Source organism: Vulpes lagopus, chromosome 6 (genome assembly GCF_018345385.1).
Source record: "Vulpes lagopus strain Blue_001 chromosome 6, ASM1834538v1, whole genome shotgun sequence".
In the NCBI taxonomy this organism is placed as follows: domain Eukaryota; kingdom Metazoa; phylum Chordata; class Mammalia; order Carnivora; family Canidae; genus Vulpes; species Vulpes lagopus.
This window is the reverse complement of record NC_054829.1, coordinates 86,716,579-86,788,667: the sequence shown is the minus strand read 5'-3', so window position 1 is coordinate 86,788,667 and position 72,089 is coordinate 86,716,579. Positions and strand designations below refer to the sequence as shown.

The window sequence follows — 72,089 nt, the reverse complement described above, 5'->3', positions numbered from 1 at the left end:
TAGGTGTCCCATGGTGACAATTTGCTGTCTATAAAGATCCATGAGCCTCTCAGAAAAACTTCAGTATTCATTCTCAGGAGAAAATTATATTGAAAAATAAATATTGATGGACAAAATAAATATTGTGGGTCTGATTCATTTTACATTTTTTATAATTCTCATAACAAAATTTGGTGGTGCTGTTTTGAAATACGTCAAAGGAACAATTGTATTTTGCTTAGAGTCCTATTTGAGAACTATATTTAAATTTCAAAGTTTTATTTAAATGTTTATATTTAAATAAGAATGGACACAAATGCCAGCAGAAGGAAACTTCTTAAGATATTTCAATATATATTATAGCAAATTATTCTTAAGTGAGGAACTGGGAAGTAGATATTTGAACATTTTTTTCTTCTTGAAACCACATTGCTGTGGCATTACCCAAATTAAATCTTTCAGTCATTGAAAGTGGAAAGAGAAAATTACTATATTAAAACCCAACAGAAAATGAATCTGGATCTTTTTATTATATTTCTCTAGGTCTGTAACTTCCCAACCTGTTCTGTTTGTGAAAATATACAAATATAACTCTCCACAAGAAGAAATAGCTGTCAGTCTTATAAGCTCTGTTTTTTAAAGTAGACTTTATTTTGAGGAACTGAGAGCAAGGTAACTATATGTAGAAATGCCTATTTGAAAACCCCTGTTCTATTTGTGTGGTAGCCTCTCAATTTATGTGTTACTTGAGGAGAGAGAAAGAGGGCCACGTATGAAATAGAGTTTTATTTTTTCAAAATTTTTAAGTATAGTCCACACACAATGTTATATTAGTTTCAGGTGTATAACATAGTGATTCAACATCTCTGTACATTATGCTGTGCTCGCAAGTATAGCTACACTCTGTCATCATACAACACTATTGTAATATCATTGACTGCATTCCACATGCTCTACCGTTTATTCCTATGACTCATTCATTCCAAAGCCGGATGCCTTTATCTCCCACTCTCATCTACCCATTTTGCCTATGTGTCCTCTGGTGTCCATCAGTTTGTTCTCTGTGTTTGTGGGTCTGATTCTGTTTTTTGTTTGTTCATTCATTTGTTTTTTAGATTTCACAAATGAGTGAAATCATGAAGTATTTTTCTTTCTCACTGACTTATTTCACTTAGCATAATACCCTCTAGATCCACTCATATTGTCACAAATGACAAGATCTCATCCCTCTCATCCTTTTTATGACTGCATGATATTCCTGTGTGTATATGAATATTATATATATATTTATATACCATCTTCTTTGTCCAGTCACCTATCAGTGGACACTTGGATTGCTTCCATATCTTGGCTATGGTAAATAAATAATGCTTCAATAAACATGGGGATGCATGTATTTTTCAAATTAGTGTTTTCATTTTCTTTGTATAAATACCCAGTAGTAGAATTATTGGATTATATGGTATTTTAATTTTTTGAGGAGCATCCATACTTTTTCCACAGTGACTGTACCAATTTACATTCCCCTCAGCAGTGCACAAGAGTTTCTTATTCTCCACATCCTCACCAACATTTGTTATTTCTTGACTTTTTGATTCTAAGCATTTTAACAAGTGTGGGGTGGTATCTCATTGTGGTTTTGATTTGCATTTCCCTGATGTTTAGTGAATTTGAGCATCCTTTCATATGGCTGTTGGCCATCTGTAGGTCTTCTTAGAAAAATGTCTATTCAAGTCTTCTGTTCATTTTTTAATTGGATTGTTTCTGTTTTTGCTGTTGCGTTGTTTAAGTGCATTATATACTTTGGATATTAATCCCTCATCAGAATATAACTGCAAGCAAATATGTTCTCCCATTCAGTATGTTACCTTTTTGTTTTGTTGATGGCTTCTTTTGCTATGCAGAAGGTTTTTATTTTGATGTGATTGCAATGGTTTATTTTTGCTTTTGTTTCCCAAGCTTTAGAAGACATATGTAGAAAAATGCTGCTATGGCTGATGTCAAAGAAATTACTGCCTATGTTTTCTTCTAATAGTTGTATAGTTTCAGGTCTCACATTTAGGTTCTCAATTTATTTTGAGTTTATTTTTGTGTATGGTATTAGAAAGTGGTCCAATTTTTATCCTTTTGCATGTAGCTGTCTAGTTTTCCCAGCAATGTTTATTAGAAAGACTATCTTTTCCCTTTTGTATATTCTTGCCTCCTTTGTCATAGATTAATTGACCATATAATTGTGGATTTCATTCTGGGCTTTCTAGTCTGTTCTGTTGATCTGTGTGTCCATTGATCTGCTGTGCCAGTACCATAGTGTTTTGATTCCTACGGCTTTGGAGTATATCCTGAAATATGGAGTTGTGATGCCTCCATCTTTGTTCTTCTTCCTCAGGATTGCTTAGTTATTTGAGCTTTTTTGTAGTTTCATACATAAAATAAATTTTAAAGCATAATTTTTTTCAAAAATTTATGTCATTAAAAGAAAGTAGTATAGTTATATAGATTATATAGATTTCTTAATTGTGTCTTTTCATTTAACAACTTTAAGTTTTGAACTGCTGTGTTATTTAACATAACAGAATTCTGTCAACATGCAGAAAAGCAGCAAGCATGATGTATTATCTACAAAGTGAACTTACAAATAGAAGGTAACAAAGATATAAAAACAAAACATTTCTTATCATCTTTTGTGCATGCAAACACATCTGTTCACAGAGTTCTTTTTTCTCTTGCACTCATTTACTCATTCATTTTAAATACTTTTTGCTAATTGAAATTGTAGCCCCCACAAAATATATATCAACCCAGAACCTACGATTGTGACCTTATTTGGAAAAAGGTCTTTACTGATCATCTTGGATTGTCTGACTGGGCCCTAAATCCAATGATAGGTGTCCTTTTAAGACATAGAAGAGAAGACAAAGAGAGAAGAGGAGAAGGCTATATGAACTTGGAAGCAGAGATAGGAGTTACTTAAACACAAGCCAAGGAACTCAAGGAACCATCAGAAGCTAAAAGAGGCAAACAAGGATTCTCTACTAGAGCCTTCAGAAGGAATGGATTGATTTTAGACTTCTAGCCTTTAGAACTGTGAAAAATAATTTCTATTGTTGTACCCCATTTGTAGTTACTTGTTATGGAAACCCTAGGAATTTAACACAGCATCTTTGAGCACCTTTCATGTGCAAGTATATTGCTAAGCAAGCATAATCTATGAACAGAAACTAAGCTATCATTTTGTCCTGGAGAGAATCATATCTGGTGCATGAAGCAGACATTTAACAATGTGTATTCTTTTTTTTCTCTCTTCAGAATTGTTTTAATTGAAGTATAGTTGACATACAATGCCCTATTTGTCTCATAGTGATTTGATAGTTACACATTATGAAGTGAGTCCCACAGTAATTCTACCTACCATCTGTCACCACACAAAGTTATTACAATCTTATTAGCTATATTCCTCATGTTGTATATTACATCCCCATGACTTACTTATTTTATAACTAGAAGTTTTTATATGTTGATCCCCTTCATGGATTTTGCCTGCCACTCAAACCCCACCTCATTCTGGTAACCAACAGTTTGCTTCCTATATCTATGAATCTGTTTCTGTTTTTTGTTTTCTGTGTTTTTTAGATTCCACATATAAGTGAAATCATACAGTATTTGTCTTTTTCTGTCTGACTTATTTCACTTTGCATGATTTCCTTGAGGTCTTATCCATATTGTTGCAAATGGCAAGATTTCATTCTTCTTCATGGCTGGATAGGACTCCATTATATATATGTACCACATCCTCTTTATCCATTCATCTCTCCATGGACACCTTTAAGTTGCTTTCAGATCTTGGCAATTGTAAATAATTGTTTCTTAATTTCTCTTTTTGACAGTTCATTAGTGTATAGAAGTGCAACTGACTATCACTGACGTCTTTTCTCTTATGTCTGTTAATATTTGCTTACATATTTAGGTGCTCCTATGTTGGGTACATAAATATCTATGAATGTTATATACTCTTCTTGGATTAACCCCTTTATCATTATGTGCTGCCCTTCTGTATTTTTTGTTACAGTCTGTTGTAAAGTCTGTTTTGTCTGATATGAGTGTTGTTACTCCAGTTTTCATTTCCATTTGCATGGAATATCTTTTCCATCCTTTCACTTTCATTCTCCATGTGTCTTTAAATCTGAAGTGATCTCTTGTAGGCAGTGTATAGATAGGTCTTGTTTTTTATTGATTCAGCCACCCTATGTCTTTTGATTAGAGCATTTAGTCCATTTACATATAAAGTAGTGATAGGTATAAATATATGTATTTTAAATGAAGCTTAAACCAAAGGATGGTGGGTGTCTGAAATGGGAAGGGAGGGTGGGTCTCAGTTACTGAGAGCTTTCTGTTGTATATGAGCACATTGTAGAGGTTAGGTATCTTAAAAAGTACACCAAGACACCTGAGATTGTAGGGGAAGCTTCCTGGGAAATACTGTATCTCAGCATTCTATCTAGTCTTGAAGAGCAAACAGGAATTTTCATGATGAAAAGTTAGAAGTTGTTTAGAAGATACCAAGCTGAAGGAATTGAAAGTATTAAAGGCACAAAAATATGTCAAGGTAAAATAGAGAAGTTCAGCCTTGGCATAAGGTAAGTAAATGCATTGGTTGAATCCAACTTGCAAGAGGTATGTCGCCCTGTTAAGGAGTAATGGCATTGAGTGAAGGGGGACTGAGGTGTTTGCTGGAATGTCATGGGTTAGAGAGATGGCATGGGGAGACAGTGGAGAATTATAATTAGTCAAAAGGATGTGACCCAGGTTAATTTTAGGAAAGTAACTCTAGTGGGATTTTTCTCTTAGTTATTAATTTATGTTTTCACCCATATTTTCCTCTTTATTTCTTCCCCTATTCATGTAGATCAAGGCATCTTCCTTGCCTTGAGGAAGGTGTGGGGCATGCCTCCATGGCTATTGTTTTCAAAATCTTAAATCTACTGAGAGAATAGAGTGTGGGAAAGGTGCCTCTTGGAAAACGAGACATGAAGATAGATGATTGATTCATTGGTAGTAGGTAGGTTGTTAGGTTTCCCAGGCTAAAAAGTTTTTCTACCAGTTTGAAGAATTAGAATGAGACTGATGATTTGAGAGCAGTACAGAACAAATGAACATATGTTGCACTTGGGATGTTGAGTCCTGGGTTTGAATCTCCAGCTTCACTGGATACTGCATGCCAGTAAAGGCAAGGAGCAGGGCAGCAGAGTATCAGATTGAAGGATCCCTGCAGGCTGGGATGGCAGTGTCAGCAGGAACCAGCATGATCTGATGACTGACAGTCAGAGGGACCTTGTCAAGCTTTGGCATTACGTAAGACAAGATCCTAAATGCTTGGTGCAAATCCAAGAGAAGCGAATGCTAAGAATGAGTAAGGTTGAATTTTCCACAAGCCCAACCAGATGGAGGCTTTGCAGCTAATTTAAATGAAAAGTAAAATATGATATTTTACTGAGTCTGTAGACCAAAATTATGTCCAGTAATTGGCAACAGATTTATGACAGAGACTACTAATTGAATCTAATATCTCTTCTTTTCCTTTCCCTTACAATTATAGAACTCCTGAGTGTGGCTAGGTCCATGGGCACTCAGAATAAAAAGTCCATTTCCCAGCCCACATTGTGGCCCTGTATGGGCATCTGAATAAATTCTTGGATTTGAGTAGGATAATTTGTTCTGCTTATGGCTTATGTCTTGTGTACTCTTTCTTTTCCATAAATTTGAGTCAGAGCAAGGCAGAAAGATGGTGGGGAAAATAATCAGAGGAGTTATAGAGCCACAGGACAGAAGGACTCCAGACCTCTAGCAACTTTGCAGAATGGAAGTCTCATACAAGCTAAGAATTTATGTGAAATAGAAATAAAATTCTGTCTTGTAGACCACTGATTTTCATGTCCTGGTCAAATAAACTGACCTAAATTCTTACTAACACTAGTCTGAAAAAAGGAACAGAAATGGGGCAAGATTGCTGGTAGGGAAAATTGTTAATTGGCTGTTATTGTAGTGAGAGACTTAGTGGCCTGAATTAAGATAATATGAGAAGGAGAACAGGGCTGGAATGAAGACAGAGCTCACAAGACTTGAGCACTAAAGTATGTGCAGAAGACAAGAAAGAGGGAAAAAATGTAATTCTGGTATTTCAACATGGGGACTTGAGGTTAGTGGTGATGGCATGTGTTGAGATAGAAAACAATAAAAAAGTAAGTCTTGAAAAGAAGGTGCATGAAATAAGACAAAACAAGAAGGCATGGGGCCTAGCAGTGAAGAAAGCCTATTTTCTGCTGGTTTGCTTCTTTCTACTAAGGAAAAAAGTTACTGGAAGTGAGTACATAGTAATAACAATAGTCACTGACAATCTGTTCAATATTAAGTGGATGTTTTCACAGTTTCTTTACTTTCTGATAGTTTTTGTCAAAGACTGCAGTCACTTTTCCTGTTTTGCTCCATAATTGAGCTCCCACAGTGCTTTCAATGTAAGGCATAAGTGAGCCTTGTATGAAGTTAAGTATATAGAGCCACTTACTTGTTTCACTAATATAGAAAATTATGATATGGTAATGGTAGATATATGTTGTTACACATTCTTTCAAAACTCATAGAATATATAGCACAAAGAGTGAACACAAATGTAAACTATGGACTTTGGGTGATAATGATGTGTGGATTTTGGCACATTGACTATAACAAATTTACCACAATGGTGTAGGATGTTGATGATTGGGGAGGCTTCCTGTATATGAGGAGGGAGTATGTGAGAACTCTGTAATTTTATGTTCAAATTTTGCAGTGAACCTAAAACTACTCTAAAAAAATCAAGTATTAATTTATAAAATGTATCTGTACTTTTATTTAACAAATAGCAAATTACATTTATTTTCCTTCCTTCCTATTCCAGTTTAAGGAAATCAATTTATTTTCCCTTTAGAAAAAAATCTAATGCAAGACTTTCAGTTTCCCCATTCTTGGGTTTGAGGATATAATAAAGATGACTTTAGAGCCATTACATACATCCACCAGGCTTTTCAGAGGTAGTGAGCCCATAAAGATTGCTGTATTTTCTATTATGGAAAATAATTATCACGGGAAGAAATAGCTTTAGTTATATAAGCAGTTTGTTTAAGTACAAAACAATCAAACTAGCATGGTTTTTAAGTTTGCTCTGGAGTTTTAATCCGGAGTTCAATTTCTGGCTCAACCAATCATCAGATTCTTGGGCAAGACTTTGTTACACTCTAAATTTTATTTTCTTCATTTCTAAAATGGCATTAATAGGAATATCCATTCTTAATTGATTTATTTGCAAATTAAGTGAGAAAATACATGTAAAGCATGTAGTATAAGTCCTGGCATAAGAAACTGCTCAATAAACATGTATTTTTGTGATGGAGGATATCGTCCAGTCACCAAATAACTGTCTTGGGGAATATCCAATTATTTAGTGAGCAAGAAATGAACTGAGTTTTAACATCTTAACTTCTGGCTCTACCTATAATTGGCCTGGGGTAATGGAGCCTGAACAGACAGCAGCAATATGAAATAGCTGGCCATGTGAAACAGAGTGTGAGGTTTGGGACTACTGGAGGAGCCCGATTTTGATATCAGAAATAAGAGAGCTTAGCAGAAAGGGAGCCCCATTAATCTACATAGGTGTCCTTGTGAATCTTTGACTTAGTACCTGTGCATGCATATAGTCAAACTGGGAGAAGCCTAGTAAGGAGCAGCTACTTCAGGAATGTGAGCTGAGTGTAAATACCAGAGAATACATAGTGCTGAGAGATAGCCCACTTCTCTCATGACCAGAAAAGTCATGATTTAGGAGGAGGACTACTATAGCCCAAGCATAAAGGATACTCTGGACCCATTCTAACAAAATTTAAAACCAAGCCTTAGGAGAAACATGTGGAACTACCAGTAAATTAATTCTCTGTCAGAATAAAGTCCAACATTCTTTATAAGAAGACAAATTTTAAAAAAAGATAAATTCAGACTTTAGACAATAGTACTCCATTTCCAGCATAAAAATGTTTAGGCAGTTGAAAAATCAGAAAAATATGACCAAAATAGGAGGAGGGTGAAAACAGAAAAAGACTCAAGGGATGATAGACATATTGGAATTAGTAGACAAAGACTTTGGGCAGCTATAATAAATATGATCAAAAAACTAAGAACAGGGGATCCCTGGGTGGCTCAGCGGTTTGGAGCCTGCCTTTGGCCCAGGGCACGATCCTGGAGTCCCGGGATCGAGTCTCACGTCAGGCTCCCTGCATGGAGCCGGCTTCTCCCTCTGCCTGTGTCTCTGCCTCTCTCTCTCTCTCTCTCTCTCTGTGTGTGTCAATCATAAATAAATAAATAAATAAATAAATAAATAAATAAATAAATCTTTTTAAAAAATCTAAGAACAAAGATGAATAAATGAGTGAACAGGTAGAGGAAACTCAGCAAATAAAAGGAAATGGAGGAAAGTAAATGAAAATTGTAGAACTAAAAAATATCTGGAATTTTAAAAATTAGCATAATTAGACTTCAAAAGTAGTTTGTGTACTGCAAAAGAAAAGCTCTGTAAGATAGGTAAATGGGAACTATGCAAACTGAAACAGTGAAAGAAAAAAAGAGTGGCAAAAAAAAATGACCAGAACTTCAATGACTAGTTGAGTATTATAAAGTCCCACATCTAACATATGTGCAATAAAAATTCAAACAGGAGAAGAAAAATTTTGGCAGGGGAAAAATGTTATAAGAGTATTAGTCAAAGAAGTCTCCAAATTTAATGAAAAACAATCTTCAGACAACATTGTTTATTACCAAATAACTAATGTCCCCAAGGATATTTATATTCATCCCCTCAGCAAGAAATGAACATTTAAAAACTTGGTTTTGAAAATCTCAACTCTCATTCTGGTCATGATGGAGGAATGAACCACAGCAAGATAAACACAAAGAAAACCACATCTGGGTATAATTGCTTTAAACCAAATTAAAAATAAAAATCTCAAAACATACATAAGAAAAAGACATACTACATACAGGAAAGGAACAATGGAACATCCACTGGATTCTCATCAGAAAAATGTAAATCAGAAAACAATGGAATGACAGTTTTTTTAATTTCATAACCTCTTATTTATTTACATAGAATTCTAAGTTTAAAACTATTATTTTGCTTAAAACCCTTGAACAATTATATGAGTGAGGCACACATGCTGGACTATATTAGCCCCAATTTGTGGGCAAGAATGGAAACATTATTCTTGTATTTAGTATGAAACAGATCTGGGATAGAAACTCTAGGCTTTCACATTTACAGCTGCTCTTTTTCTGTACATCATTTTAAAGAGATTTCACAGTGTTTTAAAGTATAGGAATAAGCTCTAACATCTATTCCTGGCAAGTTAACTCTTGAGCCAACCAACTTAATTACCCCATAAGCTGGTACATTTTAAAGCATTGTTATACTTCTAACTCAACCTCAAGGCTTCGTTTGAGGGCCACATGAGCCAAAAGTGCAGCAAAGCTTACGGGACCAAGGGACACACTGGTTAAGTATATTTTCAAGTCTTTTATGCCTGGCATACCCTCACCAGCTACTCAGATGGCAGTTGAGGCAACAAAGTGACAGGAGCAGAGGAAGGCCCACCTAAAAAGGCCCATGTATCATCATCCACCTGATAATAACACAGGCAGGATCACATCCCCTTTTTAGGTCTCATGTTCCCAGGAACTCTAGTGTTAGTCTAGTATATCATTATCAGAAGGGTAGAGGGAAATACTTTTGGAGTCTAGGCTATGCAAGGAGAGTCCAATTAAACCTATTTGGGGCCTAAAAGACCTAATAGTACTAACTTCATCCATGCTAAACCAAGAAAATCCCATCTTAAAACCCAGCAGGAATGCATGGTGGGTATTTTCCTTAGTTAGATGATTAGGGGAATTGGGAATCAAACACTGTGTTCCTAATAGGAAACACTCAATTGACTCCAAGGAAAGAACAATCTTGGTAAACTTTGGTCTTCCACAGACATAGAACCACAGGAGACTAACAAGGTCAGGACTCAGGGGACCACTCCTGATAGTGCAGGACTTCCTCACATAAGATGCATAGGTTCCTAAGAAGAGTCTATAAACAGGGAATCCCTGAGTGGCTCGGCGGTTTGGCACCTGCCTTTGGCCCAGGGCGCCATCCTGGAGACCTGGGATCGAGTCCCACATCGGGCTCCCTGCATGGAGCCTGCTTCTCCCTCCTCCTGTCTCTCTCTCTCTGTCTATCATAAATAAATCTTAAAAAAAAAGAGAAGAGTCTATAAACATATAACTTCCAAGTAAAAATTTGAGTGTATGCTTTTTCCTGGGAAAAGGATCCTTCCCTTCCCATAGACCCAAGATTAAAATCCTGAGCTAGAAAAAGGAACTGATCCAAGTATGGGCTAGGATAAGGAAGCCACCAGATACACTTAGGAGCCAGCCAAGCCTGAGAACCCATAAAGCCATCACTGAAAAAAGTTAGAACAATAGACTTATAGCAGAGACAACTGAGCACTATTTTGTGCTCCTCTTTGTAATTGTATTTCAAGTTCCTTCCAAAACAAGACCCAAGGAACCCCCAGGTTCAAGTATGTCCCTGGTCTTGGTCCTCTACTGTCTTGTATTCATGCTTGGGTATTCATTCACCAACACTAAACCCCAGGATAGAAGATATGACATAGCAGGACTCCCTCCTCCATAGCATGAGTCCTCTGCTGATTTCAGAGGCGGTAGTGGCAGACAATATGGAAAACACACTGGAACTTTTCATTGGAACTGGGCTGTAATGAGAAGTGCCACCAGAAACATCATCATCTTTTTCCTGACCCTTCTATCTAGTTTCTGAAGATACAGCAGAAAATAATCTTTTCTGAAGATACTGGATAACAATTCCAAAAGACAAAACACATGCCTCCACTGCACTGTGCTTTCAGAGTTCTCAGTTTAGTTCAGCAGCCAAATGAGTTGATTGGTGCATTCACCTCCATAGCCAAGTAAGCCCACCTCTTTGAGAAGGCCCACTCTCTTCTTGGTAGCATGAGAGATGGAAAGGCATTGAGAACTCAGAAATTGCCTGGAAATTCTTCCCCAGAAAGGCAATTTCATGAATGAGGTCTTCCAGCACATAACACCATACTTCTCTAGGTGCTTCTCAATCACTGTGTTGTCTGTCAAAAGGATGATTTTGTTCTTGATCTTGCTTTGTCCATGTTTCAAGATGAGTTCCCAGACAGACTTCAGATTTGGAAATCCTCAGATAATATAAGATTCCAATATACACAGTATTTTTATGGTCTGGGGAGTAACTTTGACAAAGACACCACTGAAAAATCTTTAGGCTAACCTTGCAGTGGTCCTCTGCACTAGTAAACTCATCCCATTAATACTTTGGGTGTATACAGTAAAGACCAAGAAATGTTTATCTGGCACTTCCTAGCCATGAGGTTTCACTTCTTTCTAGTTGTCTGAGTTGGGCCCTGTCATGTTGTTGCTTCCAGGAATCACTTAGGAACCTTTACAGTTGCTGAAACTTGAGTTCTTTTCCTTTCTTTGGCTCCTTCTTGTTTAAAAGTGCCTGCTTTGTTTGAATGGCTTTGAGGGTCTGATAAGCCTTCCTCTTTTTCAGGAGATTTTCTAGAACCAAAGAGATCTTTTTGCTTTGCTCTTGCTTCATCTTTCCAAAACTGTGGCTACTGCTATGCACAGTCCTACCACTTAGGGAAGAGAAAACCACTTTATGTTTACTTAACAATAGAGACGTCCCTTCTAGCTCACTACTAGCCAGCCAGCCAGCCAGTGCCCAGTTAGTTGAGGTCTTGCTAACACTGATTCCTGCCAAAAGTTACACAAAGGTTCCTTCACACTGCTTCCATGCACTTTAGAGCCATCTTCAAAATGCCAACCTTTTCATTTTCACTATATTGACTTAATACTGGTGGCTGGGCTATAAACAAAGAAATGCTTCAGATAATGCACCTATGACTTCTGGTGTGGAATGACAATTTTAAAATGCTAGGAAATAAACTGTGAATTTAGAATTAAAATCAAGCAAAATTTTCTTCAAAACTTAAACCCCAAAATATCTTTTAGATATCTGAAAGATCTTCTTTTGCTACAAGAAATGTTAAGTGAACTTATTCAGGTTAAAGGGGAAAACTCAAATATAAGTGAATAAAGAACAGTCAATATTTTTCTACTTAATTTCTTTAAAAAGCAGTTGACTATTTGAAGAAAAAGTAACAATGTGTTGTGGAATTTATAATATGTAGAAGACACATGATGAATAGCACAAAGGGAAGGTAAATGGAAGTATATTTATATATGGTTTTTATATTATATGTGAAATGTTATACTATTAATTCAAGGTATATACTATGATAGGTTAAAGATGTATATTGTGACCACTAAAAGGAATCACTAAAAAAATAGAACAATGAGATAATAAGCCAAAAGAGGAGTTATTATGTAATACTGAAAAATACTTAATTTAAAAGGAGACATGAAAAGATGGAATAAGAAAAAGAATAGATGGGAAAAATGGAAAACCAATAGTAGACTTAAACCTAACCAAATCAATAATTATGTTAAGTGTAAAAGTACAAGACAACCAATTAAAAAAGAAGAAGATCCAAGTATATGTTGTTTTCAAGATACATAGATATGGGTAAGTTAAAAAATGAAAGTATAGAAAAACTATATACCATGACACAATAATTATAAGAATGCTGGAATAACTGTATTAATATCAGACAAAGTATACCATTTGCAATAGCATCATAAAGAATAAAATACTTGGGAATAAATTTAATCAAGGAGATAAAAGATCTAAACATTGAAAAGTATAAGAAACTGATGAAAAACTGAGGAAGACACAAATAAATGGAAAAATATTCTGTGCTTATGGATTAGAAGAATTGATATTGTTAAGTGTCAATACTACTTAAAGAAACCTACAGATTCAGTGCAATCCCTATCAAATTCTAATGGAGTTTTCACAGAAATAGAACAAATAATTCTAAAATTTGTATGGAACCACAAAAGACCCCTAATAGCCAAAGCAATCACTTTCAGAAAGAACAAAACTAAAGATATTATGCTTCCTGAGTTCAAATTATATTACAAAGCTATAGTAATAAAAACTGCATGGCATTAGCATAAAAACAAACACACAAATCCGTGAAATAGAATAGACAGCCCAGGAATAAACCCACACATATACAGTAAACTGATTTTCAACAAAATCTCCAAGAACACACAATGGAGGAAGGATAGCTTCTTCAATAGTGTTGGGAAACTATATATCCACAAAAGAAAAAAAAAAAAGAAACTGGACCCCTATCTCACACCACTCACAAAAATGAACTTGGAATGGATTAAAGACAAGTGACTTCAGGTCTTACATTTAAGTCTTTAATCCATTCCTTGGAATCTTGTATTTTCTTTATAAATTATTTATAGGAACATATATATATTCAATATATATATATTCAAATCATTTTCATTCATTATTTTATTTATTCACCAACTGAATATTTTCTATTACCTTAGTTTTCAGATAATATATTGATAACAAGAATGAAGAAGGAATTATATGGTTGATTTGGCAAGTCTACATGTTACTGAAATGATTAATTAAAAGAATACTAAAGAAAAATAATCTTTATATTTTCACTTCATTTATTAAGAAAAATATTTTTTAAATTGGGGTCTTTTTTTCACTTAAAAATAGTAGAAATAAAAGTAATATTTAAAACTTCTTAAAAAGAACTTCGTAAAAAGAAAACTTCTTTGCTAAAAATTATGAAATCCTGCTAAGAGGAATTAAAATTTTTAAAAATCAGGGAGATAATCTATGTTGATGGATTACAAAATACAGATGTCAAGCAGATGCATGCTGCTAGTGTCAAATGTCCCCAAATTAACCTATTGACTCAATGCACTCCAAAAGTCCCAGATGATTCTAAATTATATATAAAAATACAAATAATATAGTATAGTTCAAAACATCTTGTAATAGAAGAATAAAATTAAGGGCTTTTATTACTTAATTTCAAGATTCACTTATCAAAAAATAGCCTTAGATGAGAGAAGAGAGCAAGAGAAGAACAGAGAACTACAAAAACAACCAAAAACAAGTAACAGAAAAGCAATATGTACATATTTGTCGGTAATTAATTTGAATGTAAACAAACTAAATACTCCAATCAAACGACAAAGGGTGATGGATAAAAAAAATCAGATCCTTGGGGCACTTGAATAGTTTAGTCCCTTAAGCATCCAACTCTTGATCTCACTCAGATCTTGATCTCAGGGCTGTTTTTGTTTTGTTTTGTTTTAAGATTTTATTTACTTATTCATAAGAGACACACAGAGAGAGGCAGAGATACAGGCAGAAGGAGAAGCAGGTTCCATGCTGGGAGCCTGATGTGGGACTCCATCCCAAGACCCCTGGGATTAGGACAGGAGCCAAAAGCAGACACTCAATCACTGAGCCACCCAGGTGTCCTCAAGGCTGTTTGAAAAAAAGAGGGGGGCAAGACCCATCTATATGCTGCCTGCAAGAGACTCATTCTCAAACCTAAAGATAAATGCACATTGAAAGTAAAGGAATGGAAAGCATTTATCATGCAAATTGAAGTGAAAAAAAAAGTGTAGTAGCAATAGTTGTATTGAACAGAATAGACTTTAAAACAAAGATTGTAACAAGAGACAAAGAAGGACACTATCTAATCATAAAGGGAAGAATCCAACAAGAAGATATAACAACTGTAAAATGGGAACTCCCAAATATATAAAACAGGTACTAACAAACGTAAAGGAAGTAATCAGTAGTAATACAATAATAGTAGGGGACTTTCACACCCACATACATCACTGGATAGATGATCTAAACAGAAAATCAGCAAGGAAACAATGGCTTTAAATGACACATTGGACCAGATGTATCTAACAGATATATTCAGAACATTCCATCTTGAAACAGTGGAATACAGATTTTTCTCAAGTGTATTATGGAATATTCTCCAGAATAAATCACATATTAGCCCACAAAACAAGTCTCAACAAATTAAAAAGGATGGAAGTCATACCATGCATCTTATCCAATCACAATGCTATGAAACTAAAAATCAATCACAAGAAAAAAAATCTAGAAAGAACACAAAAACATGGAGATTAAATATCATATTATTAAGCAATGAATGGATCAATCAAGAATTCAAAGAGGAAATAAAGAAATACATGGAGACAAATGAAAGCAAAACCACAATGGCCCAAAATTTGGGGGATACCACAAAACTTTTCTAAGGGAAGTTTATAACAATACAGGCCTATCTCAAGAAGCCAGAAAATTTTCAAACAACCTAACCTTATACCTAAGGGAGCTAGCAAAAGAAGAACAAACAAAACCCAAAACCAGTAGAAAGAAGGAAATCATAATGATTAGAACAGAAGTAAATGAAATAGAAACAAACAAAAACAAAACAAAAACCCCCAATGAAACATATTAATGAAATCAGGAGCTGAGTCTTTGAAAAGATAAGAAAATTGATAAACTTTTTGTCACATTCATCAAAAAGAGAGAGAGAGAGAGAGAGAGAGAGAGGATCGACTGAAATAAACAAAATCAGAAACAAAAGAGGAGAAATACCAACACCACAGAAGTACAAAGAATTATAAGAGAATATTATGAAAATTATAGGCCAATAAATTGGACAACCTAGATGAAATGGATAAACTAGAAATATGCAACTTCCCAAAACTGAATCAAGAACTAAAAAATTTGAACAGACCAATTACCAGCAAAAAAATTGAGTCAGTAATCAAAAACTCCCAACAAACAAAAGTCTCAGACCAGACAGCTTCACAGATGAATTTTACCATTTAAAGAGTTAATACCTATTTTTTTTCAAACAATTCCAAAAAATAGAAGAGAAATGAAAGCTTCCAAATCCATTCTATGGGGCCAGCATCACCCTGATACCAAAACCAGATAAACATACTACCAAAAAAAAAGAGAACTGTGGGTGAGTATCTCTGTTGAACATGAAAAATCCTCAACAAAATATTAGCAAACCAAATCCAACAATACATTAAAAAAAACATTCATCATGATCAAGTGGGATTTATTACTGAAATGCAAGGGTGGTTCAATCTTTGCAAATCAATGTGATACATCACATCCATAAGAAAAGGAATAAAAACCATTTCAACAGGTGAAGAAGAAGCATTTGACAATGTACAACATCCATTCATGATAACCCATGACAGAGTGGGTTTAGAGGGAATATACCTCAACATAATTAAGTCTATATATGAAAAACCAACAGCTAATATTATACTCAATGGTGAAAACCTGAGAGCTTTTCTTGTAAGATCAAGAACAAGGGATCCACTCTCACCACTTTTATTCAACATAATACTGGAACCCCTAGCCACAACAAATCAGACAGGAAAAAAGAACTAAACGGCACCCACATTGGTAAATAACAAGTAAAACTATCACTATTTGCAGATGACATGATACTATATATAGAAAACCTGAAAGATTCCACCAAAAAACTGCTAGAACTGACAAATAAATTCAATAATGTTACAGAATACAAAATCAATATACAGAAATCCCTTTCATTTCTATACACTAATAATGAAGCAGCAGAAAACAAAATTAAGAAAGCAATCCCATTTACAATTGCATCAAGGAGAATAAAATGCCTAGAAATATACTTAACCAAGGAAGTGAAAGACCTGTACTTTGAAAACTATAAAACATTGGTGAAAGAAATTGAAGATGACACAAAGAAATGGAACGATATTTCATGCTCATGGATTGGAAGAACTAATATTGTTAAAATGTCCATGCTGTGAAAAGCAGTCTACAGATTTAATGCAATCTCTATCAAAATACCAACAGCATTTTTCACTGATGAGAACAAATAACCCTAACATTTGTATGGTACTGCAAAAGATACCAAGTAGCCAAAGTGATCTTGAAAAAGAAGAACAAAACTGGAGGTACTACAATTCCAGATTTCAAGATATAACACAAACCTGTAGAAATCAAAACAGTATGATACAGGCACAAAAACAGACATGTAGATCAATAGAACTGAATAGAGAGCCCAGAAATAAACCTACAATTATGTGGTCAATTAATCTTCAATAAAGGAAGAAAGAATATGCAATGGGAAAAAGTCTCTTTAAAAATGGTGTTGAGAAAACTGGTCACCTACATGCAAAAGAATGAACCTGGACCACTTTCTTATACCACACCATACACAAAAATAAACTCAAAATGGATTAAGAGCCATTAAATGCGAGACCTGAAACTCAAAATTCCATAAAAGAGCTTAGGCAGCAACTTCTCTGACATCAGCCATAGGAACATTTTTCTAGATATGTCTGCTGAGGCAAGGGAAACAAAAGCGAAAATAAATTGGGACCAAGTCAAAATAAAAGGCTTTTGCACAGCAAAGGAAAAAAAATCAACAAAACAAGAAGACAACCTACTTAATGGGAGGAGATATTTGCAAGTGACATATCTGATAAAGTATCTTAAATATATAAAGAACTTACAGAACTCAACACAAAAGAACACAAATATTCCAATTTAAAAATGAGCAGGGGCAGCTGGGTGACTCAGTAAAGTGTTTTATTCTTGATAAAGCGTTTTACTCTTATTTTACTCTTTCAGCTCAGGTCTTAAGCTCAAGGTTGTAAGATGAAGCCCTGCATTGGGCTGCCTGCTCAGCGTGGAATCTCCCTGGGATTCTCAGTCTCTCTCCTTCCGCCCCTCCCCACGTATGTTCTCTCTTTCTTTTTCCCTCTCTCTCAAATAAATATATCTTTAAAATAAAATAAAATAAAATAAAATAAAATAAAATAAAATAAAATAAAAATGGCAGAAGACATGAACAGACATTTCACCAAAAAAGACAAACGGATGGCCAATAGACATGAAAAGATGCTCAACATCATCCACCATCAGGGAAATGCAAATCAAAACCACAACAATATATCACTTCATCACCTGTTAGAATGGCTGATAATCAAAAACTCAAAAAAACAAATTTTGATGAAGATGTGGAGAAAAAGGAATTCTTATGCAGTATTGGTAGAATGCAAACTGGTGCAGTCACTTTGGAAAACAATATGAAGTTTCCTCCAAAAATTAAAAATAGAATTATCATATTATCTAGTAATTCCACTACTGGGTATTTACCCAAAGAATATGAAAACACTAATTTGAAAAGATATGTGTATTCCTGTGTTCAATTCAGCATTATTTATAATAGCCAAACTATGCAAGCAGTCCATGTGTCCATCAACAGATGAATGGATAGGGATGCCTGGGTGGCTCAGCGGTTGAGCGTCTGCCTTGGCTCAGGGCATGATCCCAGGATCCGAGATCAAGTCCCGCATTGGGCTCCCTGCAAGGAGCCTGCTTCTCCCTCTGCCTTTGTCTCTGCCTCTCTCTCGCTCTCTGTCTCTCTCTGTCTGTCATGAATAAATAAATAAATAAATCTTTAAAAAAACAGATGAATGGATAAAGAAGCTGTGAGATATATATAGATATAGATATGGAATATCACTTGGTCATAAAAATAAATGAAATCTTGCCATTTGCAGCAACATGGATTGATCTAGAGAGTATAATGTTGAGTGAAATAAGTCAGAGAAAGACAAATACCATATGATTTTACTCATATGTGGAATTTAGAAACAAAACAAACAACAACAAAAAAGACAAACTAAAAAAAACAGGCTCTTAACTATAAAGAATAAACTGATGGTTAGGAGAGGATGTTGGAAGGGAAATGGGGGATATAAGTGAAGGGGATTAACAGTACACTTATAATGATGAACACTGTGTAATGTATAGAATTGCTGTATCACTATGTTGTACACCCAAAACTAATGTAACACTGTATGTTAACTATACTAGAATTAAAATTTTTTTAAAAAAGAATTAAATGAAACGAAGATAGTGCTAGAATATAAAAAAATAAGAAAGTATTCACAAGACTTAAACCCAATAATGATTTGTATCCAGCATATATATATATATATATATATATATATACACACATATATATATATATATATATATAACTTAATGATACAAAGCATCTAATAAAATTAATGAGTAAAGGACTTGAACAGAGAGTTGCCAAAAGGTATGTGCTGACCAATATGCACAAAAAAAGTACTGAACGTAATAATAGTCATTGGTGAGATACAAATAAAACCACAGTGAGGTATCACTTAAGCACCTGCTAGAATGACACCACCAAATGCTGGCAATGATGTGGAACAATTATAACTTTCATACATTGTTGGAGAAAGTGCAAAATGGTACAACTGCTTTGAAAAACTAGCAACTTATAAACTGGAATATATGACTCAGGAATTCCACTCCTTGGTGTCTACCCCAAGAAAGAAAGCATATATTTGGTAAAATGCTAGTAAATGTTTAGACATTATCTCTAAAAGAAATCAATAAAAATCTAAAAATTTTAAAGCTCTGTTTTGTACCATATGCACTATGTACTATTTATATATGCAAGAATATAGGGGAATTTCATAGACATTATACTGTGAAAAAAAGACGTTAAAAGAGTTTACTATATGATTCTATTAATTTGAAGTTCTAAATTTGGTGAAACTAATTTATAATAGTAATCAGAACAGCAATTATCTCTAGTGATGGGGTGGGCAGTTGATGTTGACTGGCAAGGGAGCACAAGAGAGATTTCTGGGGTAATGTGAAATATGTTCTATCTTAATGTCAATGTGGGTTATATGTGTGTATATATTTGTCAAATTTCATCAAACTATACACTTAAGATATGTGCATTTATTGTACAACACTTAAGATATGTGCATTTATTGTACATAAAGTGTACTTAAGAAAAATATTTTTAAACTTTAGTTTTGCTTTTGTTATCCTTTCTCAACCAAGATTTCCATTAAAAGTTGTAAAATATATCTCTGGTAAGATAATATGTGAAAATGTTTGTAAATATAATAAAACACAAAGCACTGGCTTTGGGTACAATGTTAGAAGTGGTAACTAGGCAATTGGAATATGTGAAAATTTTAAATTGCTTTGGAAATTTTAAGGTTTAGTTATTTTAAAGAAGGGGAGAAAATGAGAAGAGATTTTTCCAGAGTTTCTAATACTATCCATTTTTTAATGCTCAGTGTTTTTATTTTATGACTGGGTAGGATAATACTACTATTTTAAGTAACCTCACAAATATTAAAATATTGAATCATAAAACAAAATGTAATTTTGGGTTTCCCAATTGATCTATCCCTTTAATACATTTGATCTTAGCCAAAAGGCTGAGAAGCAATGATCTATTATTTTAAATAGACATTACTTTGTTAATAGACGTAATTTTTACATTTATAAAGTGGAAGAACAAAATGGAAATATACTCTCATCATCGGCCTGAGACCCTTGGCTACCCTAGATCTACATTTTCTCTTTAATCTTTTCCAAATCTCTTTCTTTCCACCTCATCAAAATGTATCTGTCAGTCAACGTTTAGGAAAACAGCACAGATCTATATTTAGATGAGAGACTTAAAAGAGGTACTTGCAATAAGCTATTATAATTACTATTGTTACAAGTGGTTTTGTTGGATTACAGAGGGTGACCTTGAAGTGTTTTTCAAACATGAATCAAATTCAAAACATGTTTTCTCCCAACTGGTGTATCTTAACTCCCTTAAACATGGGAGCATTTTTTAAATGCAATACAAAAGGCTTTCAAGTTGTTTTATGTTCATTTATGCTTGTCAAAACATTATTTTCAAGTAATTACTTAAATGCAAATATTCTTCTAAGCTTTTTTCCTTAAGGAAGTAAAAGTAAAAAAGTCAAAGTTGTAGTCAGATTGTTTAATTCAGAGTTGTAACCTGATCAAATCTCACTTTAAAATAGATTTTTTCCTAGAACTTTAGAATATATATTTACTTTCTCCTATCTATTCTATATTGTTCTTCAAGATTATGTTAATCTATAAATATTGCAAATTTTTGACTAAAGACTATTTAATAGGCTTTGGTGAAAATATATCAGGTTTTGTAATTTGAAAGTGTGCCTAAAATATGTTCCACATATATAATGGGAGATTTTGCCTTAGGAAAATATTTCAGGTGGACATAGTCTCCATTTCATCTTACCTGTGAATGGAAGAAAGATGAGTTGCCTATAATGATAGTCTCTGCATCATCCTTGCTCTGTTACCATCTATTTTTGATCAATGGAAAGCAGCATATCAGGAAATCAGATGGTGAGAGAAGAGAGAGGTCAGGGTATTAGCATTCCCATTCCCTCCTTGTCTTGCTGTGGTCACCAACCGACTAGGCAGCCCCTATCAGAGAGCCTGATAGTTTAATCTCTTCCCAGGTTTGGCAATACTATTTCCTCCTCTGAGCATTCAAGTCCATGAATGGTAACAACTCCTCACTATTGTAACAACCTGACTGCCTCACCATCCCTTGTATTTTACGCATGCCCATTCCTCTGTAAAAAAAAAAAAAAAAAAAAAAAAATCTTTTCATTAGATTTTTTTTTTAGATGCATATTTGTAAGGTGCCATCTGTTTCCTCCTTGACCACCAGCTGGCACAGTGATTGGTACTAGGTATGACCCCAAGAAACAGACCCTCAAGGTAGAATCAAGTTTTGAGGGAAGAATCAGAATGCCTCTATGATGTCTTTTTTTTTTAAATTCATGTAACTGTAAGAAAAACACGGTTAAGGGTCTTACCGAAAACCTGATTGAGGCTGCAGAGGTTATAAAACTATTTATATAAGCAATTTTATGAAGGTATACTAAGGTAAGAGCCTCGAGTGGGAAGAAATGGATCTCTGAAACAGAATGGGAACATTTAGGCAGAAACAGACCATGCTGAGAACTCAAAAAAACCCAAATCTCTCTGAATCTTCCTTGCTAACTGAAGCAGCCTTTCACTTTCTCTAAGAGAACAAACCTCCCCTGCATAAAATAATTCAAAGAATTTACCTCTGGCATTTTCTTTCAAGAAGAGGTACTAATTCTCTTCAGATACTCCCTACCACCCCACCTTGCTTCCAAATCCATAGTAGAAATCAGCATAGTCCAAAGAGAGTCTGCTCTAGGAGGAGATAACACAGACACTGATGAAATTGTAGAGTCTTTTGTAGAAAGTCTGTAGGGTCTACTAATTTGTTGTGGTGATTCCATAGACCTTGCATTGAAGTGGACTCCTAGGATGTCAGAAAAGGAGAATGAAATATGCATTGGATTGGACCAAATTTGTCAATATGGATGCACATGTCTTGATATTTGGAATGTAATGTGTTGCTTCAAGCGTTTGGCAATGATGCCAGCAATTTTCTATTGTTAAATGAAACCTTGTCTCAATGGCTATTGCTAATATGGTTGAGATGCCAGATTTTCTCTGACTTACTTTAAAGAAAGGAGTGCAAGGCTTATGAGAATATTGGAATGTACCTATTATGTCCAATTTTATGTCCAATATGAGAATATTGGAATGTACCTATTATGTTTAATCTGCTCACCCACTAATGATACTCTCCAGAAGGACTGATAGACCTTTCTGCATCAAGACATTCATTGGTGAAAGTAGCACTAGCATCTTTGAAGAGCAGGTCTGGTTTGCCACCAGGACTGAAAGAGATCAAATGCCTAAGCCTGGCATACCACGCAACCATGTAACCTGGTCTTCCTGTCATGAACTGATGTTAACTGTTTCACAAATCATAAAGTTAGACTTGTAGAGCATCATTCTCTTATTATATGGAAATGATGTATGAGACCAGGCATAAGCAAATCCATAAAGAACAAATAAATTACATAAGCAAGTGGCTCAGGATCTCATTAGGCTCTGATAACAAAACTCTCTCCCTTGGAGCTTTCAGACCTAAGAGTGATGATGATGTCCTGTTGTTGCTAGTACCTGGATACCTCACCACCTTCTTGGGATCCTTAACCCTACCTACCCCTGTAGGTAATTTCTTTACTATATTCTTTTCAATTAAATTCTTTTGAGTCAATGAGCTTTCTGCTACTTGCTGGGACTCTGATTGAGTCACTGCATAAAATACACACTACACCACACACACACACACACACACACACACACACACACACACACACACAGAAATCCCATTATCCAGGATTATTTATAGCCAGAAGGAGGAAAGGAACCTGGATGAGTTGAGAGAAATAATGTGCTGTTGTGGGAAGGAGATCATCTCTGGAATTACATAATCTGAAACATAAATCATTATCTAATTTTGGGTAAATTCCTTTCCTCTTTGCACCTCATTTATTAATCTGTAATGAAGAATAGTATCTCATTGATTCATTGTGATGATTACATGAAAAAAATGTGTTATATAAAGTACCTAGAATACTGAGTGTGTAATAAATTTTTTTTCCTCTATAAAGAACTAGGTTTTTTTTCTACCTTTATTTTTTTATTATAAAAAAAGTGTCCCTCTTTTATTTTTTTATTATAGTTCAATTTTCCAACATATAGCATAACACCCAGTGCTCAACCCACCAAGTATCCCGCTCAGTGCCCGTCACCCAGTCACCCCAACCCATTCCCACCTCCCCTTTCACTAACCTTTGTTCATTCCTAGAGTTAGGTGTCTCTCATGTTTGTCACCCTCACTGATATTTTCATCCCTTTCCCCTTTATTCCCTTTCACAATTTTTTATATTCCCCAAATGAATGAGACCATGTAATGTTTGTCCTTCTCTCATTGACTTACTTCACTCAGCATAATACCCTCCAGTTCCATCCATGCGAAGCAAATGGTGGGTATTTGTCGTTTCTAATGGCTGAGTAATATTCCATGGATTCTCTATTCTTTTCCATTGATCTATGTGTCTGTTTTTGTGCCAGTACCACACTGTCTTGATGACCACGGCTTTGTAGTACAACCTGAAATCTGGCATTGTGATTCCCCTAGCTCTGGTTTTCTTTTTTAATATTCCCCTGACTATTCAGGGTCTTTTCTAATTGCACACAAATCTTAAGATGATTTGTTCCAACTCTCTGAAGAAAGTCCATGGTATTTTGATAGGGATTGCATTATGTGTGTAAATTGCCCTGGGTAACATTGACATTTTCACAATATTAATTCTGCCAATCCATGAGCATGAAATATTTTTCCACCTCTTTGTGTCTTCCTCAATTTCTTTCAGAAGTGTTCTGCAGTTTTTAGGGTATAGATCCTTCACCTCTTTGGTTAGGTTTATTCCTAGGTATCTTATGCTTTTGGGTGCAATTGTAAATGGGATTGACTCCTTAATTTCTCTTTCTTCAGTCTCATTGTTAGTGTATAGAAATGCCACTGATTACTGGGCATTGGTTTTGTATCCTGCCACATTTGCTGAATTGCTGTATGAGTTCTAGCAATCTTGGGGTGGAGGCTTTTGGGTTTTCTATGTAGAGTATCATGTCATCGGTGAAGAGGGAGAGTTTGACTTCTTCTTTGCCAATTTGAATGCCTTTTATTTCTTTTTGTTGCCTAATTGCTGAGGCTAGGACTTCTAGTACTATGTTGAATAGCATTGGTGAGAGTGGACATCCCTGTCATGTTCCTGATCTTAGGGGAAAGGCTCCCAGTGTTTCCCCATTGAGAATGATATTTTCTGTGAGCTTTTCATAGATGGCTTTTAAGATGCTGAGGAGTGTTCCCTCTATCCCTACACCCTGAAGAGTTTTGATCAAGAATGGATGCTGTATTTTGTCAATGGATGCCATGGATGCTTTCTCTGCATCTATTGAGAGGATCATATGGCTCTTGTTTTTTCTCTTGTTGATGTGATCTATCACATTGATCGCTTTACGAGTGTTGAACCAGCTTTGCATCCTGGGTATAAATCCCACTTGGTCAAGCTGAATAATCTTCTTAATGTACTGTTGGATCTTATTGGCTAGTATCTTGTTCAGAATTTTTGCATCTGTGTTCATCAGGGATACTTGTCTATGATTCTCCATTATGGGTGGGTCTTTGGTTTTGGAATTAAGGTGATGCTGGCCTCATAGAATGAATTTGGAAGTATTCCATTTCTTTCTATTTTTCCAAACAGCTTTAGTAGAATAGGTATTATTCCTTCTTTAAACGTTTGATAGAATTCCCTTGGGAAGCATCTGGCCCTGGACTTTGGTGTCTTGGGAGGTTTTTGATGACTGCTTCAATTTCCTCCCTGGTTATTGGCCTGTTCAGGTTTTCTGTTTCTTCCTGTTCCAATTTTGGTAGTTTGTGTTTTTCCAGAAATATGTCCATTTCTTCTAGATTGCCAAATTTATTGGCATATAGCCGCTCATAATAAGTTTTTTAAATCATTTGTATTTCCTTGGTATTGGTGGTGATCTCTCCTTTTTTCATTCGTGATTTTATTAATTTGAGTCTTTTCTCTTTTGTTTTTAATAAGGCTGGCTAATGGTTTATCTGTCTTATTAATTCTTTCAAAAAAATAAAAAAATAAAAAAAAAAATTCTTTCAAAGAACCAACTCCTGGTTTTGTTGATCTGTTCCATAGTTCTGGTCTCTATTTAATTGAGTTCGGCTCGAATCTTTATTAACTTCTTCTGCTGGGTGCAGGATCTATTTGCTGTTCTTTCTCCAGCTCCTATAGCTTTTGTATTTGAGTTCTTTCCAGTTTTTTCATGGATGCTTGTAAAGCGATGTATTTCCCCCTTTGCTGTATCCCAAAGATTTTGAACGATTGTATCTTCATTCTCATTAGTTTCCATGAATCTTTTAAATTATTCTCTAATTTCCTGGTTAACCCTTTCATCTTTTAGCAGGATGGTATTTAATATCCACGTGTTTGAATTCCTTCCAAACTTCTTCTTGTGATTTAGTTCTAGTTTCAAAGCATTATGGTCTGAAAATATGCAGCGGAGGATCCCAATCTTTTGGTACTGGTTAAGACCTGATTTGTGACCCAGTATGTGGTCTATTCTGGAGAAAGTTCCATGTGCACTTGAGAAGAATGTGTATTCAGTTCTGTAGATGTGAAATCCATCTGGTCCAATGTATCATTTAAAGCTCTTGTTTCTTGGGAGATGTTGTGCTTAGAAAATCTATCAATTGCAGAAAGTGCCGTGTTCAAGTCTCCCAGTATAAGTGTATTATTATCTAAGTATGTCTTAACTTTGGTTATTAATTGATTGATATCTTGCAGCTCCCACATTCGGGACATAAATATTCATGATTGTTAGGTCCTCTTGTTGGATAGACCCTTTAAGTATGATATAGTCTCCCTCTTCATCTCTTACTACAGTCTTTGGGATAAACTTTATCTGATATGAGGATGGCTACCCCAGTTTTCTTTTGGGGACCATTTGAATGGTAAATGGTTCTCCAACTTTTTATTTTCAAGCTTTAGGTGTCCTTAGGTCTAAAATGAGTCTCTTATAGATAGCATATAGATGGGTCTTGTTTTTTTATCCAGTGTGAAACCCTGCACCTTTTGATGGGATCATCAAACCCATTCACGTTCAGAGTTACTACTGAAAGATATGAATTTAGTGTCATCATTATACCTATTCAGTCCCTGTTTTTGTGGATTGTTTCCTTGGACTTCCTCTTTCTTTTACAGAGTCCCCCTTAATATTTCTTGCAGAGCCGGTTTGGTGGTCAAATATTCTTTCAGTTTCTGCCTATCTTGGAAGTTCTTTATCTCTCTTTCTATTCTGAATGAGAGCCTTGCTGGATAGAGTATTCTTGGCTGCAGGTTCTTCTCATGTAGGACCCTGAATATATCTTGCCAGACCTTTCTGGCCTGTCAGGTCTCTGTGGAGAGGTCCGCTGTTAACCTAATATTTCTCCCCATATAAGCTGGGGATCTCTTGTCTCTTGCTGCTTTAAGGATCTTCTCTTTATCTTTGGAATTTGCAAGCTTCACTATTAGATGTAGAGGTGTTGAATGGTTTTTATTGATTTTAGCAGGGCATCTCTCTATCTCCTGGTTCTGAATGCCTGTTTCCCTTCCCAAGTTAGGGAAGTTCTCAGCTAGGATTTGTTCAAATACCCTTTCTGGTCCTCTATCCCTCTAGGCGCCCTTGGGAACCCCAATTAAATGTATATTTTTCCTTCTGAGGCTGTCATTTATTTCCCCTAACCTTTCCTCATGATCTTTTGTTTTTATTTTTTCCTCAGCTTCCTTCCTTGCCATCAACTTGTCTTCTATGTCACTCACTCATTCTACCTCATTAACCCTCATCATTAGGACTTTCAGTTTGGATTGCATCTCATTTAATTGATTTTTAATTATAGCCTGATTAGATCTAAATTCTGCAGTCATGAAGTCTCTTCAATCCTTTATGCTTTTTTCCAGAGACACCAGTAGGTTTATAATTGTGCTTCTGAATTGGCTTTCTGACAATGAATTGTAATCCAAATTCTGTAACTCTGTGGGAGAGAGGATTGTTTCTGAATCTTTCTTTTGTGGTGAGTTTTTCTAGTCATTTTGCTCAGTGCAGAGTGGCCAAAAACAACAAGTTGTACTGGAAAAAGAGAGAAAAAAGAGGGGGTAAAAAAGGTGTGTGGGGAGGGAGTAAACAGAAAACAAAAAACAAGGGGGAGTATCCTCTGATTCTATATACTGTAAGTCCCTCGACTTTCCCCTGGTGCTTTCCAGTGCTGCTTGGTCAATAACTTGCTTTTCCCCTGTCCTTCTAGCTGGTCTTCTGGGGGAGGGGCTGCTGTGCTAATTCTCAGGTGTGTGCACCTGGGGGAGTTGCCCAGCCCCCTGCCAGGTGCACGACTCAGTGAGAGCTGTTTATCCTGTGAGGCCCCTGTTCCTTGGCGGCCCGCTCAGTCCCAGGCACAGGGTGACACCAGGAGGAACAACACCACTGGCAGGTGCACGTCTCCAGCCCTGGAGTCAGCTCCCGCAGTAACTACCACAGGTCCCGGTCCACGCTGGCCTAGATGCTCCGTGGGCGGGGGGGGGCGCTGATCTGCACAGCTTGGGGCGCCCAGCGGCAGGAGCGTCCTCGCTGCCCTGTGTCCTCCCAGCCTCGGCCTGTCCTGTGGGGAGTGCGGGATCTTGGACTCCAGGGCCTGCACCGCTGGAACCGTGCTTCGGGGCGTGCAGCCCCCTCCGTGGAGCCACCGCCTGAGCTGCTCCAGCTCTTTAGGGAGCTCGGCCCGCGGTGTGTGGGGCGCTCCCCCCTGGGGCACAACTCCCCTGTTAGTGACCCCGGGGACCTGGGGGCTCCACCGCCCCTCCTGGGATCCTGCCCGAGTTCCCTGCGACTGCCTTTCCGTCCAGGAAGATTGGTAAAGCTCCTGCTTTTCCAGGCCTGGGCTTTCCTGTCCTGGAGGCTCTCCCCGCCCCCACCCCCACCTTAGCCTGGCTCCTCGCAGGGCCCCTCCCCCTTGGATGCTTTTTTATTTCTTTATTTTTTTTCCCCATCTTCCTACCTTGATAGGGCTCCTTCTCTCTGTACCGTTCCAGCTGTTCTCTCTTTAAATCTCAGGCTGAATTCATAGGTTTTCAGGATGATTTGAAAGTTATCTAGGTAAGTTGGTGGGGACAGATGACTTGGGGACCCTACTCCTCTGCCAGCTTGCCCCGCCTCCCTGAGTGTGTAATAAATTTTATTTCATTAGTTGTAGAAGTACAGTAGAGGATAATTTATGCAGGAATCTAAACACTGGAAACCCTCAAACTGTGGAATCTTTGTCAAAGCATTTGCTTTATGATCACTTATTTTTTAAAACATCACATCAGTCTAATAACTGAAGAACAGGTTGCTGTGATTCATTTCACAAGGTAACAGTAAATTTCTTCCAGACTGAGGAGGATCATCCAGTGTTATAACCTATGCTACCCTTGCAACGTGGTGGAAATCACAGTGGTAGAAATCAGTGACATTTTGGTTATCTGGCTAGTACAACATGATTTATGAGAGAGTTTGTAAAGAAGATGGTTGTTCTTTTACATGTTTTTCCAAGTCATTTTATGATCATTCTTTTTGTATATAAAATATCAAAATTCTGGCAAAAACTAATTGCGAAAATGTTGGGTCCTTGGCTTTCTAGATAACCTCATGTGCTTTGCAGTTGGCTGGCTGCTGGTAAAGTCTATACTCACTTTGAAGTAGGGGATTATTTTCCCCCTAAAAGAACCATAAATGCCCAGTAAGATAATTGTATTATTATTTAATTTGGTTTCGCTCTGTCTTTATAGAAGGGTTTGAGACAGTTTACAAAAGTACACAAATGGGGAAAAACTAACTAGATGAGAGAATCTGAGTAAAGGGGAAATATGGGTAGGAAAATAAAATAAAGCCAAGTAAAAGTTTCATGTATTAAAAAATCTGTGTCATGACGTGCCTGGGTAGCTTAGTCAGTTAAGTGGCCAACTCTTGATTTTGGCTCAGGTCATGATCTCATGGTCTTGGGATCAAGCCCCATGTCTGGCTCCACACTCAGCAGGAAGTCTGCTTGAGATTCTCTCTTTCCTCTCCGTCTCCCATTGCCCCTCCGCACCACTGCATGCACAAATGCACTCATTCACTCTTTCTCTCTCTCTCAAAAATAAATAAATGCTAAAAAAAATCTAAGTCCTAAATTACTATGCACTTATTAATATTGGGCCCTAAGTATTTCTCTAAACGTTCTAGTAGCAGAAAAGGGAGAGAAACATTACTGGTTATGGGATTCACAGAGTGGATGAGTTAAAAATAAATCAGTTGCCCAGGAGAGACAGCACTTTCTGATAATGAAAACCAAGAGCATTTTCTCTGTGTTATCAATGTAAGGGAGACTATAGAAAATTGTATCTTTCACAACATTCATTACAATAAATATAAGAGTTAGTGTCATTTCATGTAATTATTTCATGTAAATTTCCATATATATATTCAGTAGAAGTTATTCTTCGAAGGTCAAATGATACAGTCAATGTTCATAAGATATGTGTGGTCTTGTTTATTAGTAGGAGAGCAAAATTAGAACACATAGAAAAAGCTAATGTAATACATATACACCCTTAAGAATTAGCAAAAAATTCAAGTTGATATTTTTAGGATCTAATCTAACAACTTAGAGGGTAGACATTTGTTTTGTTTTGTTTTAGATTTTATTCACTTATTCATAGAGACAGAGAGAGAGAGAGAGAGAGGCAGAGACACAGGCAGAGGGAGAAGCAGGCATCATACAGAGAGCCTGACGTGGGTGGGACTCGATCCAGGGTCTCGAGGATCACGCCCCGGCTGCAGGCGGCACTAAACCGCTGCGCTGCGCCACCGGGGCTGCCCGAGGGTAGATGTTGGGTGTTGCTGAACTAAACCCATATGCTTTTATTATCAATTAAATGGTGGCAAATAGGTTTTTTAACATTTGTGAATGTTCATAAGCCCAGCCAAAGCATGTGACTGACCAGTTGACGATCCTGCCTTTATAAGAGAGGATTTACAAGGAAGAGCAAATTTAACACAAGAAATCTTTTAATGAGAGAATTGCTACACATATTCTATTGCTCTTTTCCTTTATTTCCAATTTATACTCTTTTAAGTAGCTTTTTGAGTAGAGGCTGAACTTACACAATAGGTTTCCAGGAGATGTAGTATTTCCTTTCTTCTTTCTTTCCTCTGACATTAATTAATTATTATAAGTTAAGCACTGTTTTGGGTAGTGGGAATATAATGATGAGGAGACATAATTAGTGCCCAGAAAGCCTAGATATACAGACATATGTATAAACAGTTCTTCCAATATAGTCTGATACTATACAAGTCAACAAAAACACTTTTTTTTGCAAAAAGAAATTCAGGGAAAACTGGTCATAGAAAAAGATGATGACTATGATGAATTTTGAAAGATAGTTGAGAGTTTGCTGAGTGGAAAAGAAGGAGTACTGAGTAATAGAAAATAGCCCGTGGAAAAACACAAAGTGAGACTACAGTGCTTCAAACATATTACGGAAAGGCACAAAACTGAGAAATACACAACAAATTTGGCAATAGCAACAAATTCAGAGAAGAGGATGTACAAGGACAGGAAAGGAAAGAATAAGGACTGAGAGTTGCCTCCAGCCAACAGCCAGCAAGGAACTAAGAATTCTAGAAACTTCTAGAATTCTAGAGCAACAGTGAGGGACTGAATCTTACCCATAAGCACATGAGTGAACTTGGAAGCAGAGCTCTCTCCCCAGCTCAGGTTTGTATCATGGCCAGCAAGAGCCCCTAAAGTAGACAACTCAGCTTAGCCAAGCCCAGGTTCCTGACCCGCAGAAACTGTGAGATAATAACTATTTTTGTGGCAAGCCTCTACATTTGGGGTGATTTGTTAACCAGCAATAGTTAACACTCAGAGGTTTTAAATTTCTGCTTCTGAAGTCTAAAGCAATTTCTGCTTCTGAAGTTTCAAATAATAAAAAAATTATCCCATGTTCCCAAGTATTTTCTGTAATGATAACAATATAAATACATTGTTTAGGATGGTCAAGGACAGGATGGAAAATGAAAGAGCAGTTCAAAGGAAAATTAAGTGGTACAAATCAGAAATCTCACCTGTATGGGAACCAATATAGGATATAAAATAACCCATAGCAGCAGAGTAAAGGAGAAAAATAGGATGGTTTTGAATGAAAGAAATGTAAGCATGATAGGACCAAACCCTCCCCAACTTGCTAGATACTTAATGCTTTTTGAAGGAAAAGCTGCATGAGTAATGCTTGCCATATATCAGGCAAGATTCCACAATGAAGACACTATGTGATTTTATAGACTGTAAAATAGTAAATTATGAGGTAGAAGCAAGTCAGTTGCTCAAGATAGTTCAGTGCCCTTCTACTGGAGTAGAGCACTGAATTAAGTTTTTAGATTTAGTGCCTTTGCTCTGGTAAACCACAAGATCTTTTAGTGCAAATTTAATAGAATACATGGGGCATTTACTATAGCTACACATTGCATATAGTTATGATTCCTTTCTTTTATTGCTCAGTCTGAGTAATACTGGTAATGTTTCTTGTTTTTTTCTTTATTTCCTTTTATTCCAGTTTTATTGAGAAATAATTTACATATATATCACTGTATAAGTTTAAGGTATACAGCATGATAGTTTTTTGGGTTCCAGATATAAGCAAGATCATGCAGCATTTGTCTTTCTCCAACTTATTTCACTTAATGTAGTTTCTTCAAGGTCCATTCATATTGTTGCAGATGGTAGGATTTCCTTGCTTTTTTATGACTGAATAATAATCCATTGTGTATATTACCACAACTTCTTTATCCATCCATCAAGGCAATGTTTCTTAAATAAATAAAGGATTCAGAGTTCAGTAGAGCCAAATTAGACCTGAATAAAGAACTCTTTGATTTAGCCCTCTAGGCTGTCTGTATTTATGCAAGTAAAAGGACATAATATTGGACTGAAATCCTGACTTCATTATATTTTCTATATTTAAAGGGACCCCATTCATCTCCTTTCTTTTTTTTTCTTTTTTTTTTGTCTCCCTCTGAGTGATAATTATCTTTATGATTTATTTTATGGTTTGTGACATTGAGTTTGGGAAAAAATGCCTATTAGAAATAGAACTAATGCTCCTGGAAAGAAAATTGCCACTCTTAGGTTCTTTTTAAGATTATATGATTCACTATGATGCTTCTGATATATGAAGCCAGTTCATATATGACTTTAAGAAAAATAGGTTTCAAAATTTAAAGCAATTTCTCAAGTTATTAATATGAGTAAAACTAAATTAAATCTCTTCTTGACCATTTTCAAATCTTCCACAGTGACCCTAGTGGACTTTCCAAGTCAGTTCAAATGGTCTGTGTCAAGTCACTATCATGATCACCATCTTCCCCCATACCTCCCACATCTTTATCTTCTTGTGTGGATTTATTGAACTTGGAGATTTTTTTTTTGATGCTTCCTTTTACCTTCTATCAATCATTTTCCATCTCCTACAGATTATTTCTTATCTATACCCCTTTTTGTTGTTTCCTCAACATTACCATGGTTATATTCTACTATTACTTTATGCCTAGGACGCACCATGTACTACCCACCTTGTGGGATCTATGCAACCCAACCCCATTTTCCAGAAACTGACCTGCTTCTCTTATTTACATGATTAAGGCATGTCTATTTTATACAATTTGATCCTATCCCACTGGGTACAGGTGCTAGATCTAGACTAGGCCAATAAATCTTTCTCTATGACTGACAAAAAGTCAGTTTCTGTGGTGGCAGAAAATGTAGGGCCAGGCTATGTTTCTCCCACATATACAAAAGAGAGAGCCCCTGTCTTCAAGACGGAGACAGAGAGTCAAATACACAGACAGAAGCTGAGACAAAAGTCAGAGGCAAAAGTCTGATAGTGGCCACCTTCCTAGTTTACATAGTTCCTTAGGCCTGCTGCATTCCGGTCCTTTGACTTTCTTATAGTGAATTCCTTTAAACATTTCTTGAATAATTTAAATAGTCCTAACTAAAACTGTGGAAGTCCCCTAACTATTCTCCCTGTGTCCTGTCTTTTCCTGTTCTTATCCATCTCACATCTCACTGACAGACAAAGGGAACTACTGTATAGTTGTGAAAGGTGCAGGGGAGGGGAGGAGTTACATTTTTCAGTAACAAACTGCAGTATAAGAAATAGTTTGAAAAATTATTAGTGGCAAACAAGGGACTGCATCTCTGTAATGCAAGGGCTGCACACGTTTCTGTCTGAGGTTGTCCTAGGTTCTGAATTCCACCGTTCCAGCCAGACGGTGACCACAACAACAAGCGACATTGCCACCTGCTGGGAGTTAGAGAAATTACAGACCTGGGTTATCTATTCAAATACTCTTGAACTCCAGGGTTTGAAACTATCTTACAGAATCCTGTTTTGTTTTTTTAAAAATGTAAATACAAATTCTAATTGTGCTTAATGATAATACATATCATCTAGGTCATAATGCTATTGTTCAATTATGACTCTCAGATCTGAACTCTGGAAAGGCTGCAATTTAGGAATTAAGGTTCTTGTTGAATAATTTACATTTTTACTCTAGTTGGTGCCACTAAATTACAAACATTAAATCAAGCAACTTATAGCCTAGTTATGTGTGTATTGCAATAGAGGGAGGTTAAAAAGACACATTTGATTCTCCATTCAGACTGAATGGAAAGATATATGTAGTTAAATTAAAAGACATCTAGTCAAAAAGAAAGATTTTTCACTGCTACTCTGGTAAGGATTGGTCTTTTCTGTAGTAAATTGAAAGTGGGTAATCTAAGGTTGATAAGTAACAAAATAATATATTCATAAACTTGTTCAGTGTTTCATTTCCATTAATAAAAGGCAAAAAGAAAAAATGAAGATGTATAGGCAATTTAGGTAATTTATGATAACTTGAAAACTGTAAAATATTAAAAATATGTAAGGTGAGAAAATTATAAGTCACTGTAACTATGGAAAAATATTCATTCTTACAGTGTGGTGACCAGGAGGTCAGACTATGAAACCACTGATGGAACTCATCATGCCAAGTCATGTTAGGGTGAGCTTCTGAGGCTAGTGAACATTTTCATTTTCTTTGTGGTACTGCTCTTCTGTATCAGATTCTGAACTACATGAATCTAGTTTTGGCCACGGTGTGAAGTGTTCTGTCCCACTTTCTTGAAGAGAACCTTTCCTTGCCCTGTGACCCTAATGGATTGGACTTCAGTTTGCCATAATCCCTCAGAATTGCTGCAGTCCCCTTAATCCTCTCTTTAATATTTGAAAAGTCAGGAAGGTACAATCTACTGCCAGAAAGAAAATCTTAACATTGCCCCTTCAAGTACACATGTAATTTCTAGGAGACAGTGAAAACAGTTCTTTACTTTGCTCCTCAGGACAATTATCAACAGATATGGAATCCAATTCTCATGGTCATAAGGGGATCCTTTCTCTCTGGTCTCCCTTCTCTGTCTTCCTCTTTCTCCTCTTCTCTCCATTTATCCTTCCTCTCCATTACTTTAGTCTTTTTTTTTTTTTCCCCCATGGAGTCATTTGATTCCTTCAAGCTTTCCCTTTAGTGAAGCTGGAGCTAAGATAAGTGGAGAGAATAATTCAGATTCTTTGAGTCTTGTGTAGGGCAGGATACAGATAATACTTTGAGGTTCATCCTCAGAGTGGAACATCTAAAGGGCAAACAAAACTTTCTTTTACTAATATTGTCACTGTTTTAAAGCATAGCAAAGTTTATCCTTTATCTACTTATGTGAACTCCATATTTATTACCCTAGTTTAGTATCAACTTGGAGAGGGGCAGGATGGGATAGGGAAACAACCACCCCAGGGAGGAGATGAGTGAGCTTTGAAGTTCTGTTTGAGGCCGACATGGATCTGACTCAACCATATCCCAGTCAGACTTCCTGCACCCTCCCTGCTGCTATTCCCTTCTTCCCCAGAGGGGACTTCCAGACAATCTGCTACACCTACCATTTATAGAGGATGGCTTGTGTTACAGAAAAGAAGGGTAATGGTCTCTTTCATATAAGTTACAAAGTAAAGTCTTTGACCAAACACTACGTTTATATTCAGTTGCTTAAAATGATAGTTATAATCTGTGCCAAAAAGGGAAAGCCAGGATTTCTGTTTTGTGTGTCTCACCATGAGATCTACAGTCTGTAGATATTTCTCCTGCTATAATTTCTTCCATCTGTTATATCTGTTAAATTGCCATGCAAGCACAGACGGAAACCATTCATGAGCTTAAGCAAGATTTATTTTAATGGCAAGACACATGCTGATAGAAAGCGAATGAGAGTAAAACTCAAGAGATGCTGTATTCTGACTGACCTTGGGATAAGCAGTTGCCCAAAGAGCAAAAATATCCATATATTTTTTAGGATAACTCATCTTAACTAGTTACCATCTGGGAGCTGATGATAATTATATGTTCCAGTTACTCAAATGTTGTGCCTACTTATGTGTTGACAGAGGAAGCAGAGAATCCTGATGTAAGAATTCAACTCATTATATAAAATAGGGTTGAAATTTGGTTAGTGTTTTGTTTCCAAAATTAGACCTACAACTGGACCCCAAGAATGGCCTAAAGTTTCCAGAATTAACTATTATATTATTGTAGGGGTTCTCAATGTTGGCTACATTTTAGAATTATTTTGGAGTTTAAGAAACTAACAGTTCCAAAGGCCAAACCTAGACCAATTATGTCAGACTAGACTTAATAGACTAGCATAGAGCCTGGGCAAAGACTTAAAAAAAAAAAAAAAAACAAAACCTCCTCAAGTAATATACAGCCAGGGCTGAGCACCAGTACTACAGACAGTTTACAGTAGAATAGAAGCAGGTCTACATACCTCCTTCATTTTCAATACATTCATCCATAATGACCAGGTTTGTAAATTGTACTTGAATAATGAAATGAATTTTCAAAATGAAAGTTTGACCAATAATTTTAGTCCTTGTTGTAGACCAAATGGTGTCTAGCAGTTTCATGAAATATTGGTATAATCATCATTTATTTTCAAGGAATAGTTTATATGCAGAGGCATTTTCTTCATTTCCATATTGGCAAAGGCTAAGTATTTCATTTATTTTGACAGGCTCCATAGTGTATTTTTTTTCTGTAGCACACTAATAATTTGAGTCTAAAAATTAATTTCACTTAAAGGATACTAAAGCCTATGAGGGGGCAGCGCAAGTGGCTCAGCGGTTTAGCTCCGCCTTCAGCCCAGAGCGTATCCTGGAGAGCCAGGATCAAGTCCCACATCAGGCTCCGTGCATGGAGCCTGTTTCTCCCTCTGCCTGTGTCTCTGCCTCTCTCTCTCTCTCTTCTCTCTCTCTCTGTGTCTCTCATGAATAAATACATAAAATCTTTATTTAAAAAAAGCCTATGAAGTACACATAAAAATATTATGAGAACATAATGAGAATATGGATTAAGCTGCTATAATAAGGAGACCCCCCAAATATAATGGATTAAATAAGATTGAACTTTATTTTCTTCTCATGAAACAACCAAGATGAGGGCACCTTTTGTTACAAGGAGGCTATTTCAATAGTTGCCAGTTTCCAGCCGGTGGGAAGAATAGAAAGGAAAGGGGCAGAGTACCCCACTGCTGTTCACTTCCCATTGGCCAGAACCTAGCCACATGTGCATGCCTAGCTGCAAGGAGGCTGAGAAGGAAATGGAGTCTTCTGAGCAGCTATGTACCCAACTGAAAACCAAAGATTTCTGTTACTAACACAAAGAAGAGAAGAGTGGACACTGGGACAATTCTCAATCTCTGTAATATCTACAGACAACACGGAATCTAAATATACTTGGAAAACAAAGGAACTTTATTGTCTAAAAATTTTATTTTGATAATATTTATTTTCATTATGTATCTTATTAACATTTAAGAAATTCAAAATTTGTGTTCCTTTGAGGGAAGGCAGTCCAAGATGGTGGCATAGGAAGACTCTAAAATATTTCCTCCCACAGACATACCAAATTTATAGCTACCTATGGAACAATTCCCTCTGAAAAAGACCTGAAAAGTAGCCGAAAGCTCCTTCACAATGAACAATAAAAGGGCCACATTGAGACAGGTAGGAGAAGCAAAGATGCAGTCTGACCAAATATCCTACTTCTCATCACAATTAAGGAGGGATCACACAAATCCAGAACTTCTCACTGAGGAGTGTGGGGTTCATGCCTCACATCAGGCACCCCAGTCTTTGGGACCTGCACCAGAAAGACATGTGGGTTTGAAAAGCAATGAAGCTGATGTCCAGTTTCGGGCACAGAGATACTGTTCTTAAAGAGCTTGCATTGGAGGAGGGGCGAGATGGCGGAAGAGTAGGGTCCCCAAGTCACCTGTCCCCACCAAATTACCTAGAAAACCTTCAGATCATCCTGAAAATCTACGAATTCGGCCTGAGATTTAAAGAGAGAACAGCTGGAACGCTACAGTGAGAAGAGTTCGCGCTTCTATCAAGGTAGGAAGACGGGGAAAAAGAAAGAAAGACACAAAAGGCCTCCAAGGGGGAGGGGCCCCGCGAAGAGCCGGGCTGAGGCCGGGGCGAGTGTCCCCAGGACAGGAGAGCCCCGTCCCGGAGGAGCAGGAGCTGCACCAACCTTCCCGGGCGGAAAGGGGCTGCAGGGAGTTAGAGCAGGACCCAGGAGGGCGGGGATGCCCTCGGGCTCCCTGAGACAGTAACAGGCACCTGCGCCCCGGGAGAGTGCGCCGAGCTCCCTAAGGGCTGCAGCGCACGGCGGGACCCGGAGCAGCTCGGAGGGGCTCAGGCGGCGGCTCCGCGGAGGGGGCTGCGGGGCGGGAGCGCGAACCCAACAGCGCAGGCCCAGGAGCACAGGGCGCTGGGACACAGCCAGGATCCGGCCTCCCCTGGGACAGGCAGAGGCCGGGAGGGCCCAGGACAGCAAGGACGCTCCTGCCCCGAGCTGAGCAGATCAGCGGCCCCGCCCCGGAGCCTCCAGGCCCTGCAGACGGAGAGCCCCGGAGTTACTGCGGGAGCTGACTCCAGGGCTGCAGAGCTGGCCCCGCCACTGCGGTTGTTCCTCCTGGGGCCTCACGGGGTAAACAACCCCCACTGGGCCCTGCACCAGGCAGGGGTTAGAGCAGCTCCCCCAAGTGCTAACACCTGAGAATCAGCACAGCAGGCCCCTCCCCCAGAAGACCAGCTAGAAGGACAAGTTCCAGGGGAAGTCAAGGGACTTACAGTATACAGAATCAGAAGATACTCCCCCGTGGTTTGTTTGGTTTGTTTTTTTTCTTTTTGATTTGTTTGCTTCCCCCACCCCTTTTTTTCCTTTCTTTTTCTTTCTCTTTTTCTTCTCTTTTTTCTTTTTTCTTTTTCTCTTTTCTTTCCTTCTTTCTCTCCTCTCTTTTTCTCCTTTTCCCAATACAACTTGTTTTTGGCCATTCTGCACTGAGCAAAATGACTAGAAGAAAAACCTTACCTCAAAGAAAGAATCAGAAACAGTCCTCTCTCCCACAGAGTTACAAAATCTGGATTACAATTCAATGTCAGAAAGCCAAATCAGAAGCACTATTATACAGCTCCTGGTGGCTCTAGAAAAAAGCATAAAGGACTCAAGAGACTTCAAGACTTCAGAATTTAGATCCAATCAGGCAGAAATTAAAAATCAATTGAATGAGATGCAATCCAAACTAGAAATCCTAACGACCAGGGTTAACAAGGTGGAAGAACGAGTGAGTGACATAGAAGACAAGTTGATGGCAAAGAGGGAAACTAAGGGAAAAAGAGACAACAATTAAAAGACCATGAAGACAGATTAAGGGAGATAAACGACAGCCTGAGGAAGAAAAACCGGTGTTTAATTGGGGTTCCTGAGGGCACCAAAAGGGCCAGAGGGCCAGAATAGGTATTTGAACAAATCATAGCTGAAAACTTTCCAAATCTGGGAAGGGAAACAGACATTCAGATCCAGGAAATAGAGAGATCCCCCCCTAAAATCAACAAAAACCGTACAACACCTCGACATTTAATAGTGAAGCTTGCAAATTCCAAAGATAAAGAGAAGATCCTTAAAGCAGTAAGAGACAAGAAATCCCTGACTTTTATGGGGAGAAGTATTAGGGTAACAGCAGATCTCTCCACAGAGACCTGGCAGGCCAGAAAGGGCTGGCAGGATATATTCAGGGTCCTAAACGGAAAGACATGCAACCAAGAATACTTTATTCAGCAAGGCTCTCATTCAAAATGGAAGGAGAGATAAAAAGCTTCCAAGACAGGCAGGAACTGAAAGAATATGTGACCTCCAAACCAGCTCTGCAAGAAATTTTAAGGGGGACTCTTAAAATTCCCCTTTAAGAAGAAGTTCAGTGGAACAGTCCACAAAAACAAGGACTGAATAGATATCATGGTGACACTAAACTCATATCTCTCAATAGTTACTCTGAATGTGAACAGGCTTAATAACCCCATCAAAAGGCGCAGGGTTTCAGACTGGATAAAAAAGCAGGACCCATCTATTTACTGTCTACAAGAGACTCATTTTAGACAGAAGGACCCCTACAACCTGAAAATAAAAGGTTGGAGAACCATTTACCATTCAAATGGTCCTCAAAAGAAAGCAGGGGTAGCCATCCTTATATCAGATAAACAAATTTACCCCGAAGACTGTAGTGAGAGATGAAGAGGGACACTATATCATTCTTAAAGGATCTATCCAACAAGAGGACTTAACAATCCTCAATATATATGCCCTGAATGTGGGAGCTGCCAAATATATAAATCAGTTAATAATCAAAGTGAAGAAATACTTAGATAATAATACACTTATACTTGGTGACTTCAATCTAGCTCTTTCTACCCTCTATAGGTCTTCTAAGCACAGCATCTCCAAAGAAACGAGAGCTTTAAATGATACACTGGACCAGATGGATTTCACAGATATCTACAGAACTTTACATCCAAACTCAACTGAATACACATTCTTCTCAAGTGCACATGGAACTTTCTCCAGAATAGACCACATACTGGGTCACAAATCGGGTCTGAACCGATACCAAAAGATTGGGATAGTCCCCTGTATATTCTCAGACCATAATGCCTTGAAATTAAAACTAAATCACAACAAGAAGTTTGGAAGGACGTCAAACACGTGGAGGTAAGGACCATCCTGCTAAAAGATGAAAGGGTCAACCAGGAAATTAAGGAAGAATTAAAAAGATTCATGGAAACTAATGAGAATCAAGATACAACCGTTCAAAATCTTTGGGATGCAGCAAAAGCAGTCCTGAGGGGGAAATACATCACAATACAAGCATCCATTCAAAAACTGGAAAGAACTCAAATACAAAAGCTCACCTTACACATAAAGGAGCTAGAGAAAAAAACAGCAAATAGAACCCACACCCAGCAGAAGAAGAGAGTTAATAAAAATTCAAGCAGAACTCCATGAAACCGAGACCAGAAGAACTGTGGAACAGATCAACAGAACCAGGAGTTGGTTCTTTGAAAGAATTAATAAGATAGATAAACCATTAGCCAGCCTTATTAAAAAGAAGAGAGAGAAGACTCAAATTAATAAAATCATGAATGAGAAAGGAGAGATCACTACAAACACCAAGGAAATACAAACGATTTTAAAAACATATTATGAACAGCTATACGCCAATAAATTAGGCAATCTAGAAGAAATGGACTCATTCCTGGAAAGCCACAAACTACCAAAACCAGAACAGGAAGAAATAGAAAACCTGAACAGGCCAATAACCAGGGAGGAAATTGAAGCAGTCATCAAAAACCTCCCAAGACACAAGAGTCCAGGGCCAGATGGCTTCCCAGGGGAATTCTATCAAACGTTTAAAGAAGAAACCATACCTATTCTACTAAAGCTGATTGGAAAGATAGAAAGAGATGGAGTACTTCCAAATTCGTTCTATGAGGCCAGCATCACCTTAATTCCGAAACCAGACAAAGACCCCACCAAAAAGGAGAATTACAGACCAATATCCCTGATGAACATGGATGCAAAAATTCTCAACAAGATACTAGCCAATAGGATCCAACAGTACATTAAGAAGATTATTTACCATGACCAAGTAGGATTTATCCCCGGGGCACAAGGCTGGTTCAACACTCGTAAAACAATCAATGTGATTCATCATATCAGCAAGAGAAAAACCAAGAACCATATGATCCTCCCATTAGATGCAGAGAAACCATTTGACAAAATACAGCATCCATTCCTGATCAAAACTCTTCAGAGTGTAGGGATAGAGGGAACATTCCTCAACATCTTAAAAGCCATCTACAAAAAGCCCACAGCAAATATCATTCTCAATGGGGAAGCACTGGGAGCCTTTCCCCTAAGATCAGGAACAAGACAGGGATGTCCACTGTCACCACTGCTATTCAACATAGTACTGGAAGTCCTAGCCTCAGCAATCAAGCAACAAAAAGAAATAAAAGGCATTCAAATTGGCAAAGAAGAAGTCAAACTCTCCCTCTTCACCGATGACATGATACTCTACATAGAAAACCCAAAAGCCTCCACCCCAAGATTGCTAGAACTCATACAGCAATTTGGTAGCATGGCAGGATACAAAATCAATGCCCAGAAATCAGTGGCATTTCTATACACTAACAATGAGACTGAAGAAAGAGAAATTAAGGAGTCAATCCCATTTACAATTGCACCCAAAAGCATAAGATACCTAGGAATAAACCTAACCAAAGAGGTGAAGGATCTATACCCTAAAAACTATAGAACACTTCTGAAAGAAATTGAGGAAGACACAAAGAGATGGAAAAATATTCCATGCTCATGGATTGGCAGAATTAATATTGTGAAAATGTCAATGTTACTCAGGGCAATTTACACATTTTATGCGATCCCTATCAAAATACCATGGATTTTCTTCAGAGAGTTAGAACAAATTGTTTTAAGATTTGTGTGGAATCAGAAAAGACCCCGAATCGCCAGGGGAATTTTAAAAAAGAAAACCATAGCTGGGGGCATCACAATGCCAGATTTCAGGTTGTACTACAAAGCTGTGGTCATCAAGACTGTGTGGTACTGGCACAAAAACAGACACATAGATCAATGGAACAGAATAGAGAACCCAGAAGTGGACCCTGAACTTTATGGTCAACTAATATTTGATAAAGGAGGAAAGACTATCCACTGGAAGAAAGACAGTCTCTTCAATAAATGGTGCTGGGAAAATTGGACATCCACATGCAGAAGAATGAAACTAGACCACTCTCTTGCACCATACACAAAGATACAAAATGGGTGAGAGATCTAAATGTGAGACAAGAGTCCATCAAAATCCTAGAGGAGCACACAGGCAACACCCTTGTTGAACTCGGCCACAATAACTTCTTGCAAGATCCATCCATGAAGGCAAAAGAAACAAAAGCAAAAATGAACTATTGGGACTTCATCAAGATAAGAAGCTTTTGCACAGCAAAGGATACAGTCAACAAAACTAAAAGACAACCTACAGAATGGGAGAAGATATTTGCAAATGATGTATCAGATAAAGGGCTAGTTTCCAAGATCTATAAAGAACTTATTAAACTCAACACCAAAGAAACAAACAATCCAGTCATGAAATGGCAAAAGACATGAAGAGAAATCTCACAGAGGAAGACATAGACATGGCCAACATGTGCATGAGAAAATTCATCACTTTCCATCAGGGAAATACAAATCAAAACCACAATGAGATACCACCTCACACCAGTGAGAATGGGGAAAATTAACAAGGCAGAAAACCACAAATGTTGGAGAGGATGCGGAGAAAAGGGAACCCTTTTGCCCTGTTGGTGGGAATGTGAACTGGTGCAGCCACTCTGGGAAACTGTGTGGAGGTTCCTCAAAGAGTTAAAAATAGACCTGCCCTACGACCCAGCAACTGCACTGTTGGGGATTTACCTCAAAGATACAGATGCAATGAAATGCCGGGACACCTGCACCCCGATGTTTATAGCAGCAATGTCCACAATAGCCAAACTGTGGAAGGAGCCTCGGTGTCCATCGAAAGATGAATGGATAAAGAAGCTGTGGTCTATGTATACAATGGAATATTACTCAGCCATTAGAAACGACAAATACCCACCATTTGCTTCAACGTGGATGGAACTGGAGGGTATTATGCTGAGTGCAGTAAGTCAATCGGAGAAGGACAAACATTATATGGTCTCATTCATTTGGGGAATATAAAAGATAGTGAAAGGGAATAAAGGGGAAAGGAGGAAAAATGGGTGGGAAATATCAGAAAGGGAGACAGAACATAAAGACTCCTAACTCCGGGAAACGAACTAGGGGTGGTGGAAGGGGAGGAAGGCGGGGCGTCGGGGTGAATGGGTGACAGGCACTGAGGGGGGCACTTGACGGGATGAGCACTAGGTGTTATTCTGTGTGTTGGTTAATTGAACACCAATAAAAAATAAATTTATTTAAAAAAATAAAAGCTTGCATTGAAGATTCACTTCAATGCGTCCAGTGCAAAAGAAGCAGTTTGAAAAGCTCCCTAGATGAGGGAGCTTTGACGTTCTGTTTGAAAAGCACCCAGACTATATGTGAAGGAGATTCATTTGCTAATCTTTAAGTATCTATTGGACAGGCAGGGGTCTGTTGGGACTCTCCAGGTATGGAGGTAATGGTGAGCACCAGTTCTGCACTGTTCTACCTTATTGGCACTTGTAGACATGCATAGTCACTGCATTCTCCTGCTACTCTGCTAAATAGAGTGGAAGCACCCCAGCCCTATGCTCTTCCACTACCACACTAAAGCTAGCAAACACACACAGTCCACACAGAGGGTGATCTTTAATCACCTGGCTCTGGTTGCCCAATTAGTAGAAGAAAGGAAATAATAAAGATCAGAGAGGAAATAGGTTAAATATGGACTAAAAAGACAATAGAAAATATCAATGGAACTAGAGCTGGTTCTTTGAAAAATTGATAAACTTCAGCTAGACTTACCAAGAAAAAGAAAGAGAAGACTCAAAATCAGAAATGAAAGAGAAGTTACAACTGATACTACATAAATACAAAGGATCACAAGAGACTGCTATAAACAATTATACACCTACATATTGGACAACCTAGAAGAAACAGATCATCTGTAGAAACATACAATTGTCTAAGACTGAATCATGAGGAAAAGAAAATCTGAACAGATTGATAACTAGTAAGGAAATTGAATCAGTAATCAAAAACCTCCCATCAAACAAAAGTCCAGGGGACCAGATGGCTTCACTGATAAATTCTACTAAACATTCAAAGAAGCTGTAATACCTACCCTTCTTAAACTTCCAAGTAATTGAAGAGGAGGGAATACTTCCAACTTCATTTCATGAGGCCAGCATTACCCTAACACCAAAACCGGACAAGGACAAAAAAAGAAAATTACAGCAAATATCCCTGATGAACATATATGCAAAAATCCTCAATAAAATATTAGTAAACCAAATTCAATAATACATTAAAAGGATCATACACCATAATAAAGTGGGATTTATTCCAAGGATGCAAGGATGGCTCAACATTTGCAAATCAATCAATATGATACACCACACTGACAAAATGAAAGATAAAAATCATATGGTCATTTCAATGGACATAAAAAAGCATTTGACAAAAATAGTATCCATTTATGATAAAATACCCTCAACAAAGTGGGTATAGAGGGAATGCACTGCAACATAATAAAGGCCATATATTACAAGCCTACAAGAATTAAATAAGGATGCCCATTCATGCCACTTTTATTAAACATAATATTGGAAGTCCTAGCCAGAGGACTAGAAAAAGAAAATAAAAGCCACCCAAATTAGGAAGAAGTTAAACTATTTGTAGATGACATGATTTTATGTACAGAAAACCCTAAAGACTCCACCAAAAAAACTGTTAGAACTAATGAATTCAGTAGAATTTCAGGACAAAAATCATTATACAAAAATCTGTTGTTTCTATATCTTAATAGCAAACTATCAGAAAGACAAATTAAGAAAACAATTTCATTTACAATTGCATCAAAAAGAATTTAAAAAGCTAAGAATAAATTTAATAAGGGAGGTGAAAGACCTGTACTCTGTAAACTATAAGACACTGATGAAATACATTGAAAATGATACAAAGATTGTATTCATGGATTGGAAGTATTAATGCCAAAATGTCCATAGTACTAAAAGAAATCTATAGATTCAATACAATCTCTATTAAAATACCAATAGGATTTTTCAGAGAACTAGAACCAAAAAACCCCCTAAAATTTGCATGGAACCATGAAAGATCCTGAATAACCAAAGCAACCTTGAGAAATGCATCCTTGTGCATTATGTATCCTGATTTCAAACTATATTACAAAGCTATAGCAATCAAAACAGTATGGTATTGGCATAAAAAATAGATACACATAGATCAACGAAACAGAAGAGAGCCCAGAAATAAACCCAGGCATAAATGGTCAATTAATTTATGACAGAAACGCAAGAATATTCAATGGAGAAAGGACAGGAAGTTGCAAGTGTTGACAGGGATATGGGAAAAGAGAATCCTCATACACTACTTGTGGGAATGTAATTAGTGCAACCACTATGGAAAACAGTATAGAGGTTCCTCAAAATGTAAAAATACAACTGCCACATGATTCAGCAATTCCTCTTCTGGATATTTATGTGAAAAAAGATGAAAACACTAATTCAAAAAGATATATGCATCCCTTTGCTCATCACAGCATTTTTTTTATTACCCAAGATATTGAAATAAATCTCCATCAGTTGATGAGTGGATTAACAAGATATGGTGTATATATACAGCGGCATACTACTCGACATAAAAAAAATGAAAGCTTGCCATTTGCAACAACATAGATGGACCTAGAAGTTTAGGTTAAATAAAAGGCAGACAGAGAAAGACAAATAACATATGATTTTACTTATATATGGAATCTAAACAAAACAAAACAAAATGCATTGATGCAGAGAACAGAATGGTGGTTACCAGAGGGTGGAGGACTTGTGGGGTGGGAAAATAGGTGAAGGGGGTCAGGAGGTACAGACTTTCAATTTTAAAATAAATAACTCCTGTGATGTAATAAACAGTGTGGTGACTACAGTCGGTAGTATTGTAGTACACATTTGAAAGTTGCCAAAATTTTCAGTAGCTCATCATTGAACAAAAATGGAATCAGACTCTGCTATTTCTTGGATTATCAGGTAGGATACTTAACTTAGCTTTTCTGTGTTTCATTTGCTATTATTATATATTTTTAAATGAGGTAGAGAACTTATAATATCCATATCAAAGGTGTTTATGATATGTTTATCATATATGAAAACTTGGCTCCAGGAAGGTACTTACTAACAGTGAAGGCTCTTCTCCTTAATCTGGCATTCAGAGACTTCACATATCACTTCCCCTTTCTCTTTCTCTCTTAACCAATGCTTTGGCAACACGCGATTTTTTTAATAATACATTAACTTGCCATAAACAATTTTTGTACATTTACTTCTCTGTTCCCTGTGATTGGAGTATGCTTCTTTGTTTTCTTACTCATTTCCCAAGGTTTACATCAGTTTTCCCAGTACGTCTTCAACTATCTAAACAGATTAATTATTCCCTCCATGTACACTCATGGAAACTTAATTAGAGCCTTATAACTGCTCTGTAACAGTTCATATACTTTTATCTCCTTTTATTCTTAAGGGCAGAAATCATATCTCATTCATCCTTCTATAGATATAAAATGTGCTCCATAAATGTTTGAATGACTCAGTGAGTAAATGGGAAAAATTAGAAATCATCAATTTGTGTTTATTTTGGAGTCATAGAGAATGCCCACATCACTTCAGGAACTAGGAACAATAAAGTAAGATTGTAGTTTAGGAACTAAATTTTTAGATCTACATAAATATGCAAAATCATCTGGAGAAGACAGAATGGCTCCCAAGCCAGCAGGACTCCACAGAAACCAACTTGACTGTTGTACTAATAATCTATGTAAAGAAAGAATGGGCCATTTAAAGAAGAGTGGATTAACCCTAGTAAATTTAGAAAATAAGGATTACTGTGGCAAGACTTGATCATGGCTCTTGGAGTACTTTCCAGGAAAGCTTCAGCTTTCTAGAGTTTAAGTCCCAACTGTAAGGTTTTTCATGGGGCATCATAGAAACATCATCTTATTTTAGCCCAGTGCTATTAAGCATTCATGTCACATAGCTCTCATTTATGTTTTCATTTATACTCACCTCATAGCCTTTAATTCTTCCCATTATAGATTTAAAATTGATTTCTGATTGTGATTTGGCTTCTCTATCTATTATAGACTTCAGTGAGGAACTCCATGAGAAAATTTATACACCTTCAAAGCTAAAGCCCCAGTCTGGCCAACTTTCCTTTGAATAATATTTCTATACTATTTTTTATTGCAAAATAGACCACTGTCTATACCAAGTACATAAAATGAGTTGATGAGAACTTAAAACTCTCCCACATCTAAGATGATTTCTATCAATAACAAAGCTAAAATTCTTATCATTGTTCTTCCTTCTAAAAGTCCTGTTAATTAACTTGGTAAAGGAGTTATATGACCTAGGAATACTGGCTGAACTTAATAGCTAAGGTTATGAGTCTGAATTCATTAGGCATTTTGTTCACAAGTAACAAAGACTGACTCAGTTTATCTCAATAAAGGTGAGTGTATTGTAAGGATACAGATAGCACTTAAAAGGAAGGAACATCATAGGAATCCAAGAAGGCCTGGTGAGCAATAGGAGAGTCAAGATCCAAGTATGAGAGCAAGAAGGTTATGATTTTACTTCTCAGCATTGAGAGTTCAATAATTTTCAGTTCTGTGCTTCACCATTAACAGACTCTTTTTAATGCTGTTTTAATCTCTCTGTATTCCTTTCTATTTCTGTTCTGATTACTTGTCGATATCTGTCTTCATAAATATTCAAATATTCAGAGAGGGAAATTCATATTAGCCCCCAAGCCACTGTTATTTATGTTCAGGCAAAACCTTTGTGACATGTCTCATCTGAGGCTGCTGGCCAGCCTATAGGCAAGTCCCCTGAGGTCAGGTTCTCATCAAGATAGTCACCTGTGGTGAGGCAGGGCAGTTGAATGGTTAGAGCCTGATAGCCTGTACCTCAGGTCCAAACATGAGGCAGTTCTCCTTACAAGAAGCTGTGGTTGGTAGGAACCTACAGGTTAATACAGGTAGATAATTAGTCCATAGAGCCAGAGAACTCAAATGTGAGTATGTGGATGGGCTACATCAGAATCTCCTGGGATCCTTCTAAAAATAGAGAATTTGGGGTTTCACTTTAGACCTACTAAATTAAAATCTCAAGGGGTAGGATTACAGACTATATATTTATTCTCCAAGTGATGACAGCTTTGACATTGTGAGGGAATGGAACTGTGAGAAGGATGGGAAGGATCAGACTGAAAATCTTCCTGGGGGTGCCCGGGTGGCTCAATCGGTTAAGCTTCAGCTTCTGACTCTTGATTTTGGCTCAGGTCATGATCTCAAGGTCATGATATAGAGCCCCACTTTGGGCTCTGCATTGGGAGTGAATCCTGCTTGAGATTCTCTCTCTCCCTCTCCCTTTGCTCTTCCCTCACCTCAAGCACTCACACACATGCACATGCTGCACACTCTCTCAAAAAATAAAAATAAAAAATATGAATGAATGAAAGTTTTCCTGATTCTCTTAATAAATTTGTAGGGGAATTCTGATGTACTCTACAGTGGTGGCTGTAGATTGGTGGCTAAAAACAAATTTGAAAAGTAAAAGTGCTGAGGTGCAATAGTTTCTCACAAAGAATTAAAAATGTAAGGAATATGTTTCCCTATAGATTCCAGAGTTTGCACAAATGACAGTCTGAGAGACCAGCAAGAACTATTGTTAAAGCCAAGAGCTGTAACTTTTGGCAAGGCCTTCAGTAATGTTGAGAGCTTGCTTCATTTTCTTTTTTCCTTATCTATAACAGGTATATTTAGTGAAATAGCGTAAGCAACACATAAAGTAATTTTATCAAAATGCTACCTGAATTATACACAAAATTTTCATGAATAATTTAAGAACATCTTTTAATGGAAGAAAGGAAACTATTCTTTAAGGTTTTAAAGGAAAGGTTACTTAATACAGATATTTCCTAATAATATTACTATAAAAATAAGCACATACTTCTTCTAGATATTATTATCTTTATTACAAAACATTTTTTATGTTGAGGTAACATTTCAAAGGATATTTGGCAAAAGTCAATTGAATTCTATAAACAGAATTCTACTATGTGCAACATATGTAAAGGACTCAGAGAATAGTTTTTCTAGCATGCACATAGACTGATTTTGGAAAAAAAATAAAGCTAAAAGTTATCTATTTAAAGAGAGATTTCTTTCTACTACCCACCCCCACCCAGTCTTCCGTATCATATCTCCAGTGGTGCGTGAGGCAGTGTTCATGGGAGTTCCACAGAAAACATAAAAAAGGGTGTTTGAAAACCAAGTTTTGTTTTTCAAAATACCTCACTGTGCCATAATTTGAAAGTGCTTTCAAAAACTAAATATTTTTATCATATAGGATTCACTATTGCTTATCCCAAGAATGAATAGAATTCTCTTGTCTTCAATGGAGAAATCTTATGCAGTGCTCCAACTCTATTGTCTTTTCTGCTGGGAAGTCCTCCTTGATTTATGCAAGACAAAATTGGTCCCATCTTCTGTGCTCCCATATATTTTGTTCATACCTCTTTCGGCACTTACCACACTGCATTGTAATAATTCTTGTTTCTCTCATATGTATCCCTGTTTAGCTTTTTAACTTTATTTAACCATCTATAAGCTCCTCAGGAGCAAGAAACAAGCCTTAAGCTTCTTTATATCCCAGCACCTAGCACAGTGCCTGGTACATAATAGAACCTCAGTAACTGTAATGTTAATGAGTTAGTAACTATTTCAGTTGTGAAACTATAATGCACATCTTTCCTTGCTTCCAGTCTCATTGAGTGTGTTCTGGTGTCATCTGACAGTATTTAAACCCCTATAAATTGGTGACACCCTAGAAACAAATACATCCAGCATTTCCTTTCAGGAAGAAATGGCCTCTTGTTGTCCTTCTGATAAAAAACATCAATAAATTATAGTTGTAATTATTTCTCTATTCTCCAACCCCCAAGCCTCCTATAGGTGAGAGCCACTTCGTAGGAAAGCTGATTCTAATAGCCATCTTGGCAGTCATTGTCATCTTGATCCCCAATGGGTTTGTTGTGATAAGTGTCAACTATTAATTTTCTGCTTTCTATCTCAGTGTTTTTTGACTGGCCATCTTCCTCACTGCTTGATTTGCTCTCAGTTGAGTTGCTGTCTTCTTTTAATTTGCTGCTGTCCTGAGAATCACTGGCATCATCTTCCTCAGACTGGCTGTCCTGCTCAGACTGGCTTTCTTCACTCTGGCTCTCTGCTGAGGCACTGTGAGACTGAAGGTCCTCCTGGCTAGAACTGTTCTCCTCAGTGGACTCTGGGCTTTCCTCTGAGGATCTGAGGCTTTCGTTGGATTCACTGTCAGCCTGCTCCTCTGTGGATTCACTTTCTGAACTGGAGGGTTTATTCAAGCTGTTCTCTTCACTGGAGTCACTATCTTCCTGATCTGAGTGGCTGGTGGTGTTATCTGGGTTGTCACCCCTGGACTCAGTCACTACCTCTTCCTGAGATTCACTACTATTTTCTTGAGATGGGAGATCGACCTCTTGACTAGACTCACTACTGGGGTCTTGTATATTTTGACTGTCTTCTTGGGACTGATTCTCCTCACTCTCTTCTACAGATTCGCTCTCACTGTTTTCCCTGGATTGGCTGAGGCCAGTTTCTTTGGAGTTGGCGTTTTCTGTTGAGTCACTCTTGACGTCTTCCATTGTGTTGCTATCATCAAGCTCACCTATGTCATCTTCTTCAGAAATGCGGGATTTTCTGAAAATTTTCCTCCTGGGATACTCCATTGATTGGCTGTCACCTGAATCCTGAGTGCTTGCTTGCTCATCACTGTTTCCTTTTGATTCTTCTGATTTGACACTGGCACTATTCATTCTGGAGTTGCCTCTCTCATTCCTGATAGTATCTGGATCATCATTCTGCATTTCTTCATCACCAAACTCAGAGCCATCCCCATGGCTACTATCCCCTTCACTGCCACCTCCTACCCAGTGTTCCTTACTCTCACTCTCTTGAACAGAGTCACCTGTCTCAGGCCTGCTGTTCATTTCATCCTCATTGTCAAGGTCCCTGCTTTCACTGGTGGTATCTTGGGCACTATCTTCCCCTAGTGGGGGACTATCTTCCCTGGATTGTGTGGAGTCAGCTGAGTCTTCATTACTTTTGAGTCTGGATTTTCCTCCTTGTCTTTCTTCAGGTCCTGGGCCATTGTCATCATCTCCAAAAGTGTCATCTCCACTGTCATCTTCATCATCATCTTTATCATCTCCTTCTTTTCCTCCACTCCTAGAAAGGCCACCAGCTGGTCTATGCATATATTGATGATCATCAAGGCTGTCCTCCGATTCAGCACTGTCACTGGAGTCTTCATTTGCCTGGAGTTTGGGGTTAACAAACATAGTCAGTACTCCAGGGGCTGATATAGAGGGTGTTATCTGGGCTTTCCTACTTTTTTCTTATGTCTCTCCTTCTAATCCATGATCAGTTTTACTGCTCAATAACATCTCTGCCAGGGTTAAAGAAGGAAGGAAGAGGAGTTGTAACTCAAGTCATTCCATTTTGTATAGGCACAATTTACTCAGTGCTACAGAAACTTTCTTAAAAAGTTATATAGGGGATCCCTGGGTGGCGCAGCGGTTTGGCGCCTGCCTTTGGCCCAGGGTGCGATCCTGGAGACCCGGGATCGAATCCCACATCAGGCTCCCGGTGCATGGAGCCTGCTTCTCCCTCCGCCTGTGTCTCTGCCTCTCTCTCTCTCTCTCTCTGTGACTATCATAAATAAATAAAAAATTTAAAAAAAAATTTTTTTAAAGTTATATAGAGGGGTACCTGGGTGGCTCAGTGGGTTAAATGTCTGCCTTTGGCTCAGGTCATGATCCCAGGGTCCTGGGCTTGAGCCCTGCATCAGGCTTCCTGCTCAGCAGGGAGTCTGCTTTCCCTCTCCCTCTGCCAGTCTCTCTCTCTCTCTCTCTCATAAATAATAAATAAATAAATAAATAAATAAATAAATAAATCTTTTTTTAAAAAAAGCTCTATAGAAATCATATTTATGAAACTCAAATTATATTGTAAGTCTGATTCCTGGAAGAAACTCTCAGAGATTTTTTTTTTTTTGTATGTTTAAAGAGATAGTTTGAAATACTCATCAAATTGTTTGGCTTTTAGTTTTAAAAAATATTGGGTGAATTTTGAAATGACCCAAATATTTTTTTCTTTTCTTTTCTTTTTAAGATTTTATTTATTCATGAAAGACAAAAAGAGAGGCAGAAGCACAGGGAGAAGCAGGCTCCCTGCAGAGCAGGGAGCCCAATACATGACTCCGTCCCAGGATCCCAGGGATCACGACCCCAGCTGAAGGCAGATGCCTTCAACATCTGAGCCACCCAAGCGCCCCCAATTTTTTTTTCTCTGGCGGGGGGGTGGTGAGGGGAATGTACTAGGGCAGTAGAATGAAACCTTTAGCTAAAATGAAAGTAACATATTGTGGTAACATATACATCTCACCCAAACCATATTTACACCTCATTCACATAGGCAGAGGGTTGCCTGTAGAAGGCTTAGCTAGAAGACTACAACTTTTAGGACTATAGGGAGGCTTAGTTCTAAGTGTGAGTTCAGAGAGATTATCCCCATAAGTCAAACAATTGGATGCTCTACACAGATAAGGAAAGATAAATGAGTCTTCATTCATTATGCTCTGGAAAAATATGCTCTCTTTACCATACCCTAAAGCAGAGCATTCTTGCCAAGTTTGTTTTTATTTTTCCACTTGTCCCTATAGATCAATGTCTGACTTTCCAGTTGAGAGTACAGAATGATGACATCTCTTCCCATTGCTAGAGTTTACACTGGTATTGCTGGAACTAAGCATTTTTTTAGCTCCCCATACCTCAATAGGCACATATTGCATCCTTCTCAGCAGGTACAATTACTCTCATTTGAGACCTCAGAGAATATTGAAGCAATAAATCAAACATCTCCAAAAAACATACCCCAAATCTATGCTTATAAATTTCTAGAATGTTCCTCAGACAAACCCTTAGTAAATAGTGAAAAAGACTAATAATTCAACTTCCAACTTGTTAAGTATAGAATACAACATGGATCAAAGCTTCAGTGAGAAATGTGATTCCTGGATCTCTGGAGCCCCAAGGTTTTGGTTTGGTTAAAATGATAGGACAGTCAAGAAAGTAATGACATTTAGCTTTAGGAAAATGAATAAAAAAGAGTACATACATAAGAGAATGAAAGCGAGTTTTTTATTAACAGGAATATAATTATAAGCCAGTTTTTCTCGTTACCCGGGTCACCACTGAGACTATTTTAAAGACAAATCATTATTAAAGGAACTGTTTCATTAAAGTTTCTTCAGGGCTTTCCTGTTCCCTCCTCCATCAAGATCCTTAACATGGAGGAGGTCCATAGGCCCAGCAGGTACTTCTTGTTAACCATAAAGTTTTCTCTGCCTGATCTGAAACACTCTAATTGTAAAAGCAACATTTTAGAATGATAAATGAGCTATTATTTGTCTAACATAGTCTATGACCGTGTGTGTGTGTGTGTGTGTGTGTGTGTGTATTCTTTTTAACTAGAGGACATCTGGGGCTACAATGTCTACTAATCTGGCCCCAGTGATAAATATGGAATGAACAGCATGTCCACATCTGAACTCTCCCACTCATTTTTCTCTTCTTACTTTTTGGGATGATTTAGCTAGCATAACCAATGGTTAGCAAGTATTACATTTAGCCTGGTTGCAGGTAATTTAATCTAACATCATTTCCTTCAATTCCTAAGTAGCCTGAAAAGTTAAGAAAGGTCTGTTTAATTACCTGTTCCTCTGAGCTAACTTTACTTTCTTCCGATGACTCACTGTTCTCCTAAAAGGAAAAAAAAAAGTTGTTTGTTTCCCTTTTAGAAATTACCAAGGAAAGAAAAATACATGATATATACATCAATTGCTTGTGGTTTGGATTTACTGCTGTCCAAACGGCCTAAAGTGATGAGAAGAGTGTTAAAGTAAATTTACTGTATAAGATGTCTAGGACAGAAAAATGAATGAGATAGTTACCAAAGGTGGTGTTGGCGTCTGAGCCAAGTGACCCTGTAAAAAAAGGAAGGAAAATAAGTTACTCCTTCACAGATGGATATCTTGCAGATATTTAAAATAATTTTAGATGATTTGTTTTTAGTTTCTTGATATATATTTTATATTTACATGAGTAATGATGACATTTTTATGGTGAAATGGCTAAAAAGAGAAAGTGAGATGGCCTGATGGCCTGGAAAGATCTGTGATCTAACAGACCTAAAAGATTTTTGGGTTTCTGATACTTGACTCAGAGAAAAATATACTTTCTTTGAAGCTGGTTGTTTATACAATCTAAACAAAATGTAACATAGGAAAAAAAACAGCACTGGAATTTAGAAGCCAGGTTTAAGTCTCAATTAGCTCTTTGTTTTTGTTTTTGTTTTTGTTTTTTTAAAAAAAAAGATTTTATTAATTTATTCACGAGAGACACAGAGAGAGAAGCAGGCTCCATGCAGGGAGCCCGACGTGGGACTCAATCCCGGGTCCCCAGGATCACACCCCGGGCCGAAGGCAGGCACCAAACCGCTGAGCCACCAGGGCTGCCCCTCGGTTTTGGTTTTAGCCCTGAAAACCAACTGTCTTGGTTTTAGTGCTGAAATTCGTATGTTCCAAGAAAACCCTAAGTCTTGGATAAACTGTGATGTTTGGTCACTCTACGTGAATCTGGGCAATTCACTTCACCTTTCCAATGTCAATAAGAATATTAGTAACCACTGTGCATACTCCACAGAGTTGCTGTGAGGATGAAATTGGAAACATTTTGAGAACTGTTCAATATGATAAAACTAAAGAAATAATCCATTTTGAGGGATCCCTGGGTGGCTCAGTGGTTTAGTGTCTGCCTTTGGCCCAGAGCGTGATCCTGGAGACCCGGGATCAAGTCCCACTTCGGGCTCCCTGCGTGGAGCCTGCTTCTCCCTCTGCCTGTGTCTCTGCCCCTCTCTCTCTCTCTCTCTCTCTCTCTCTCTCTGTCTCTCATGAATAAATAAATAAAATCTTTAAAAAAAAGAAAAGAATCCATTTTGAAAATACCACTTTATAAAATTCAGTGGTAGATAAAACTGAATTGAGAAGGCCATTATACCTTTCTTGAATCACATAAGATCACACACACACACACACACACACACACACACACAAAATAAGCCCGAAACTAATTAGGCATAGTTCTGATTTATTTCACTTTTTTTATCTAATAACTCTAAGATTGCCTGAGCCACCTCTGGTGACTTCTCTTCATCTACAATTCCTCTTCCTCTTGAGCACAGCAAAATCCCATAATCCCTGCTAAGCCATGGGTGTGAAGATGCATAGAATAAAGCAGGAAGAAGCTGCTATCAACATGTCTTCAACAAGCCTCTCAGCAATGCTAGGCAGCGGTATGTCCCCAGAGGAAAAAGCTATAATCACTTTAAGTCTTTGCCCTGTGACACTACAGGCAGGCACAATGGCAGACCTTCAGAAATAACTCTGTCAGTTATCATTTGGAATTAAGGGATGGAAGGGAACAAGACATTGGTATTTTTCTCATGCCAAAGCTAAACTTGAGAACCTAACATATTTGTGGTACTCTTAGAGTCTATGGTTGAATGAAAGACAGGATCTATAGTGGCTGCTTTTCAATTAATCAGCCTAAGGACATCTCTGATGCAAGTTCATATAAGAAATCCTGCAGTGCCAATTCCATCCTCAGGCAGGAGCAGAACCTCATCTCAAGCCTTGACATTATCTGGCAACCACTAATAATGTTGTTCCCAAGCTGTATCATATGCAAAAGCCAGCAGGTAACAAGGTCATTACCAAAACACTCTGACTTAGCATAAAATTTTAAGCTTTACTTGTAGTTTCAATCTTGAGAACCTGTTGCCCTCTTAGACTTAACCGCTTCCTAAAAAGGTTATAACATCCTGATAGAGAATGTGGATTCTGGAGCCAGAGTGACCTGGGTTTAAAGTCTGGCTTTAACACTTATTTATTATGTAACCGAGACAGACTAGGTTATTCTCTGTGTCTCAGTGTTCTCATGTAAAGCACATAGAACAGCCTGGCAATGGTTCTTGAGTTCTTGAGAATTAATCACTATTGAGTTATTCAGAGTCAACACTAACAATTATTCCACAGACTCTAATATCCTCTCCTTCTGTCTTTTTTCACTTTCCAGGACTTGACCTCCTGCCTACCAGACATCTGGTAAAACAGATTTGTAGTCCTAATCCTTTAATAACATTCTTGGTTCACTGTCATTCATCCCCTTCTACTGTGCACATCCATTATAAAAGTAAACTTAAAGGGAAAAAATGCCTCCTCACCAAATTATACTATTAAGTTGAAGTTGAAGCATTATATGAACTAAATTTTTTCACATGAACTAGAAATTATAGCCCTTACTACCTATATCTTAGGTTATTAATGTGTTCATTAAATCATTAACAGTTTAAACATTTGCAGCAGAGCCAAATTGGTTATACTAATAATATATTAAATTAAAAATATTTTTTAAAACTTTATTTCTACTCACCTTCCATTCTTCAGAGCTCTCAGATTCAGTATTTTGATACCTGGCTACCTAGAAAATTTAGTACACATGATTAGCCCACAGAGAAAATTCCAAGGCAATAGCTATTAGCACTATACATACTTAGGAGCAGTGGTAGTCAAATTTTAGCATGAATCAGAATCAGCTGGAAGCCTTTTATTTTATTTTTTAAAAGATTTTATTTATTTATTCATAAGAGACACAGAGAGAAGGAGTGGCAGAGACACAGGCAGAGGGAGAAGCAGGCTCCATGCAGAAAGCCCGATGTGGGACTCCATCCCAGGTTTCCAGGATCACACCCTGGGCTGAAGGCAGGCGCTAAACCACTGAGCCACCCAGGCTGCCCAGCTGGAAGCCTTTTAAACCACAGATTGCCCCATCCCTAGAAAGTCCTGCTCAGTAGGTCTGAGGTAGGACCCAAGAATTTACATTTCTAACAAAATCCTAGCTAATGCTGATGCTGCAAGTTGGGGGATGGCACTTTCAGAACCACTGGTGATGAAGAAAAATGAGAATCATAGCTATATGAATAAACAGAGTAAGGAATAACTCGGATGATGTTGTAAAGAAAACAGCTTCCTAAGAAACTACTATTTTCATCTGACCAGAACGTATACAGCCAACTTGGCTTATAGTCAGTGAAAATTGTGGAATTTGGGATATAAAAGGTTTATTTCATATATCCTTATTCTGATACTTACTGGGAGTGCACAGGACAACCCCCAAAGGAACATAAGCAGGATGCTGGTCTTCATAGCCGGGTCTGACACCTTTACCTGTGATGAAGAACAGAAGATGTTTTCCTCTGTGCTAAAGAAATATAGGAGCTTTAACTTTTTAACAGTTTCTTCTATTAAAAAGCACAACTCATCCAAATGTCCATCAACTAGTGAATAAATAAAAGATACTGTATCCATACAATGGAATATCATTCAGTCATAAAAAGGCATGAAATACTGATACATGGCTACAAAGTAGAGAAACCCTGAAGACATTATACTGAGGGAAAGAAGCCAGACACAAAGACCACATATTGTATGATTCCACTTATATGAATTGTCCAAAACAGGCAAATCTAGAGGGAAAGTAGGTAAGTGCCCAGGGCTGGAAGAGATGGGAGTTTGGGAGTGCCAGTTAAGGGGTGAATTTTGGAGGTCATGAAAATGTTCTAAAATTGATTTAGGTGAAGATTGCACAACTTTGTGCAGTGGCTAAAAATTATTTAACTGTACACTTCAAGTGTGTAAAGTATGTATTGAATTATATCTCAATAAACAAGTTAAAAAGAAATCTTACTTCTAAGAGATTAAGAGATAAATTGGAAACATGTCAATGAGGATGCCTATAAACACTTCTTCCCTAATACATAAAATATGTTAAATAGAGGAAAAAATAAAAAAAGAAGAATAGAGAAATTTCTGACCATTCACTTTTATGATAATTATGCACCTTAGTATGGCATAGCAACCTGGCAAATATACACATAAAACAAAATTTAATGATACCATTGATGGTCATCAACATTTGTCTACACACACACACACGCACACAAATTGCTTCTCAGTCACATTTATAACTTCATAATAACATTTAGATAAAATAGACTGATTTTAAAGTTTTTTTCTTAATCTGAAGAAGTATACTACGGCAGGCTTCATATTACAATTCCAGAAAACTCTTAATGTCTACTGTGCTACAATTGGTCATGCATTATAGATAGATTATGCTAAATCCTTTTAAATGTCATTTGTGTTACTGAAGGATCTCAGGAAGATTAGAGGTTTGGGATATACTTGTGAATCACACTGAGTGAAACATGCCAAATCAAACTGTATTTTCCTGGATGGTGGTTTCATTTCACACTTCAAGAACTGGTGATTTGAAAAACAACTTGTTCTATATCTAAAAATAGATGTACTACATGCTAATATAAAAAGTTGAAATGATTTAAACAGAAAATTATTTGCCCTGCACTTGTAAGCCCTGTGGCTGCCCTAACAATTTGTCAGATGGACTTCCATACACTTTGTGGAAAATCCTGCAAGTTTATTTCAGACTTCACTTTGGTTTTTAAGGTGTTCCAAATGATTTTAACTGCTGATCTAGAAAATAAGAATACATAGCTCACTAATGTCTGAATATGCTGAATAGTGCCTGCAACATAGCATCAAAAGTCATTTAATATTTTTTTAATTTATTCAAGAAAACAGTAGAATTCCTAATAAGACTAAGAATGTTCCTCATTTCTATGTTGATACAGCTCAAATAGTCCATAGATCTTCTCATTTTATATCATCGACATTATCCCACCTCAACAGTTTATTCTTCATTTGTATTTTCTTTATTCTAATTCAGCATAGTTCATATTAGTCCTTATATTTTGATATTTTCTTTTTCAAATCTGCCTATATTAACAAAGAAAACATAAAAATTCTCAACTACATCTAAAACAAGCCTAATTCAAAAAGATATTACTTCTGAAAGAAACCAGAATATCTTACATCCCAAAATATGCCTCTTTCAAATAAAATTATTTTGAGCTAAAGGCCCTTGAGAAACAGCAGATGCAAGAAAGATCTATGATCCTCCTTCTTCTTTCTAAAAACAGGAAACTCTCATGTGAAAGGTGTACTCAGAGGAGGGAAGACATCTCATCCTCAAAGATGAAGGGTCAAGGCTGAGAGAAATCTGTACAAACAAACCTTGTTAAACTAATTCTATCTTCCCAATCACTTCCCTACAATTTACTGCCCCAACCTAAGCCCCTTTGTTTTGTCAGTTCTTCACAGAAGTATTGTTTCTTTATCTAAAAGGTAGAAAAGCTTTCTGCTCTGGTCACTCCTTCAGGTCTTCATTCTCTTATGAAGGCTAACATGTACATGTAAAAATTTTAATAAAACTTTCATGCTCTTCTCCTGTTAACATGACTATGTCAGTTTAATTCTTAGGCCAAATGGAGATGCTACAAGAGCAGAAGAAAAATTTTCCTCCCCTCTATTTCCCTTAGTTCCCATAATCAAAACTTTTTGCTTTAAGTTCTTAAGTTTATTTCTTAAGGAAAGGAAAGTTTCCCCTAAATATGATACTCTCAAAATAATTACATGCCTATGGTTTTGGTGTCATGGGTCAAAGGAAAATTAGGCTGTTTTTAATTTTCAAAGTGGAATTTGAATAGGGTGATAATCTCATGATGTTCTGAAAGCTAGCAGTATCCTGGAATCAATACAAGGCCAGTAAATACTGAGTTCTCCTCTTGTTTTTTTGTCTTGTTTTAGTTTTTTGCTTCTCTTTTATCTAAATAACAAAAAAAAATTAAATGATGCACTACACTAATGAATGTTGGACTTTTTACAAAGGAAATGTGTGCTTCCATTTTTCTTAGGGATGTGAATGAAATATTATGAAACATAAGAGAGATGCAGTAACTTACTTGTGCTTCTAGAAATACCATTTAGCACCCTAACCTACAGCAGTAATTTCCCAAACAAAAATAAAAGACACCTTGGGGTCCTGAAAGAGCTAAAGTTGCCTCTCATAGAATATAGTCTGCCATCAAGCATTAAAGGAAGTCAGATCTTAAACCCTATATTAGGCTCTCAATTAGTATTTTTATAGAATATAAAATATGTATACATGTATTAGAATTAAACTGACATAGTTATGTTAACAGGAGAAGAGCATGAAAGTTTTATTAAAATTTTTACATGTACATGTTAGCCTTCATAAGAGAATGAAGACCTGAAGGAGTGACCAGAGCAGAAAGCTTTTGTGAAGTGTATTCCAAATGAGAGCTGCAAACTTTCATAAACTTTTTAGCTACCATCCTGAAAAGGGTAGAAGCAGTTATGCAGTAACCCTATTCTGAGTAATTAATTAGCAAAATAGCTACAAGCCTGAAAGAGACAAGTCCAGAACCTCAGGTTCTTTTTTGGTGCTTAGTAAAATGTCATTTCTACATTGTACATGCTGTCATCCTACAATGAAAGCATGTGACAAAAGGAAATCAATAACCTCTACTTGTGTTCCATCTGCTTGAAGGGCAATGTATCTAAGAGATTTTCAACCTTTTTCATTTTTTTCCCCAGAGTTGAAAAGACTCATAATGTTTGAGATCTGGAGTAGGGAACTACAGTCCCTCTCTGGCTACTCTCAAGTATAGCCAGAAATTCTTGTGCTTTCAAGAAAGGAAACTTGTTCTGAAATTTCCTCCAAGTTAAGATTCACTTATAAAGTATATAGTTTCTTTTATGTAAACCGAGATAAAAAAGGCACATCAAATGAAGGAAATAAAAAATTGAAAATCATAGGCTCAATTTATTATGTTGAATTTGCTTATTTTTGACTTAGTGTTGTTAGCTTCAATAATACAATAAACAATACATCCATCCATTAGCAATCAAGAAATACTATTGATAATATCCTGTGAGCCAGGCACTGCTCTAGGTGCTGAGTATACAATAGTGTGTAATAATGATAATTAGCTAGTCTTACAAAAGTAAAATTATCCAAACCCAACCAACGAGAACTTCCATTAGCTAGGACTTATTTCATTATTAGTCTTTGAAAATAAAATGGAATTTGGCCAGGATATGAATTCTATGAGGAATTCAGAACACCAAACAAATAAGGCAATAGAAGTATCCAATCATTCCTATTATACTTGTCTTACGTCAGTTATAATCAATCCCACATCTTATGCCTTCAACCACAGTAAAATAACTCCAAGGTGCCCTAAAATTCAACATAGATTTGGAAGGCCTCTAAGCATCTGAGGCACATTGATCCACATTACCATTTTGGGGTAGGTAAGTGACTAATGCCTTCAGAAAATTGTTCATACATTTTAACCAACCACATCAAAGTAGGATAGTCTGTTTGACCCCCAGGTACACAGAAAGTTATAGTTCACTAGAAGTTAGTACTCCTAAAGAAGACAGATTGAAGTATTACTATTACACATGGGATTTTCTAGATGTCATAGAAAATGCATTACCTGACCACAATTCCCATTTTCTGTTATGGAAGACAGACACTTCTGATACAGATGAAGTGGAATTAATGCATCAAATAGAAATACATACAGATTGGAGTATATATATTTTTTAGTCTTCGATACTGAAAAGACAGTTATGTTCAACATTTTATTGAATTCTGTTTGTGAGGCATCATGCTAGCATGAATAAATGATAGAAAAGCACTGTAATTATCACATCTTTGGTTTCTTTCAATGGTCTTAGCATCTTCTTTCAGTTATTCAGTTCATAATGAATATTAGGATACTATCTAGATGAATAGCATTAAATGGTTTTTAATTTAAAAGACCGTACTTTGGAAGTCCTGCCAGTCTAGTTTAGATTCTTTCATAATGTTTTGTAGGCTATGAACATCACCATATCTGTGAAATCTAAATGTAAAAGTTTTATTTGTTTTGCTAATTAAAGCTAACCTTCAAAATGACTTTCCATCTGCCTCCTGTTCAGTAAACTTTCCCTTTCAGGAGTACTATGCAGAGATCTAATTAAAGTAGTGCTGAGAAAAACATCTGGCTCTATTGACTTAACCTGTCATCTCTATATCATTATTTGCTGTAGAATAAACAACAGGCACAAAAATGGGAATCATTTTAACCCAAGGTTTAGCTCTCTCCATCTTTCTCTGCATGGCATAAAACCTCTCAACATGTGTACATGTTTAATTTTCTCCAAGCGTAGCAGAAGTCATTTAAAAAAAATTTTTTTAATGAAAATTTCTTACCCTCTTCAGTTCACAAAGACTTTTCCTCAGAAGTCTCAACAATGAGGCGGAAGTTCTCAGAGAGGAAATTTATGCCCAGTGAAGCCACTCTTGTGTTGATGTTCTGATGTTCACTCCTCTGATGGTGCAGGAATTTAAACTCTACTTCAGCTCTTCATAGCCAATCAACCTCAGGCTGGGGGTGACTGACATCACAAGGTGTCACCGGGACTCCAGTACACCCACACTTCCTCCAACTTGCAGAGGCAGATTTTCCCTAAAAAGCTCTTGTGGTTCTCAAATGACTAGACTAGTTTCCATTAAATTGAAGATCTTCCTAAAGCTTTATTTTGATTTCTAAATATATGTCATTCACATCCATGCAGGCTTATGAGCATTATAAACAATGACACTGTCTTCCACCCACTGATAGATCCCAGCAGACACATGGATGGGAAAAGGAGAGTCAAGGAGTGGGTAGCAAGTTTCCTGTTAATGTACATTTCCGGGTTGTACATGAAGAACCTCCTAAAATACTAGATTTGCCTAAATTGTTAGTGTTGAGAATATGAGCTTTTATCCTTTCCCTTCTCATCTTTTAACAACCTCTACTATTTATCTCATTTTCCTCTCATCTCCCTACCCCCATATACACACAAAGTTCTAAAATTCTTAGTAATCTAATGAAGTATTACTTACAGAATTCTGTGGTGATTGGAAATATTAAAGCACCACCCTAAATAACTTTTGTTTTTAACCAAAAAATAATTTAAATCTAACACTCCATTATTGCTTCCAACTGCTTGCCATATTTTGGATTTAACTCTGGTGACTCTTTGAAATCAGAACTGGATTAAGGGGAAGCTTAGTTGGGTGGCACACAGAGAAACCAATTTCCAAAAGACTCTCTGCCATCCCTGAAAATGTAATGAAACAGATAACATAGTCTTTGCCAGGGTTTTTAAGGGAGTGTACTGAAGATTGTAGGGAGTCAGAAGTGAGGTGGCATCTCCCAAGGAGCATGATCAAGTAACAAAAGAATGACCACTGAGTAACTGGTTGAAGAACATCAGGGGTGCCTAGGTACCTCAGTTGTTTAAGCATCTGACTTTTGATTTTGGGTCAGGTCATGATCTCAGGGTTGTGGAATTGAGCCCCACCTTGGGCTCCATGCTGTGGATGGAACCATGCTGAAGACCTTCTACCTCTCCCTCTGCCCCTCCCCCTCCGTTAAAAAATAAAGACTATATTACCAGAATTTAACTTCCTGGAGAGTGGGGATGTTTGCTTTGTTTACTGGTATATACCCAGGACTGTAATACCCAGGTTCCTGAATCATAATAAGCATTCAACAAATACTTTTATGAATATCTGAAAAGATTGACTTTAAAATGGGCCAATTTATTAGTTTGTGCAATACCTATATGACTCACTCTATTTTGAATGCATTAATTATTGTTGAAATTTTTAATAGATACTCCTATTCACCTGGTTTTAGAGAACTGGGGTATCCAGCTTTATTCAGAAAACAAATATAAACTATATGGATTTTTAACTTATTCAGTGTGAACTGCAGTGAGGGGTAGGGGGCAAAAATGAAGAGAAAGGAGTCTACTTCTGTATAAGGTTTATCAGAAAACCGGGGTTCATATGAGGAGCTACACATTCCTGATGTTCTGTTCTGGTTCTCAATTACACTGCCAGGTGGTTTTATAGGTTTTTGACTGAGGTCTCTCATAGAGGAATCTTTTAATCTTATGCAGAGTGGATTCTGGGAAAGTTTTGATGGAAGATGTCACAGGACATTATTTTAGAATCTCTCTCTAAATCCTTACATAAAAATAGCGCAACTAGGGGCACCTAAGTGGCTCAGTCATTCAAGCATCCACCTCTTGATTTCAGCTCAGGTCATGATCTCAGGGTCTTGAGATGGAGCCACATGTGGGCTCCGTGCTCAGCAGGAAGTTTAGTTGAGATACCCTCTCCATCCCCTTTTGCATCTCCCCCCAGTCACATGCACATGCTGCTCTCTCGCTCTCTCCCGCAAATAAATAAATCTTTAAAAAGAGTGCAACTAGGTAATACAGCTAAAAACGATGGACAACATTTATAGCAAATGTAAATGTTGTAGTTACCCATTGTTACATTAAAGAACATTCCAATACTTTATGTCTTAAAACAATAATTTTATTATAGCCAAGGCTGCAGTAATCTGGGGACTCCATTGGAATAGAATAGTCAAGATAGCTCTCTTATATGGTTGTTGTCTGGGAGTTCAGCTGATACGGTTATTCTGAACACTTCAGTTCTTTATATGGCCTCTTTTTGTGGCTTGGCCTTTTTATATGGTGGCTGCAGCCAAGAGCTGCCCCAAATGTCACTGTCTACATTCTATGGTCACAGTCACAGGGCCATCCCAGACTCAGAAGGAGAAAAAAATCTCTGCATTTTGATGTGAGGATCAGAATGAATGTACAGGGAACAGAGGAAATGATGAGGCCATTTTGGAGATGGGTTACAACACTACATGACAGGTTATACCCACAAACTTCAAACAAAGTGGCTGAGGACAAACTGCCAACTGCCACAAGACCTACATCATCTATGTAGGAGTAAGCAGAGGGAAGCATTCATAAGGATACCAAAACCAAACAATACAAAAAAAAAAAAAAAACAAACCCTAATTGCCCAACATTGGAAGATGCTAACAATTCATTATTTTTTTAATTAAAGTGTACTTGACATACAATATTATATTAGTTTCAGGTGTACAACATAGTGATTCAACATTTTATATACATTATGAAGTCATCACCATAATCTAGCTACCACCGGTCCCCATACAAAGTTGCTACATATTATTAACTATATTCCCTATGCTGTACATTGTATCTCCATGTCTTACTTATTTTATAACTGGAAGTGTGTTCTTTTTATTCATCTTCCTACCCTGGCAATCTCCAGATTGTTCTATTTATGAGTCTATTTCTTTTTTATTTTATTTGCTTTGCTTCTTTTAGATTTCACATATAAGTGAAATCATATGATATTTGTTTTCTTTGTATGATTTATTTCACTTAGCATAATACCTTCTAGGTGCATCCATGTTACTGGAAATGGCAAGATTTCATGGCTGAGTAATATTCCATTGTGTATATACACCACATCTTTATCCATTCATCTATTGATGGACACTAAGGTTGCTTCCATACTTTGCTATTATAAATAATGCTGCAGTGAATATAATGATGGATATATATTTTCAAATCGGTGTTTTCATTTTCTTTCAAGTAAATACCCAGAAGTGGAGTTGCTGGATCATGTATTTCTATTTTTAATTTTTTGAGGAACCCCCATACTGTTTTCCATTGTGGCTTTATCATTTTGTTCCCACCAACATTGTGTCAGTGCTCTCTCTTCTCCATATCCTTGCCAACAATTGCTGTTTCTTGGGTTTTTGTTTTGGGAGTTGTTTGGGGTTCTTTGTGTTTGGTTTGTTTGATTTTTTTTTTTTTTTTTGGTACTAGCCATTCCAACAGGTATGAGATGATATCTCACTGTGATTGTGATTTGCATTTCCCCAATGATGAGTGATATTGAGCATCTTTGCATGTGTCTGTTGGCCATTTGTATTTCTTCCTTGGAGAAATGTCTATTTAGGATATCTGCCCACTTTTTAATTGAATTTTTTATATTGAGCTATGTGAGTTCTTTATAATTTTGGATATTAACCCCTTAATAGATGTATTATTTGCCCATATCTTCTCCCATTCAGCAGGTACCTTTTGTTTTACTGGTTTCCTTCTCTGTGAAAAAGCTTTTTTAGTTTGATGTAGTCCTACTTGTTTATTTTTGCTTTTGTTGCCTTTGCCTAAGGAGACGTATCCAAAAAATATTGCTAAGACTCATGTCTAAGAGCCTACTACCTATGTTTTCTACGATTTTTATGATTTCTAGTTCTGTGTATAAGTAATCCACTTTGAGTGTATTTTTTTATATGGTAAGAAAGTCATTCTTTTGTATTGCAGCTGCCTAATTGAGTGTATAAGCATGGGGTTTATTTCTAGACTCTATTCTATTCCATTGATCTATGTGTCTGATTTCACACAGATACCATACTGTTTTGATTACTATAGCTGTGTAATATTGTTTGAAATCAGAGAACATGATAACTCCAGCATTGTTCTTCTTTCTCAAGATTGCTTTAGCTATTTAGGGTATTTTTTGATTACACACAAATTTTAGGATTATTTGTGCTAGTTCTGTGAAAAATGCCATTGGTATTTTGCTAGGGCTTGCATTGACTCTAGGTTGCTTTGAGCACCATGGACATTTTAGCAATATTAATTATTCCATTTCATGAGCATAGTATATTTTACCATTTATTTGTGTTGTCCTCAATTTCTTTCATCAGTGTTCTGTAGTTTTCAGAGCACAGGACTTTTGCCTTTATGCTTAAACTTACTCTTAGGTATTTTATTCTTTTTGATGCATTGTGAGTGGCATTATTTTCTTAATTTCTCTTCCCAATAGTTTACTATAAACTCATTATTTTGAAACTATATAAAAGAAAATAATTAAGCACTTATTATGTGTTTCCTTAGGAACTATACCACTGAGTAATAGATAAGGAGGTTTCTCTTTATAGACATGAATGAAGAGAAATAATATAATTACAATACCGTCATTTTGCAAAAACCAAATCAAACCACAAACTCTGTCAGCAGAGCCCAGACTGGGAAAATGTATAGAACAGACAACCTGGTTTCATCAAGAAATTAATTGTAAATAAGAGAGTGAGAAAGAGAAATCTGTAGATTCAAATAGACTTCCAAGAGACATAGCAACCACTATGTGTAGTATTATGTGAATTTTATTTGTATCCTAATTCCAAAAAACATGCTGAAAAGAAAACCATTTATTAAATAATTAGAGATGTGAACACTACTTGAAATCTTATTATTTTATTATTTTAATAATTATTATTAGCAGTATGATAATGGGATTTTAGTATTTGAGTGTTCTTCACTTAAAGAGGCCAAAATGCTGTGATGTCTAGAATCTGCTTCAAAGTAAATGAGAGAAGCTAAGTGGATAGGGAAGTAGAAGAAACCAATTCTGTGATGAGTTAATCACTGCTGAAGCTATGGATAATAATTGTGTTATACTATTTTCTCTAATTTTATATATTTTGAAATTTTCCACTATAAAAAATTATGCACAAAAATTCTGTCTGATATTTAACCAGGCCTTCAGTATGGATAGGGTTATCAAGTGTTACACTGTCTAGAGAAACTACTTTTTTATTTCATAAAATTAATATGAAGTTCAGAATCTTTAAAGGGTAACTTTATAAAAAAAATAAAGGGTAACTTTATAAAAATTATAAAATTGTGATCATTAGAAGCATTACTTAAGATTTTTTTTTTTACTTTTTATTTATTACTTATGATGGTCACACAGAGAGAGAGAGAGGCAGAGGGAGAAGCAGGCTCCATGCACCGGGAGCCCGATGTGGGATTCGATCCCAGATCTCCAGGATCGCGCCCTGGGCCAAAGGCAAGCACTAAACCGCTGCGCCACCCAGGGATCCCACTACTTAAGATTTTAAAGTAGAATCTATACAACTTAAGTATATGAAATGCATATGAAATAATTCATTTTATTGTATATGTATTATATTTATTAAAATGCAAACAATAAACATTCAATAAGATGAACTGATAAGAAAATACATATATTAAAGATTAATTGCAGTTTTAATTTCTTCCTTATTCATGTGATATTATAGTTTTCAATTTAAGTGGATGAAATAAGACATCAAATAGTGTGGGATCTTTCTCTAGGCAATATTCTTATGAATTAGTGTCTTATTTTCATTTTAAAACATGTAATTTAGATAAAGTAAGGTTAGTTTCTAGAGAAAAATGAAACCAGTTTTTTTTTTAATTCCAATATAGTTAACATTTAGTGTTACATTAGTTTTAGGTGTACAATATAGTGATTTGACAATTTTATACATTACTCAGTGCTCATCATGATAAGAGTACTCTTAATCCCCTTCACTTAGGGATCCCTGGGTGGCGCAGTGGTTTAGCACCTGCTTTTGGCCCAGGGCGCGATCCTGGAAACCGGGGATCGAATCCCACGTCGGGCGCCCGGTGCATGGAGCCTGCTTCTCCCTCTGCCTATGTCTCTGCCTCTCTCTCTCTCTCTGTGTGTGTGTGTGTGTGTGTGTGTGTGTGTGACTACCATAAATAAATTAAAAAAAAAACATTAAAAAAATCCCCTTTACCTATTTTATTCATTCCCCCCCCCCCTCGGACGCTCCTCCCCCCCCCCTGTGGTAACCATCAGTTTGTTCTCTATAGTTAAGAGTCTGTTTTTTGGTTTGTCTCTTGTTTCTCTTTGTTCATTTCTTTTGTTTCTTAAATTCCACGAGTGAGTGAAATCATATGGTATTTGTCCTTCTCTGACTGACTTATTTCACTTAGCATTACTTCTCTAGATCTATCCATGTTGCAAATGACAAGATTTCATTCTTTTTTATGGTTGAATAATATTTCATTGTGTGTATATGTGCGTGTGTGTGTGTGTGTGTGTGCATGTGTGTGTATGTATATATATACCACAGCTGCTTCATCCATTCATCTATCAATGGACACTTGGGCTGCTTCCATAAGTTGGCTATTGTAAATAATAATGCATAAACATAGGAGTGCATATATCTTTTCAAATTAATGTTTTTGTATTCTTTGAAACAATTAAGCTTTTTTAAGTTTGTGTTTACATATTTGTCATTTACTCAGCTATTGATTTTTGAATCTTCCTTGTGTTAGAAACTGTTATAGGCACTGGTGACAGACACAGCCTCTCTAATTTAGATTCTACCAATAGAAAAATACAAAGTATTAGTACAGTATAACATCACATCTTAAAAAATTAATAGTCTGTGGTAGATAATAGTTCCCTAATCCCTGCCTATGACACATACCCAAAACAACACAATAGAGTTTTCTAAGTTATATGTAAAGATATGCACTAAAATATGAGATTTCAGCTGCCTTCAGAATATGGGAAATGGAGAAGAAGAGAAAGACAGTGGGAATTGAAGCTAAAGAGAAAAAATAAAATAATAGCATGTCATGAACTGAAAATAGTTAATAACTCAATTATCTGCTACCTAAGGCCAAACATCAGTGGATAAGCTGGAATATGCGAAGAAAGAAAAAAGGAAAATTTTGCCTAGAATTATTACATATCATTTCTACTAATATTCCATTCGTGATGATTTGTGATATGGCCATATCTGAATGCAAAGAGGAAGAAGACGTGGCTTTGAGCTAGGCAAGTGCCTCCAAGAGACAATTATCCACACTGGGGAAGAAGAAGCACACGTGTTTACTGGATGGCTAGATTTTCTGCTTGCCTGCTAAAAATCTGCTGAGCCTAAGAACATGTTCAAAGGTATATAGTAAATAGGAATTTGCCAACCAGCACATCCACTTAAGTAAGCACTTACTTAAGTAAGTTGCTATTATGGGTACCTTGTATTACTCATTTAATTCTTACATTAATCCTATGAAATAAGTACTCTCATTATTCAAAAAAAAAAAGCGAAGAAACAAATTTCAAGAAGTTATGTAGCTTGCTAATTGTCCCACAGCCAGCAAACGGCAGAGGAGGAATTTTATGTACTTTGAAGTCTTTAGGTTCCCCCAGCAAGCTGTTAGAATCATCTTAATATCTTTTTCACTTGGCTATGTTGAGGAGAAAGCAACTGTCTCCTTATCCCCCCTTTACATTGTGAATAGGGAAGGGGGGAGTAATGCAAGCATGTTGCAACTCTCTCCAGAAAAAAATCTTTCCTCCCCTCTCCTCTCTCTCTCCCATTCTCCCTCCTTTATAAGCTGGAAGTGGGTCATCTTGTTTCACAGTTTCTAGGCCTGCCTTGCATAGATGAGCTGCCCCTTCCATCTTTAGGCTATTAGGGAACTATTGTATCCGCCCCTATGGTAGTATTCTCAGCCTTTGGAACCTCATTTAACATCCTCTTCTGTTTTCTGCTTTCACTACGGGACCGTAAACCTCCTTGGGAGCAGTCTAGTTCAACAAACATTTGTCAAGAGCCTGGTGTGTCAGGCACTATGGTGGGCATAAGATATGAGATGAATAAGTTATAGCCTGGGCTCTGGAGGGACTAGCATTCTAGAGCAGAATATTTAATAATAGAACATGTAAATGTTTTATATTTGGATGATTCAGTGTGGTAGCCAGAAGCCATACATGGGCTATTGAGCTTAAAATATGGGCAGGGGATCTGTGGAACTGAATGTTTAATCTTATTTAATTTTAATTAATTAAACTTTACATGGTAACACATGGCTAGTGGCTGCCATATGGGGTAGCACAGATTTAGAGCAAGAGTTAGCAATTCTTTGATTCTCTGATAAGAGCAGTGATACAGGTATGCACAGATGCTTCAAGAGCATAGAGGAGAAGCATTTACCTCAGCCTTAGTAGAGAAAAGCAGAAGCCTTCCAAAAAGAAGTGATAGTCAGAATGTTAAATGTCTGCAAATGTGTAACTCAGCAATTTCATTTCTAGTCATACACCCTTGAGAAATGTATGCTTCTATGCACTCAAAGACATATACATAAATATTCCTAGCAGCATTTTTCATAATAGCCAAAAATGGAAAAAAACATAATGCCCATCAACAGTAGAATGGATAAACAAATTGTCATATATTTATATAATAAAAAGTGTACATCAGTGAAAGTGAAAAAAATAAAAACAATATATATAGCAATATGTATAATGAAAAATATAATGTTGAATTAAGCAGTACAAAAACAGAAGAAACGAAATTGTATGATATCATTTATCATACAGAAGCTCACAAGTAGGTAAAACTAAAACAGTAGTATTTTAGAATGCATATTTAAGTGGTAGAAGCAAAAAGAAAAACAAGAAAGCAATTACATAG

General features: G+C 36.9%; 1 protein-coding gene and 1 pseudogene across 1 annotated transcript; both read right to left on the bottom strand.

Moving 5' to 3' along the window:
• Window positions 1–10,977: 10,977 nt before the first annotated feature.
• Window positions 10,978–11,707, bottom strand: LOC121492820 (annotated as a pseudogene).
• A 39,039-nt stretch (window positions 11,708–50,746) lies between these two features.
• DMP1 (dentin matrix acidic phosphoprotein 1) lies at window positions 50,747–63,210 on the bottom strand. Its single transcript, XM_041759926.1, has 6 exons — window positions 63,122–63,210; window positions 58,065–58,143; window positions 57,350–57,393; window positions 54,811–54,843; window positions 54,572–54,619; window positions 50,747–52,114 (listed from the first exon to the last, which is right to left on the bottom strand). The coding sequence occupies exons 2-6, from the start codon at window positions 58,120–58,122 to the stop codon at window positions 50,747–50,749; spliced, it is 1,551 nt and encodes a 516-aa protein (XP_041615860.1). The 5' UTR covers window positions 58,123–58,143; window positions 63,122–63,210.
• Window positions 63,211–72,089: the final 8,879 nt, after the last annotated feature.

Bases quoted from the DNA above. Each gene is read 5' to 3' on its own strand.
- DMP1 (XM_041759926.1), bottom strand. From the start codon at position 58,122: ATGAAGACCAGCATCCTGCTTATGTTCCTTTGGGGGTTGTCCTGTGCA. The intron at 54,620-54,810 runs GTAACTATCTCA...TTTTCCTTTTAG, and splicing joins AGACGCCAACACCACCTTTG to GAGAACAGTGAGTCATCGGA. The intron at 52,115-54,571 runs GTAATTAAACAG...CCCAAACTCCAG, and splicing joins AAGTTAGCTCAGAGGAACAG to GCAAATGAAGACTCCAGTGA.